The sequence below is a fragment of the Jatropha curcas genome, chromosome 11 (genome assembly GCF_041381405.1).
Source record: "Jatropha curcas cultivar XTBG-Jc1 chromosome 11, XTBG_Jcur_1.0, whole genome shotgun sequence".
In the NCBI taxonomy this organism is placed as follows: Eukaryota; Viridiplantae; Streptophyta; class Magnoliopsida; order Malpighiales; family Euphorbiaceae; genus Jatropha; species Jatropha curcas.
Window position 1 is genome coordinate 13,852,475 of NC_143161.1, and position 72,089 is coordinate 13,924,563.

The 72,089-nt window shown below is 36.3% G+C and overlaps 1 long non-coding RNA gene and 1 other non-coding gene across 2 annotated transcripts; one reads left to right on the forward strand and one right to left on the reverse strand.

The window, feature by feature from the left end:
* The first annotated feature begins 12,782 nt into the window (after positions 1 to 12,782).
* On the forward strand, positions 12,783 to 15,558 carry LOC149492618 (uncharacterized). The gene is made up of 2 exons (XR_016318893.1): positions 12,783 to 13,034; positions 15,385 to 15,558. It is a non-coding gene; the product is annotated as an uncharacterized LOC149492618 (long non-coding RNA).
* Positions 15,559 to 41,666: 26,108 nt separating this feature from the next.
* LOC149492619 (small nucleolar RNA R71) lies at positions 41,667 to 41,773 on the reverse strand. The gene has a single exon (XR_016319014.1). It is a non-coding gene; the product is annotated as a small nucleolar RNA R71 (small nucleolar RNA).
* Between the last annotated feature and the right edge of the window lie 30,316 nt (positions 41,774 to 72,089).

Here is a 72,089-nt window from a genome sequence, read left to right on the forward strand (position 1 = left end):
TAACTAGGCTTTAGCCAATATTGTCGGATTTAGGCTTTAATACCACGATTATTAATTAACCGGGCATCTAGCCTAAAATTATTTAATTGAGGCAGTTTATTTGCCTAATGATGACGTGAATGCATTTATGCAGTTGTAGAATTAGGAGTAGAAGAGAAGCATGCATGAAGTGCTAAATTTAAATGAGCAGGGTTTAGTTTATGTACCTGAGTCAGTCGTCGGCCACTTCTTAGCTCCAGGTTAAGCTCCTCGTTAAGGGAATATTAATTAATTCAACTTTAGTGACCAATTAACAAAGCAAGAAAGCAATAAAGCTAAATTAAAATGCAGAAAAGCAGTAAAGAATCACAAGGAGTGTAGGGGAGAAGGAGCGTCCGTCAACACAGACTGAGTGAGTAAAAACTGAGGACCCGGGGCCTATTTTATAGGCAAAAATCGAGTTGGAGGGCGGCAGCTGCCGCCGGGGAGGAGGGCGGCCGCCGGCGGCCTCTGCCGCCGGTGAGGGCGGCTGCTGCCGCCGTGAAGGGCGGCCGCAGCCACTGTCGCCGGCGGCCGGCGTTGGCGGACTTTCTAGTTTTACGTTCCGGAGGCTTTTCCGGGAGTTTCGGACCTCCAAAAAATATTCCGGGACCAGTTCGGCGATCCCCGTGACGTCCCAGACATTTTAAGTACCATATTGGCATACTTCCGGTAAATTTCCAAAATGACCTCCGGTCCGGCCGGACTGTTTGCAGTCCGGGAAAACTGACTTTTTGAGCCTCAAAATTTGAGTATTCACGACTAGATTATAATTTTCAAAGGACTTACATGTGTGGAGGATAACTCCGGTCTCCATACCTTAAGTTATAACATCATTAACCAAATATGGAGGATAACTCCATAACTTAAGACTAGTATGAGAAAAGGTTATTCTCGCCATAGCATGAGCAGAAGTATTAGCTTATGTCCTAATCCATTAAAAGATTGAACATTAATAGAAATCTGCATAAATGTGTAGTTCTCAGTAATCAATCCAAACTAAGAAACATAAAAAATATTTGAACATAAGGTAGTGCAAACATCCTTAGCATCTAACTCAATCACAATTAGCCAAGTTGTTGTCCCTTTAACCTGGATAAGAGTTTTGAAACTCTAATTAGTTTTGCCATAGCTAGAGAACAAAGACCATGGCAAAGCGTAGATAGAGTAACCATAAACTGGCCTCGATTGTCCCGAATCACCACATCATACCCAAAACATGAGCTTTTTGTAAATACTGAAGCATCGATATTGCACTAAAGTAAAGAAACCGTTGGTGGATTCCAGCTAAACCTTTATACAACAACTCGATTACTAACAGTAAGAGCAGAATCTCCATTTGCAGCTTTTCAGTGCAAATAATAATCTCTTGCTTTCGTAACAATTGCAACAGGAGGAAGACATTTACATTTCTGAAGAAACTCATTTCTTTGATTCCATAAAAATCAAAATACAACACAAAACTCAACCACCTTTTGTTTATCATAAACAGACATTAGAGATTTGAACCAAGAAACAAAATCAATAGCAATAGGTAAAAAAGCTAGCAATCCATAGCACAAGAGAGAGAAAAGTTGAAACTCCACAAAAATCACAAGCATTATAAACAATTATACCTCTTTTCTTAAGATTTTCGTTAAATGGGAGAATATCTAAACAAACTCTCTAGATAAAATTATAAACTTTTGGAGGAATGCAGAACCTCCAAATATTCTTATAGAAAATCAAATCTCCTGCTATATAATGTTGTAAACCACTGTTAGTAGCAGTATGATAAATCAATTTAACTTCATACACCCCTCTCTTACTCTAATGCCATATCAATCTATCCTCACCTCTTTGCAAAGAAATTGGGTGTGTAAGAATAAAATTAGCTTCATTAAACAAGCCCCTAATAAGTGCCCCATTCCAACATTGATTAGCAATAAATAAATTACTAACAACTAAATCCTCAAAGCCCAAAATCAAAGGAGATAAAACATAAAATGAATTGTCTGAAATCATCATGGATCGATCCAAATTCAAATTTGATTATCTAACCCAATATGCCATTGCACACCTTTCCTTAGTAGATCCTAAACATCAATTAAACTTCTTCATAGAAAACTAAGATTGGACCCTAAGTCAGTCTCCATAAAATTTCCAAAGGAAAATATTTAGCTTGGAAAATACATTTCTAATAGAGAGTGTGGGTTAATTAAAAGATGCGAATCTTGTTTGCCAAGAAGAGTGTCACGCCCCGACTCTAATCACCAATCTCAACTTCTACTATTTAATTCTTAAGAATTAAGTACTATTTCATGGTTTAATTAGGTAGCTTGGTGGTAATTTGGAGGTAAGAAAATGAAGAAAATGAAAGAAAGAGGAAGAAGATGAAAATGGCGTGGAGAAGGAGAAGAGAAGAAAGAAAAAGTGTTGTGGTGATAACTTTAAGGTGCCAAAGTCAAATTTGACTTTCTAATTTCATGCCAAATGTGTGGCTAAGATCAAGTCCTAAGTAATCTCATCCAATGGCTCTAAATATTCCTCAAATAATTCTCTTCTACTTATTATTTAACTCCACCAATTAATTAAATTAACTCCACTAAAATAATTCCTCATTTATTTCTTAATATACCACACTAGAAATATTATGCATTTAATACATAAACTCTCCAATAATATTCATGAAATATTTTCTACCCGCCTAAATCATGCAAACATGCTTCAAAAATAGTAAATAAAATATTAAATATGCATCGTAATTTTTTTGGACTAAAATAATACCAAATCCCGGGTTAATGGTGGAATGGCTGGAGAGTTGGAAGAACTCCAGGGTTAAGCGTGCTCGCTTAACAGAAATCTCAGGATGGGTGATCTTCTGGGAAGTTTCCCATTTCACCTACGGGACAAAACCGTGAGGTGTAGGGCGTACGGGGACTACACTGCGGTGTAGAGCATCCGTGGACTACACCAAAGCGGACAATTCCTTTGGTGATTAGAGTCGGAGCGGGACAAAGAGCCAAAGTAAAACTGCGCATGTGCCTAAAACCCATACCACCATAAATTTTTGGACACAAAGTCTATCACAACTGAACCAATGAATCCCCCTCCTTTCATTTCCACTAGTATCCTACTGAAACAAATATAACACCTTCTAGAGCTCATTACACATTGTTAAGGACAAACGAAATAAATCCATACTATAAGAAGGCATTTAACATCTTCTGGAGCTTATCTCATTTTAAGTTTTTGAATATAATCATAACATTAGCATATTGATATATGATACTTAACTGGCTTATTAGGCCAGGATAATCAATAACAGTTAGAATGTAACCTCCATAAAAATAATACAAAAATGGATTAAACTATAAAATTACATGAAACTTTGTGATTTGTTGCAAAATTACTCCATTTTGACATTTGTACCCCAAGCACTCCAATTTGAAACTTAAATATATTGGCACTCCAATTTTAAATTTGACCTAGATTTTAAATAAAACATTATAAAATGCAAATTTCAAATTGTAAACAATGTGGTGAACATGTGTTACTATTATAATACAAGGAGATAAAATATAGTATCTTTCCCCTGTCATTATTATATATGCCAAAACCACTCTATGGAATATGATTTTTTGAAATGAATTCAAGTGTGCTATGTATTGTCATAATTTAACAATCTTATTCTTAGTTGTAAGCTACAATAATGTTTCCTTCCTTATAAATGAAGGCAACATGTCTTTAATTTTCTAAAGCATAAAATTATTTCCTTCATTGATAAATATATATATTTTTAAATTTTTTACTAAAAACTAATACTATAGTTTTCTAAGAAAATTGAAAATAGAAAACAAAAAAAATATTTTTCTTAAATAAATTACTGACTTTTTATGTCTATAATTAAATTATTTACTTTAATTGACAACAAGCAAGTAACTCCTCATTTAATTGTATTTATAAAGAAATTTAAAATTTTTAAGATCCTTGTTAAAGACATATACATTTTTCAATAAAAATGCACAATATATTTGAAAGTGGTAGATGTACTCATCAGCTTTACTTGGTTAAAGAAATATATGGATCTAGCAAAAAACAAAAATGATGTATGCATGAAATGTAAATATGTAACTATCTATTCCTTACTTAATAAGTTTTTTTTTTTAATTATTAAATTATAAAATTTATTTTGTTCGTTCTAAAATTATCATGGGTCCATTGGGCTTGCATCTATTAGCAGTATCTAGGGATAGATTGGTAAACAGGGCGGTGTCCATTTAGTCGAAAAAAAAAAAAAAAAGAGAATGTGAATAAGAAGAGTTAAGAGAGGGGAAAAAAAAGATGAGAAGGATAAGAGAGAAATATAAGAAATTAGAAGGTTAGAAAAGAAAGGGAGTTAAAAGGTAACCTGAAAGTAATTAAGCAATTCAATTTGTTTGTAAAGATTCTCGGTTAATTACAATATTTACTTTCCCTATTTATAGGGTCCTAGGAGTGACCTCCAAGCAAGGTGCTCCTTTTAGAAAATATATACAAAAATTAAAAACTGTCCCAAAAGCAATTTTTACAATTTATAGGTTTTAGGCCCTAGATGGTCCTCTTGGTAATATCCTAATTATATAATAATTATTTTCAAGCTTTGCCGATTCGGGCCTCTCGTCAAGCCTAGTTTTGGGGTTGGTATCAACAATGCCCTACATATGGGCTTTATTAGTTTTAAAGTCTTATGCGTACTGTTAACCAGCATAGGGTTGTTCAAGGGCCACATCAGGTTACTCATAATGTTGTGCCTTTAATAATGTCTGTTTCTTGGGCTTCCCCTTTTTTGTGTATTATAAATAATGACACTAGGCCCACATAGTAATTCATCTCCTTTCCTTTTTGTTCCTTTTCGAAATCGAAAATTTTTTTATTTTCGACCTGTCCTCATAATTGTTCCTATTTGATCAACCATGGCATTCGTTAAGATTATTCGGCTTCTTGTGAGGGCCTAGCTAGCCAAAAAACTATGAACATTTCTTTGATCGTCGATTATATGATCCACATAAATCCTGATAATAAAGCTCAAATTCATAGTGCATTCCTTAAGGATCCATATCTGGAAGCCGGTTGTTTTGCTCTATTCTTACCCAGTTCACTATTTTCATTTTATCTTGAAAATGACATGTCCATTTGGGATTTTTAAGTTCTGGTCAAGAACTTGCCTTCTGCTAGTCCGAGTACTTGGAATGGTTCAACCGAAGAAAAGGGTTGTGTGCCTTTCATTGGAAAAATGCATGAATCAATGTCCTCCATTTTGATCTAGTGATTAGCAAGTCATTACTACTCTCGACCATCCTTTTCTAGTCTCAGTCAGCTAATGTCTTTTCTTTTAGGTTTGCCCCATGATCGTTACCCTCTATGGCCTCCTTTTTAGCCTCCTTGTTGTAGGTGAAGATGTCACTTTTGACCTTTTGATTGATTCAAGCATCTCTTTTTCCTTCAACTAAATTGTGACATCCTACGACAGTTGGATCTCCTTTCACTGAAAAGACACACCTTCTCCTAATAAAATGGATCGTAGGGCTTTTAACTTATACTAAGTTTTGCAAGTTTTTGTATTATGTTTCGTCCAGTAGGATTGACCCATCTTATTTACAACTTGTGATTGCTTTGGTCAAAGGGAGAAAATTAACCCTCGACCAAAGGGTTTTGGCATGTTTATATTAGAGTCTTTACCACATCTTGCGCGAAAAAATTCACAGAGAATTATTATCTTATAGAGGGATAGATATGGATGTTACAGTATGGCTAAAAGCTTATTTCCTCAAACTCAATCCGCCAACTAAAGTGTTTTACCAAAATATTTATTTATGCTCAATGGCTGGTGCACTGGATAGCCAATGAAGGAAGGCCAATTTGAGAACACAAGCATTTAAAACTTTTAAGTTTTTTCGACCACAACCTTTCGAGGGGATGCCATATATTGTGCTTTTTTTCAACACATTATGCTCCTCGTTGGCTGAAGATTGATCCCTTGGAAGGGTCTCCTTTAGACACCAAAGGCTTTACAGAATGGCGGTCAAATCGGTCCATCATATTAACTCAACAAAACCTTATATATGAGGTTGCCTTTTTCTCTAGGTTGGATAATTATTACAGCGTGGAAATATATAAACTAAACTTTACATCTGGTCTGTTTGGCCTTACTCAAGCCATCCCTATTCCTTTCAAGCCAAAACTTTTTCCGCCTATCATTATACACAATTCACCAATCGTGACTTCATTCACATGGTCTTGGCTCTCTGCTTAGACCGCCTCCCAATGGGTTATTTAAATGTTAATCGTCTTCTTCTGCCCTTATCTTCGATGAACGATGGGCTCATATTGTACCTAAATATTTACCAAGTTGTCAGAATCTATCTGTTCTGCCACTATAGTCTCTAAGCGGCTGATGCTATCATGTGGATCCATTATAGCATCTTGCATGTCTGCATAGGCGGCCTGTATTTCTTTTAAAATGAGTCAAAAAGCTCTCCCGAATATGTCAACATAGATCGTCTGATAGGCTAATCGTCTGTTCTAAATATGGGCGCATGACAATATATGAACTTGGTTATACCAAATTATCAGACGATTTGACTAGAAAAGCTATTTGGTCTAAAATTATTACTACCTCTATTCCATAATACTTGTCACATTTGGAATTTCATGCTCTTTAAGAAAATCATTAAATTTATCTAAGTTACAATAAATTATTGAGTAAATTGATTATATTACCCTTAATTTAATACTCGTTCTTTGAGAAAAACATTAAATTGAAGTAATAATTATTGATCATACACAAAGGGTAAATATGAAAAAAAATATTTATTATTCCTTGAAACTACAAATGTGACAAGTATTTTGGAACAAACTGTTTTCTTAAATGTAGAAGTATTATGAAACGGAGGTAGTATAAGTTTGCTGGGCATGTATCTATCAGGAGTGCCTAGGGTTAAGTTGGATAAACAGGTTGAGGCTTGTTTAGTTAAAAAAAAAAAAAAAAAAAAGGAGATGAAAATAGAAGAGTTTGAGAGGGAGAAAAGCAAAAATGAGGGACAAGGAAAAAAAATATAAGAAATTAGAAAATTGAAAAAGAAATGGAATAAAAAGGTGACTTAAATGTGATTAAGTATTTTGGTTTATTTGTATATATTCACGTGTCAATTGCATCATTTATTTTCTCCATTTACAAGTGTTCTAAGAGTGACTTCCAAATAATGTGCTCCTTTTTAGAAAATTTATACAAAACCAAAAATGTCTTCAATATAAGCATTTATTTTTACAATTTATGGATTTTAGACTCCAAATGACCCTCATGACACTATCCTAATCATATATAACCCTTTCCAATTTTTTTGGATTCGAGTCTCTTGTCCTAGCTTGATTTTTGAGGCAGCCTCAATATATACTCTATAAAATTAATTTGATCTATAATTTAATTTTAAAAATAGTCTTAATATTAAGGGAAAAGGGTATATCATTGTAATGTTTTCCTTGTTCAACTCACAAATGGATTTGACATCAACTGATATGTTTGAGAGTTGATGTTGACTACTGACAAGGGGTTTTATTAAGGAGAGAAAAGGTTTTTTGTATTATCTACAGGTGTCTTATTTTGACCAAGGTCATGGACATGTGTTCTGTTATAAATTTTGTTGTGTAATTGCCAATCCATGCAGCCGAGGCAGTTCACTTTTTCCACGTTTGTTTTTATTATTATTATTTTACGAAAGGCAACTTCTTCAAAGTTACTTTTTACATGCATTTTTCATTTTTTTTTAAATGTTTGTTCGTTAAATGTTTTTTAGTCAAAGTAAAAACTAAATACACAAAGTTACAAATAAATGCATCGTTGGATCAGGATGGCAATATCAATCCCACCCGATAGGCACTCGACCCAAACCTGATCAAATTCAAATTTATAAGATTTTGGCTGGGTAAGTATAGATTTTGGTAAAATTCAAAAGTTTTATTTTGGGCATGAATAGAATATTAGATATTATTATTACAAACTCGAATCTGAAATCATATCTGAAATTCAAATTTTGAGAAATTTAAATTTTTTTTTTAAATTTATAGTATGAAATTTTTTAATAAATTGAAATATTTGTAGTAAATTATCTATATAAATTACAATCTTATTTTTATTATTGGTTTGAATTGGTCAAACTTTTAAAATTTTAGATTTTAAATTTAAAATTCAATTTTTAATATTTGATAAATTTCAATTTCGCAAATAATGAAGAAAATAATGATGATAATGATGATTTGAAGTATTCAAATAATAATTTACATTTATTAATTTTGTAATATGAGTATTTTAGTTATTCTATTAATTCATTTTTGTTATAATTACCAGTATTACACTTAAGTGAAGAATTATGATAAGAAAAACAACTTTGCAATTAAAATTTTAATTTATCAATGTTCGGACATTTATTTACATATTAATTTATTTTTATATTTTTATGCACTACATGAATTATTTGGATATACATTTTTTTAATTCAACGTAATCTAATTTTTAAATAATATAAGTCTGTGAATAGATGACTATCCGTGAGTAATTGATACTCACTGATAACGGGTACTCTTGAGTAAATTCGAAACTATTGATTTTGGGGTATCCATCCCTGGTTGGATGGCGATAGTTCAGGAATTTATGTCATTTTAACAATTATAAATTTGATGTTAGAATTTTCTATATTTATCTACTTTAGTATCTTTGAGTTTATTTTTTATAAATCATATATAAATATATTAGGGCTGAGAATAATATAATAAAGTCCATCAATTTTTTGAGTACAAGAAATGAAGATTCTAACTTGGATCTATTGTTAGGTTATATATACACTTACCACTAGGCTATCATTTACTGTGCATAAAGTCTATCGTTAAATTAGGTTTTAAAAAATTCGATGTAGTTTCACTTTTAATAAAATTGGTTCTAAAAAATCATATTAATTTAATAAAAAATAAGTAACACTGAAGAAAAAACTAAACTAAAATTGTTGAGTTAGTTCAGTTCTAAAAATAATTTAGTTTTTTTTTTCTTTTTAAATTTCGGTTTGTGTTGATTCTATTTGCTTTAAACCGAATCAACTCTCTCAACATATTGGCGGATTTGAATTTAGATTTAGAAAAATATACTTTATGAATATATTAAATATTATTCTTTTGTTTTATACCTAAAATAATTTTGTTCCGTTTAAAATTTCTTTTAAAAAATATTATTATTATTATTTGCTTTAAAATATTTTTAAATTGTTTTAAACTAGACTATAATAATTATATTTTCAACGGTTAATCAGACTAAAGTTTTCAAGACAGAGGGAAGCAATACATAATCAAAGTTGTTTTTCTATTTTGTTTTTAATTTTTGGCGAGTGCATGCCACCCCCTAAGAGGAGAGTCAGGTTTCCATTAGGGTAAAAGAGCGACAAGATTTCTACTCCCTATTCCTACCGTTCCTCTGCAAATCCATATTAAAATATGAAAAATATCGTGGCAATTGCCTTTTGACAATTCCATAGTCACGCCACCCACAGATCTCGCCACGTGGATACACTCATCATCCAACGGTCAACTCTATAAACGTTAACTAAGCGCCAAGATATTCATGTATAACACGGGAGAGATATTTTAAATTGTACCAAATATAGAAAGGCACACAAAATAAGTGCTATCGCTGTCGTCTAAGCTGAACGGTAGCGTTTTTATGAATGTTAGGTTAAGGACAAGTGTATTGTTTGGGATCCAAAGAATATGCCACTCATACCGTTTGTATTAAAATATCGAAGGAAACAAAGCACGTGCTGGCAGATGGAATAAGACTGCTGATTTTTATTTTATTCTGATTTGTAGTGGGGATATTAAAAATATTGTTTTTAGAGTCGATACAATTTTGGGATATTATTCATACTGATGTCACCTCAGCTTGCCAAGAATTTTTTCTGGGGGTGAAAATTCCAAAAGCTGCAGGAAGCACCCTAATTGCTCTTATTCCCAAGACTGAAAGTCCTAATAGAATGGATCAATTCAGGCCAATATGCTTATCAACCTTCTTTAGCAAAATCCTCACCAAGATACTAGCAACCAGGCTCTCTAAAGTTCTACACAAGATAATATCAGTGGAACAGGCGGGTTTTATCCCAGGAAGAAGCATTCATCAACATATATTAATAGCCAAGGAAATGATTCACCTTTTGGACAAAAAAGTGAGAGGGGGGAACCTAGTTATCAAGCTTGACATGAAGAAGGCATTTGATATGATGTCCTGGACCTACATTTCAAAGATATTGAATGCATTTGGATTCTCTCCTAAATTCCAAGATCTTATTATTCAATTTCTAGACAGTACCTACCTCTCAATTTTAATTAATGGAAGTCCACAAGGTTTCTTCAAACCAAGTAGAGGCGTAAAGCAAGGAGACCCACTTTCCCCCCTACTTTTTATCATTGCTTCTGAGGGTTTCTCCAGAGGCTTTAACCAGCTTTTCACATCAGGAGTTCTTACACCATATTCTCTGGGAAGACACTCTCAACTGGTCAGTCACCTAGCCTATGCAGATGACTTAATACTATTCACCAATGGAAGTTTGCCTAATCTGTTGAAACTCAAGCATTTCCTTAATAGATTCCAATCAGTATCAGGACAAAGGATAAACTTCCAAAAAAGTCATTTCATAGCATCAGAAAAATTGGGGAGCCACAAACTTAGAGCAATGGAGAGAGCCTTGGGTATGTCAAGGAGCAGTCAGCCCTTTGAATATCTAGGTGCTCAGATATTCAAGGGCATCAATAGAACTAAATACTGCACTAAACTCCTTAATCTATTTGACAAAAAACTCAATGGATGGTTCAAGCAAACTCTATCTCCAAGTGGTAGACTAGTCCTGATAAAGCATGTCCTAAGTGCCATCCCTCTACATACTATGGCAGCTTCCCCTCTTCCTAAATCAGTTATAAAACTTTTAAACAAGAAAATGGCAAGGTTCTTCTGGGGCTCAACAACTGATGTAAATAAGCATCAGTGGGTGAAGTGGAGTAAACTATGCATGCCTACTACACAGGGAGGTCTAGGAATCAGAAGCATAGACAAACTTCAGAAATCCATAAATTTAAAAATTTGGGAAGACTATGTTGCTAATAACTCTTGGTGGGGACATTTTATGCATTCAAGATATCCAAGGGGGGACAACTTTATTGCCAAACTAGTGGACTCTCCTATTTGGAAAACTATCTGTTCTTTCAACGATAGAGGGAAGGAGTTGATAGCAGAGGTTCCTAAGGATCCAAACACAACCACTCATTCTCTATCTCAGATGTATACATGGTGTCAAGGACAGACCACAGGCTCATTCATAGACAAAGCTATATGGAGTTTCAAACAAGTTCCAAAAATTAAGGTTTTCTTATGGAAACTTTTCAATAGAAGTCTCGCTGTGCCTGACAATTTGCGGAAGATAGGGTTCCACCTACCCACCCAATGCCCCTTTTGCAAGAAAGACGAAGCTACCAATAACCATATGTTTTATACATGTACAAAAATTAAAACAATATGGTTTTTCTTTGCTGATATTTTGGACTTGCAGGTAATAACAGCTAATAACTATCACCAGATATGCATGCTATGGTGGCTACAAGCAGGGGAGAAAGATATTGTCAAAATCATAAGGGGTGTGCTACCAGGAATTATTACTTGGCACATATGGAAAACATATAACAACATCACTCATGATGAGGAACAATTCAATCAGAACAGGCTGATACAGGAAATTACATGGATGACTTACCATTGGGCAATGAATCTTGAGCATTCCAGACTAGCCAAAAATCACGAAAGACTAATTCTTGCAAAGCTTACTCCCCAATATCACCTACACATTTCGGATAGAATAATTAGAGTCAGTTGGGTACCACCGGATAAAAATAAACTTAAAATCAACACAGATGGAGTGAAGGGAAGAAATGGAGGGGCTGGCGCTGTGATCGTTAGGGATTACCAAGGAAGATTCATAGCTGGTCTATCTTTCAAAATTGACGCATCACACTCGCTAGATTTGGCGACGGAAGCTGCATTCAAGGGAGCTCTCTGGGCAATTAACCTAGGTGAAATTCAATGTTTGGAGACCGACTCTATGGATTTGAAGAAATGGACTGAAACGGCGAATGATAATTGGGTCTTCAAAAAATTGCTGGTGGAACATAACATTCACATTCAACATATTTTTAGAGAAGGGTGTAACGCCCCATTTTTCTGTGTCTGAAATAGTAAGTTACCGGTCTGTGAATAGTACCATCGGTCCGGAAGTCGATATTATTTTGGTCCGAAAAAAAATTATTATGTATGTTTAATATTTTCTTTAATATTTTTGGAGTATGTATACATGATTTTTATGGGTAGAAAGTAAGTAATAAATATTTTTGGAGAATTTAGAGAATTAGTGAATAGTGAATTATGTTGTTATATTAATTAAAGAAATTAGAGAAATTATTTTTATGGAGTAAATTTGAGATGGTGTTATATTAATTAAGGAAATTAGAGGAATTATTTTTAAGGATTAAATTTGAGAATTTTTATGGAGATAAATAATATTTTGAAGGAATTTAATTTGGAGAATATTTGTAGCCATTAGATTAGATTACATTGCTCAATCCTAGCCATCCAATTTTGGTGAAAAGACCAAATTACCCTTTAGTCAACTCCATTATTTGAGCAACATGTTTTCTTCCTTTTCCTCTCCATCTAACGTGACCTTTCTTCTCCTCCTCCTCCTTCTTCTTCTTCTCCTCCTTTAGATCTTCAATTCTTACTTCCTAAACACATCAAATACACTCCATTGAACTTTGATTAAGTACTTAATCTTTGAGATTAAAGCTTGAGAAATGATATTTGGTGATAATTTCAAGTAATTTGGAGGACAAAGGGTGGAGAACTTCCTACCAAAGACAAGGGAAAACTAAGGAATCAAGAGTCTTATTTAAGCTTGTTAGAGCTTATGTTTAAGGTAAGTGTTCATAAATCCTCTTACCTTGTTTAAATTTTTGATTTTGTGAAGTTTATACTATTTTGTGAAAATTGGAAATTTTATATGAAATAATTTGATTATTGAATTTTGGTGGTATACATGTGTTCTTGGGAGATTTCTAAGCATGCTTATATGTTGAATTGATGAGGAAAACATTTTCTTCTTCATCCTCCAAGAGTGGCAGAACCTATTGATGAATAAGGCCTTAAGTTTTCTTGTTATTCTTTGAGGATTTGTGATCTTAAGATGATATTTGATGAGTATTGAGTATGTGGTAGAAATCTCTACCTTGTATATGATTTAAGTAAGCTGAAATTAGGAAAAAGTGTTATTGGGAGTGATTAAGGACTATTTTTCGATCCTTTTCATTTTCCATTGGTGTCTGAGTCCTTCATGAAAGTTGTAGCTCTACTTCTTAGCTTTCCAACCCATCCTCTTGTGTCCAATTTGGATTTGTATAGCTCAACTTATGGCTAAAACACCTAAACTGACTCTGTTATGACGGGCCACATGTATCACTGAATTGAGTGCCCATTTTGACCACTATAATGGTAATATTATGTTCTGAGTTCTTCATGAGAGTTGATTCCCTGTGTCTTGAGACTTCTCTGGTTTTGGATTGGATTGATTTGAGTGTCTGGATAAGTAGGAATTTGATAAACATTGGAATTAGTTCTGCTGAATCAGGTCTGGACTATTGGTCTGTGTTCCTAGCCGTTTTTCACCATTTTACAGATTGATCTGGGCTGTTGTCCCTTGATAACATTTGTATAATTTTGTCTTATCTTTCTAATGAATCAAACTTCACTTAATGTGGAGATCTAGAACTCAAGTTATGTCTTAAAAACCCAGCAAAGGTCAAGGTTATATTAATGCTGGAAATTTTCTATGTCATGAATCATAGGTTTATTTGGATAAATGAAGGTATGAATTATGTGTGATGAAGTTCTCTTCATTCTTTGTATCCTTTAAGATTTATTTGACAAAAATAAGACATAAGTTTGAAAAGTGTTGTTGTGGATATGTTTAAATGGATATAAATTGGAAAGGTGTGAAATTGATTTAGATAATGCATGATAAGGGTTGAAATAGATACTTTTGTGCATAAGAGTTATGTTAGCATGCTTGATTGGAGAATGAAATTCCTCCCTTTGGTACCACCTTAAAGCTTACTTAATTATTTTATATATATGACATAAGTATGATTATTTGATAACTTATATATGCTTAGAGTTTTAACAACGAAATGGGTATTTATGGTGTATGTGCTGTGAATGTTGAATAAGGAAAATATGATTTTATATGATAAGAAATTTCTTATGATAAATTTCATTATGACTTTAAGAAAGTTTTAAAAGAAAAGGGATTTATGATAAATTTCCTATATTAAGTAATTATGTTTAAGTATATGAGTTACTTAAGTTCTGAAGTAAGCTTACATGTATGATTTCATATGATAATAAAATGTCTATGTTCAGTAATTATGTTTAAGTATGATTCTAAAGTAAGCTTACATTATGAATTTAAGAAGACTAAAGAATAAGACAAGTTTTCTGATAAGTGATATGAAGTAAGAATTAAAACAAGGATTTTGGGCTCTAATATACTTAGTATGAATTTGATGCGTGATTTGATTTTTATTCTGTCTGATGAGCATGCTCGGCATTTGATGCCATTCTGATAAGAAGCTATGATCATATGCTAGACACGTGGGTGTCTTCTGTTCTGTTAGGGCGGACGCGCTCTATATGTTATGAAAAGGTTGGCGACCTAAGGCCATTATGAATAAGTTATGAAAACTTATCTGCTTCTCTTTCTCCTAAGTGTATGCGAGCCCTATGGAAAATATCTGTAATACAATGAAACGAATGAGATCATATTATTTTAGTAAACCTTACTTTGGAAATTATTGATTATGTTATCAAATGAATTTTCAAAGTATGATATTTCAGTACATGGTATGAAAAATAAAGAGTATATGTATTGGTATAATGTTCAAGTAATGAATTTATGATTTGAAAGAATTAAATTATTTATGTTATGAATTATAAGTTTATTTGAAAGAACCAAAGTATTTATGATGATAAAATGTCTTAAGTAAAGGATTTATGGTATCAAGAATTAAATTCTTTATGTTATTAATTAATAGTTTATGTGCTATTTGTTTTGCTATAAATGGAAATGTATGTTGAATTTTAATGCATTTATGATTGTAAATGATTTTATGAAATTTGTTTTTAAGTAAGTTGCCATCGCAACTTTGGTAAGTATGTGAATTATGAGCACCACTGAGTTTTATACTCAGCGCGTCGATTTTTATCACGCGTAGGTTGAAGATTGCGGTCGCTATTTGAAGATTTGAAAAGTAATATCAAAGCAGAAGTGACTAATTTGGTAGTAGTCGATTGAGATTTATATAATTAAGAATTATGGCATGTATAATTATTACATTTTCAGATATTATGTTATTTGAAATATAATTGAAGTATGTAATTATAAATTATTTTGGTGTATCTATTTGGAGATAAGAATAAGATTTATTATTTTAAGTCAGTCGATATGATTAGTTCATTAAGACTTGATAGATATAATGAATGCAATTAATTGATGGATCTAAAATACTATTGAGGATTATTCAGTTATGAAAATATAAAAGTGTTGTTATGTTATAATGATTATTTGGAGATGTTGAAAGTTTAGAGTTTAATTGGAAGTATTTTGTATTCACATGTTTGGCGGGCTCAGTTTTTAAAGGGATATTCTTGCAGTATTTATGTAGGATCTTTCCCAATGTGGTAAAAAAAAAAAATGCAAGGAAAATAAAATGAAATTTCTATTACAAAAAAAAAAAAAAAATTACTCGCGAAACTTGTGAATACTCAATTACTTCTAATTCATAATTTTAGTTTTATGATTTATATGTTAAGTTAAGACGGTGTCTCCGGCACTGAATGTGGCATCCGCCGTCGGGTCTCTCGGGACTGGGCGGAGGGTGTTACAAAGGGAACCAAGCTTCACACCATTTAGCTTCATTTTCTCTTAAACATAATTTGTACACAACTTTTATTGCATTCTCAAGTTTGCCCAAAATAGTTAGGGGGGCTATTCTTACCGATGTATCTTCTCCTATTTGTCATTATCAATAAAATCTATATATCTTAAAAAAAAAAAAAATTAATGTGTGTATATATATTATAAGAATTTTGTTTTCATGGCCACCGGTTCATTTTGATCCGGAACCGAACCGTATTGTAGATGAATCGAAATCAAATTGGAATCATCGGTTCAAAGTTTTAAACCGAAAATGGCGGCAAGGGTGGGTTAAAATTTATGTGAATGTTAAAATTTGAACTTGAACCGGCCTGAACCAGCGGTTTCGGTCCGATTCGAACCAGAAATTTTATATTTTTATTTTCAAAATGATAATCAGTTAGCCTATTTTATATATCAATAACATTTTACTACATGATATACTTTACTTAAGATTTTATTTTTTTAAATATACTTTACTTTAAAAGTTAAAATCTAAAAAGTAAAATGGTAACAAAAAGAGAGAAATATTTAGTCTAAACTTATATTGTTTTTAACTTTTTTACCCTTTAAATTGTTTACTAAGTTTAAAATTACATTCTTTTGAAACATTTTTCAAAATTTTCTTATAATTTATTTAATTAATAACATTTAAACAAAATAAAGTGATAATTTATTTGATATATTGTAAAATTAATTAATTTTATTCTTATATGAGTATGAGCAATCTAAAATTTATTTAAAATAAAATTTACCAATATTTTTTTAAAACCATATTAATATTTTTGAAAGAAATATGTAACGTTAGAACTATTTTTTTTTTTTAAAAAATATATCGCCAGAAACCATGATTGGAACCGCATCGAAACCGGCTGGAATCAAAACCGGACCAGAATCGGTGGTTCAAAAGTTTAAAAAGAAAACTATATCACCGGAAACCATGATTGGAACCGCACCGAAACCGGCCGGAATCAAAACCGGATCAAAATTGGCGGTTCAAAAATTGATTCAAATTCAACATTTTTAAAATTGTAAACCATCGGTTCCGTGGATCGAAATCGGTAATTCAATGAACCGGTCATGCCTACCTCTTTGTATGGAAGGCGGACACAAGATTTGAAAGTAGGAGGAGCAAAGTGAAAAATAATCTAGATAGAAGAAATTGTACAAAAGTTAAAAAATTTTTTAAGAAGAGAAAGGGACGACTGCCCCCTTCCAATACATGTACATCCGCCCCTATTTGTATGGAGTGAATCTGCAACTGCTAATTTGATTATAATTCTTATTTTCTCTCTGATTAGTTACAAAATTTTAGTTTTATTAAATTATTAAGGGTTTGTTAGACAAATTAGCTATTTAAGTAGTTATTAGCTGTTTTAGTAGTTTTTAGCTGTTAGATATTTAAGTAGCGTTTTATAAAGTGTTAAAAGATAAATATTACATGAGTTAAATTTTTATAACATGCTACATTCTATACTATATATAAAAAGGGAATAAGGGGGAATAATGAGATTATCTATAATAACTTTAGTGAAATTTTAGAAATCCTAAAATATCCTTTTACATAATTGATAATAATTCGAGTTTATTAAATAATACGAGTTGTTAATAATTGATAAACTATGATATTAAATTATTAATTAATTGACTTTTTAATAATTTTTTTATTAATTGATTTAAAAGGTTTACACTTGATTATTTCTCAATTACCCAATGAATTAATTACTAAATCAATTAACAATTATATTATCTTTAATGGTATCCAAGAGTATTTGTTTAAACTTTAATTTCTATAATACATGTAATTATTTATTTTACTTGCAACATCAGAATATGTCCCTGACTTGTGTAAACTATATTATTATATAAAATAGTATAAATATTTCTAGGAAAAACTATGAAAAAATAATATAAGAATTTTTAATACCAAAAATAAATTTATTTTTTCAAAGCTGTAATGTGGTTGGATATTTAGTATAACACATGATATTCTATACTATATATAAATCTAGAAATAGAAGTGAATAATGGATTTCCGTAACCGCTCTTATTGAAATTTAGAATATCCAAAAATAATTTTATACGTAGCTAATTTGAAAATTATATTTTATAATAATAATGTGTTTAGATGATTGGTTTGGTACTCTTCTCCCTTAAGTGAGGTTGAGGGTTTCATCCTTATGGATGAAACAAATACTCGTTGGGAGCATTTTACCTTTTTTTGGGTTGACCTGGTGCAGATAGGATTTAATTCTAGCTCACTGGCCTTGGGATACCTGTGGTTAAGGCAAAAAAAAAAATATATATATATATATTTTATTATTTGATTGGATGTAATTTCTAAAAATTATTTTTTAAATAAGTATATACAAATATTAAAAAAGAAAAAAGTATACTTTTCCTTTTCTATATGATTTTAGGGAAAATTGAGAGTTTATTTGGCCAGAATAAAATGTTTTTTTATGTATCTTTTTTATTAATTAAATAACTTATTTATTTATTTATTTTAAATTTACAACTTAGAAAAGTAGAGAAACAAAATTAGATTATAGTATTATTTGCTTTGTAATTTTCATTTATTAACTTGGCTATAACCTTTTTTTTTTGTCTATTAACATCAAGTTTCATTAAATTGCAACATTTTCATTTAAAGAATGGATTATTTTTAAAATTTAAATTGATAACTTTTTAATATTATTTGTTTCTTGTTACATCTTGAGTTTCGAAAAGGGTTCTATTTTTAAAAATAGTTATTTATTTATTTATTTATTTTCTTTTTTATTACTAAATAGATGGGTTCATGATGATTAAACATTTTTATTTTTTAAATATTTTTTCTATTATATTCTAAATCTATTTGACTCGAAAGAAAATAGTATTTATAAAACTGAAAAAAATAGAACTATATATTTTGTTTTGGGTCATTTTTTGGGGTTTTAAAAATTTGTGTGTATGTGCATACATTCCTTTCTCTAATGCACTGGGTAAATAATACTGTTACTATAGCCAAAATAATTACCATTATCAATTCAGATCATTTGCTCATTTTTTTCTTTACTCAGCAGTAAAAAATAATTTATTATTATTTTTCATTATATATATATATATATATATATATATATATATATATATATATATATATATATATATATATATATATATATATATATATATATATATATATATTGATTTGGGATTGAGGGCAGAAGGTTGAAGATTAAATGATGACTTGATTTTTTTTGGGTGCTTATTAAGGTTTTAAGAATCTGCATTTATAAATTAGGGACTGAAGGATTAGGTCTAGGGATTGGATTCAATTTTATTTTGAGTCCAATTTATTATAAAAAAATATAATTAAGTACATAAGAAGTAACATTACAAATGACTTGTACAATAAAGTCCAATATAAAATAAGCAATTGCATTTATTTTAATCTAAATAAAAACTTATACTTTAATATTGTATAGATAAAAAAATTAAAAGAGTATAAATATATAACGAGCATAGTCAACATGCAACACACGTCATAAAAAATACTAATAACCTCTAGAAACTAGTTCAAACGCTATGTTATTGAATAGTATAAAAAATAGTGTTTCGCATTTTGATTAGTCAAAACATAAAAAACTACTGCCGAACACAATCTAAGTTCTTTTATTTTAAAAGTATTATTTAAGATGTGAGGCGTAGTAATTTACACTATATTTTAATTTTTATAAATTACGGATTTGAGTTATGAAATTATAATTTATTTGGATTTGAATTAATTAATGAGGCTTTAAAAATTAGTGAATTATTATTTAATTCATTTATAGTTCAAGGAGTTGGTAGAAATAGCTACAAAAAGAGACCTAACCCGGAGCTACCCAGTTTTCCTGAAATGCATTGAGGCAAATTGTACATCAAACAGTTGCACACTATTAAGAGCAGTTGAGCTAACTACAACTGAGCAGTTTATTATTTTTTCTTTTCCAAGTACTATTTTTAATTTTTCTTTCACAATTGCAATCCTTATTAATACAACAATTTCAAAAATAATTTCTATTTTTTCCATGTAGTCTTTCTATAATTTCTATTTTCTGCACCATTTATTTAATTCAACGGTCGCTGAATTGTTTTATCGTGAAGCCATTCAATCCTTTGGTTAGGAATTCAAATGATAATTATTTTCATAATTTGATAATATCATTACTTGGCACGGTCAAACTGTTAATCACCTTTAATTATTTTTATAGTGCGAACAACTAAAAGCAAGCTTGTGAACGCATATTTTTTAAATCCTCACAGACACCTACAAATCACCACAAGCCAACTATATTAAGTACACTTCAAATAGGTCAAGGACCAGAATTAAGCCGGAAAGTTAAAAGTGATTTTTCTCTACTATGTTGGTCATAACTCAAGCTATACGAAGAATTTTTAAGTAATTCAAGTGCATTGAAAATTTAATATTTAGAGCTTTCCGACATATCATATGCCAAAATCTAACTTAAAATAGGCCCAAATATGAAGGCGAATGTGAACACGTGTTTTTCATACCATTTTATCAAATAAAATCAGTTACAAAAGGTGTGGTTCAAACCAATAGCCAATCGGTCAAAAAGATCAAAGGTCGGTCAAGCAAATAAAGGTGACCTTTGCTCACTCTTTCGATCATAACTTTGTTCATAAAATTAATTTTAGCACATACTTTACACTAATAGAAACTAGACAGAAATAGTTTCAAGTGCTATATTATAAGCCAAAATCTTGAACTATGAGCATAAAATCACTGCACACTAAAAGCACTCAAAAAATGACCTTTCTCTACTCTTTTGATCATATCTCAATATATATATTGAATTTTTGAATTATTCAAGTTAAATTAAAAACTAGAGATCTAGAGCTTTCCAATGGTATCTTACGGGAAAAAATCAGAGTTGAAATGTGCCCCAAACCAGTCAAATCATTTAGAAAGGATCAAACCAAACCATAATCAAATGTTTATTTTTTATCTAGAAAATAAATAGTTAGATCTTTTGAACTCAATTGAATGCATGTTTAGCTTAGTTATAAATAAATGCTTTAATACTTAGAGTGCATGTTAGTCTTTAAATCACATACTTTACGTTAGAGACTTTGAATTATTTTTTTGAAATTAAACACCATTTCGTTACACTTAGTAAATAATTTAGGAACCATACAAATGACTTAACACTTTGTTGAGTATGACTTTAAGCACTTCATATTTATTGCATTTTTATTGTAATTGCCTTCAATGTGAGACTCTAAGCTTTTGAATGGCATGAATATAACTTAGATGAATGGATAGGATTGCTTGTTTCCTTTGCTTCTTTATGCACACCACTTTATCACTTTCTTCTTAAAACTTTTGGTAACAAAAGCCAAATGAACCATTTTCACATTAAATATGTGACTAAAGCCTCCTTTTCAAAATATTTAGCGACTAAAATCACTTTTTCACATTCATGACAACTAAAGCCAAAACACTTTCACTTTTTAATTACTTGGCGACTAAAGCCACTTTTCAATCAACTTGGCAACTAAAGCCACCTTTTCAAATCAAATGACATTGTTTCACTCAAAATGGCGACTAAAGCCAAATTTCAAATAAAACATATACACAAATACACTTTTTCATAATTAAAATACCCATTTCACAATGGGAAGAACTACTTGGTTCTGATTCCTATTCAATAGGATAAGCAGGCAGACTCGACTATTAAAACTCAAGTTGTGAATAAAAAATCCAACAAAACCCTTTTTTTCCCTTTCCTTTCGTGCTTCATTCGGATTTAGTTGTTTCTTTCGATTAGGAGACTTGTGATTGCCCTAGAATTTCCATAAGGGGCTAGAGGCAATACCCTTTTGATGCTTTGCTTTTGTGAATGTTTGCTTTATTTTAATTTGGAAAAATGTGTGATCATCCTAGAATCCCCTTATAGGGCTAAAGATGACATTCCCTTTTAATTAGCTTTATTCATTTAAAATGTTACCTTTTATTCTTTTATTGGGAGATGTGTGGCCATTCTAGAATCCTCTAAACAACATTAGAAATGACACTCCCTTTTATTCTTTCATTGCTTTATTTATCGCTTTATTTATTAGTTACTTTAAATTATTTCTCATTATTGCCATGCATTTATCCATCTTTAAATTATTTTTCATTCGATGAAGCATTAGCACTTAGGCCAATTAAGTGATTGTTTTAAAATCGAAACCTAGTCCCTGAATCCTCCTCGGTTTCGATGATTAGTGCTTTTTATCCATTTGAACCAATGTCCGGAGTCAAATTAGGGTTTTCCTTAGGTTTTTCCTCAAAATAAAAAATGAAAGTGGTGACCCATTCTCAAAGAAAACAATCAGATTAAATAAGCTTTCACACCATAAACCCAACTCAATATGAGCGTTTTCCCTTGAATCCTCCTCGGTTTCAATGATTAGTGCTTTTTATCCATTTGAACCAATGTCCAGAGTCAAATTAGGGTTTTCCTTAGGTTTTCCCTCAAAATAAAATGAAAGTGGCGACTCATTCTCAAAAAAAAAAAAAAAAAAAAAAAAAATCAGATTAAATAAGCTTTCACACCATGAACCCAACTCAATGTGAGCGTTTCGATTCCTTTTTAGCGAATTGGACTAGACACTCGGGTCGAGATCTCACAGCGGTACAAAAGACTAAAGTCAAACCACAACTAAACCAAAATAAGCCCCTCCTGTGGCTGGTGCTGCAGTCGGACTCGCTTGCGCTTGTGCGCCAATACATCCTTGGTTCATTCTTGTGTTTTTTGTCCCTTTTTCGTATTTTAGCACTTCTCTAACATTTTTCCTATAAATAAGAGCATCTCCCTTCATTCGAAAACACTCCAGAAATCTTTAGTTGTAAGAATTGCTTTCTTTATTTTTCTCTGTCTCTCTCTACTCATTAGTATTCTAAGTAAGAGAGGTTGAAGGCCTCTCGAACTTACTTTTCCCTATAAATTTTTTCTTCTCTTTCTTTCCAAATTGTTTATCTTTTATTTAATTTGCCTGTCAAATTAATTCTCTTTGATATAATTTGGCTTTCAAGTTCAAGTTTATTCCTCAAGATTGTCGATCAACGAAGGAATTAACACCTGAGCGAATCATCAAGCTATTCCAAAAGATAAAAAGAATATGAGACAATATCACTCAATAACTTTAATCGCTAATATGTTCCCTTTTTCTCAAATTTAGGTAAAACAGTATCTAAAACCTGATAAACTAAACTAAAATGAACCACAAAATTGCATAGTTCTGATTTTCAATCTGATTATCAATTTAAGGGATATATAGATAAATTTAAGGATATCATCTCTAAATTGCAAAACCAAATTAACTTAAAATAATTTTCTCCCTTTATCATCTTTTTTTTTTTTTTTTTAATTTTACTTTCTTATTTAAATTAAATGTGTGATCATCCTAGAATCTCTAAAACGAGTATAATTATATACTCATAATTTGATTTAATTTAATTATTTCTTTATCTTTATTCAATGAATGTGAATGAATGGATCATAACTCTGTCATGCATCCTTTATATGCATATATACATTACATTAAACTTTTCATTCGAAAATTGTTTTCATCAAATACATATTTTAATCTTAAGCCAAACAATTAATTGCTTTAAAAAAACCTAGTCCCTAAATCTCTTTGTTTTGAATTTTAGTTCACTTTTCTACTAGACAAATTAATTAGAGTCAAAGTGAGATTTTTTGCTTAAGTTTTTCCTAGAAAAATAAATTAAAGGCATCCATTCTTTTCATAAAAGCACTGATGATTATTTTATTTTTTAATTTAAAAATAATGAAGTATATATGTGTGATAAAGTAGAAACCCAATTTCTTGTTTAATTGTTTTATGACATTGTTTTTGCTTTTCGAAAATTGTGATGTTAATTTGCTGAAATTCTCCTTTCTCTTAGCTGGATGGCCAGATGCCAAGTAATAACACTATTGGTAGAGGCGATGATGCTTTGAAAACCATTTTCAATGAAATTGGTAGAGGGAACCATGGAGTTTGTCGCCAGCTCTTCCATCCTGAGCACCTCATCGGTGGCAAAGAAGATGCTACCAATTATACTAATAATTACCAACAGTTTCTGTTTTTGCATGTATCACTTTGAATGTTTGTTTCTGATTATGGCTTCCATGTGCATATATGATTCTTAATAGATAAGATAGATGATTATAACAAAATACTAAACAAAATAAAATTTGAAAATCATAATTATCTATATATCTAATTAAAATTAATGAAATAAATAAATTAAAAATGTAAAAAATCATAATTATATATCTACATATCTAATAAAAATTAATTAAAGAAATGAAATAAAAATGTAGAGAATATGTTAGAAAAGGAAAAAGAGAAATTTTCAAAGAAGAGTGCCAGTTCTTTTTTCAAACTAAATATACACAAAAGAAAAGAAGGAATACACAAAAGTTATAAGAAAAGAATGGACTAAGAGATTACCAAGCAGTGTCAATTGTGAAATCCAATAATGTAAATATGTAATAATGAATAACACCGAGCTGATCATATGAGATTCTCATCGGCTGATACTCCAATAATAGGTGATGTCACAATACTGAGAGCTTCTTAACCTGTGGCGAAAAGACTACAAAACAAAATAGAAAAATGAAACATAGATAGATATATAGGTGTTATATGGATAAGAAAAAAATTCAAAAAGTTCAGTGCGTATATATCCATTTAGAAAAAATAATTTAAAAAATATATATTCAATCAAAATATATATAAAAAAAAAAGAAAAATCCAAAAACTTCTGTAAAAAGGAAAAATAGAATTTTAGAAAATGAGAGTGCCACATCAAAATTAGAAATGCGAACATTAGCTTCTACTGCCAAGTTTGCTAAACTGTCAGCTATTTGCTTCCCTGTAACAATGACCTATTTTAATAAGCCAATCTTTAGCCAACCACCTTCTAACAGTAGAAAGCAAGTTGACACATGACGCAGGAAAGTTTAGCTGATTATATTTATATGTAACGAAAAAAAAAAAAAGAACATTAAATATAAAGAATACAAATAAATGACTTATCCAACTTAAAAAAAATATAAAACCCAAGAAAGTTTATGAATCTGAGCGTAGATAATTTGCTTTTATACAAACTTAAAACAGTCAGTCAAAATTATTCTTTAGATCGGATCTTTCACCATAGTGCACATGCCTGTAAAGGAGACTCATGAATTTTAGTAAATTTAATATTTCATAACAATTGTATAAATTCTTAGCTATTATATTAAATAGAAATAGAAATACCAAAAACGTACATGCAATTTAATTAGAGGAGAAAATAGAAAACAAAAAAAGAAAGTTAAACTAGGAACAAAGAAAGTTAACAAACATAGCCAATAATGGCTGAAATTTTAGCTGTCTTGGGTTACTGTTATCTGGTGGCGGCGGTGGTATTAAAAATGAATAGTTAAAAAAAATAAGATTGTTATTATTTTTTTATTTTATAGATATGAAAGGAGTAATAACGAGAATTAACTTTGTTGAAGGAGGTAGAGATCATCTAAAATTCAAAAACTTAAAAATTAAGATCTTAGTTGGATGAGGTTAGATGATTAGATTATCAATTATCAACATTATATACTAAATATTAAATAAAAATTAATTACATTGACAATCAAAATATCAAAATATAGAAAAATAAAGGAAAAATTTAAGTTTTTCTATAAAAAAGAAAAATAGAATACTGAATAAGAGAACGTCTTGGAACTTTCTCTTTATTTTAGCTTATATATATATATATATATATATATATATAATTTGAAAATGTATTGTTATTATCAAAAAAATAAGAAAATAGTTTATTACTTAAGATTTTTTAAAAAATATAAATTAATATAGTTTAAAATAATTATGTATATATGATAATAAAATAAACATATAGATAAAAGTTCTGAAATGTATGGACATATTAATTTATTAGAGATATGATTTGGTAGAGTAAAAATGAGAAACTCTTCAGACAATAACAAATCAAGAAAATGTTTAAAATGAAAGTAGTAATATGCCGATAAACGTCTTAGGGTATAGATACAGTTTATTGAATCTTTAGATTTTTAGGCCCGCACGATGTTGTGGGTGATCTTTTTTGCAGTGAGTTGATTTATATCATAAATAATTTTTATACATTTGCGTTAAATTTAGAACAATTTATATACTATCTATTTACATTAAACTTGTGATATTTAACAAAGCATTTATGTATTCATATCACATTAAATTACAAAGTAACTAATTATACAAATACGCAAAAATAAATTTTGGTCATATTTATCTCCATAAGTTTCTCTTTCTCTTCTTCTTTGCATGTGCTAAAAATAAAAAGCTCATTCCTTACATCATTATATGAATAATATGATGAAGGGTGTCTTTCGTATTCTTTTTGCATTTGCTAAAAATACAAAGTTCATTCCTCATATTATTATATGAATAATATGATGAAGCAATCATATAAATAAGAAATACACTTGTTAAAAAGGAGGCTCAAAATAAAAATTGTTAATAAATGATTAAATCATGACTGCAATTAAGGATATGAGCAAATGAGATAAAAATCCCATTATGCTATAATTTTCAAGAATTGCATACTAGGTGATGAAGAAAAGACGAGCTTCATTACAAACAGGAGAATTTACTACTACTAGGTGATACCCTTTAGTTTAAAAAATGTAGGAGCTACATATCAGAGGTCCGAATCATTCTCTTGAAGCTCATCCTCTTCATCATAAATGATTCGCTTGCCCCGAAATGACCTGGCTAGTCAATAACATGTTCCAGCTCCAGATAGGGAAAATGGTAGAAGTGTATGTGGATAACATGATTATCAAAAGTACTCAGCCCTCGAGTCATCCCAAAGATTTAGAAGAAGCATTTGAGATTCTAAACAAATTTAATATGAAGCTAAACCTAGATAATTGCACATTTGGGGTAAAAGCTGGCAAGTTTTTAGGTTTCATGATATCATAGCGGGGATCAAGGCGAACCCTAAAAAGATCAAGGCAATTTTAGAGATGCAAGCGCCCACCAGCATTCATAGAGTTCAACAACTGAATGGCTGAATCACAGCCTTAAGGCGTTTCATTTCATGCTCGGCCAAAAGATGCATACCTTTCTACCGAGCCGTAAAGCAGATGAAGAGTTTTCATTGGGAGGACAAGTGTCAGCTCGCCTTTAACAAGATAAAGGAGTTCCTCTCTTCAGCCTCTCTCCTGAGAAGGCCCAAGAAGGATAAACCTTTATATTTATACCTGACTGCTACCGAAAGCACAGTAGCATTCGTCCTGAATAGAGAAGAGGATGGGGAGCAGTACCCCATCTACTACACTAGTAGAGTCCTCTGAGGCGCCGAGCTAAAATACCCCAGAATTGAAAAATTAGCGTTTTTCATCCTCACATCAGCGAACAAGTTACGTTATTACTTCCAATCTCACATTATATTTTTCAAGACTAACCACCCTTTAAAAAAGGTTTTGTTTCAAGCAGAAACTTCTGGGAGGTTAGTAGAATAGTCAATCAGATTGGAGGAATTTGACATCAGGTGCACACCTTGTACTGCCATCAAAGCACAGGTGTTAGTAGACTTTGTAACTGAATTCTCGAAGGAGCACAAAGAGGGCGAACCAGAGGCCCAAATAACAAATCCTAGTAGCAACACTTGACAAATCCTGGCAGCATGGAGCCACTGTAGGTGTCATATTGTAAGGATCGGGGAAGCTGAGAATACAATATGCTATCCGCCTATACTTTACCACAACCAATAATGGTGCTGAATACGAAGATTTAATCACAGGACTTAAAGCAGATGTGTCTACAAAGTTGTATACTTCATATTTAGCCATGGAATCTACCAGTTGGTCAATGTTAAGCAAAGGGTAGGAGTCCTTGGGGCACACCTTGTTCAAATCAATGAAGTCCACACATAACCTCCACTTCCCGTTGGATTTTGGTACAAGAACTAAGTTCGCCAACCATTCTGGGTAATTATCTTCTCTTATAAATCCTATCTATAACAATTTGTCTACTTTGATCGTTATGGCTTATTGCATTTTAAGTCCATGGCCTCGCTTCTTTTGCTTGACAGGCTTATAATCTGGATTGATGTTGAGTTTATGGGATATGATGTCTAGGTCTATCCCAACTATATCTTCAGCGATCCAGGTAAAACTATTTAAATTGCCTTTCAAAACTCGTTTGATGCTATTTTATAACTCTATAAGTAGCTCAGCCCCCAAAGTCAGATATCTCCCTAGCTCCACCTCCCATTTGGTGAGTTCGCCCACGGGCACTGGGTTCAACTCCGAGCTTTCCCTACGTATGTAAAAGTTTGATGCTCATCGGGCATTGTGTACTTCTTATCATCTGGCATCCACATTATAGGTAGGGCAAGTTGTATCCCTTTGAGTGCAACCGTATATGCTTCCTAAGCCATCTTTTAATCTCCCCTTACTACAACAACCTCATTATTATCGGAGTAAAATTTCAGATTTAAGTACCTGATGCATAACACCGCCTCTAACTCGTATAAGGCAAGTCTACCTAATATGGCATTGTATAGAAAATGGATGTCTGCCTCCATGAATTCTGACTTGAACCTTCTTGAGATACCATATGCTCCCATCTCTAAAGTTACATCTATGGATCTAGCTATAGGGACTCGCTTCTCAGCAAGTCCAACCAGAGGGGTTCGGATAAGCTTCAACTTCGCTTGGTCTAATTTTAAGGCTCTGAAAATCTCTATAGTCAATAGGTTAACCGCACTACCCTCATCTACCAGGATCCTTTTTAACAAGAAGTTTTTTAGGATCCATTCTATTACTAAGGCATCATTCTGTGGGATATGCACATGTTCTCCATCTCCCTCAGAAAATGAGATCAGTGGTCTCATGATTAAATTTGGTTGGGGCAACACATAATAAATTTCTCTGGCCTATCTTTTCTTTGCTGTGTTGTTATCCCCGCATGAGGAGCCTCCAAATGTTATGTGAATTGTGCCTAAAGTATTGCACCGTCTGACCTATTTCTCTTTCTTGTCAGTTTCTTTTTGAGCCTGTCCAACAAACTCTTTTAGTTCACCTCTCCACATGAGGCACTCAATCTCTTTTTTCAATTGCCTACAAGCTTCAGTATCATGGCTAATGTCCTTATGAAACTCACAGTAATTGTTCTAGTCTCAATAGCCTTGGTATCTTCTTTCATCTTTTTGGGATAATTGAGTTGAACCTTACTACCGTGATCCCTAACCCAAGATAATATTTTCGAGCGTGGCTTGTTCAAGGGGGTGAACTCTCGATCATATTGTGATCTATCTTCTCGTGAGTAGGGTGTTCTAATAGCATAGCTAGTTCGTGGATGCCGGAGAGGCGACCTTCTCCTAGTCGAACGTCTCCTGAACGGGAAAGGGTGTCTTCTATGCTTAGGCTTTTCATCCTTAGACGATCTCTGGTGTTAAGCTTCATAGGCTTTATCCAACTGTTGTATTTGTGAGCTCGAGCCATGAGTTCAGAAAAGTTTATAAGAGGGTCTATACTCAAACTCTCGAATAACTAGTTATATTTGCAGTTCCTTGCCATGACACTAATTGTCACTTCATCATTTAGGTTCTCAACCTGCGTCGTCGTTCTCTAAAATCTAGAGACATACTGTCTCAACATCTAGCCATCTTCCCTCTTTAGGTATACCAGATCAAATGAGATTTTCCTGGATGGCACATATGTTATGAATTGAGTCCAAAATGTTATGGCCAGTTGGGAGAATGATTGGATCGATCCTATTTTGAGAGTTTGATACCATTCTTGGGCTGCCCTTTTGGTGTGATGGGGAAGACCTTGCACATAAGATCTTCAGAGTTAGTTTGTAGGTACATTATGATTTGAAAAGTCACTAAGTGATTTCGGGGATCGGTGGATCCGTCATAGGGTTAGAAAGTTGAAATTTTGAATTTTAAGGGGAAGGTTGCCCCAGGATATTGCCTGATAAGGGGGAGTCCTCACTGAGACTGTAATCCCCCACTTCTCCTATTTCCCTACACTCTCTGACCAGTTCTTTAACAACGTTTTGGAGATTGGCACGGTCTATGACTGGCTGTGTGTGGCTCGGCTCCTGGCTATAGGGAGCGATCATGCTTAGCTTTGCCTTCGACTTCGCCTTATGGAACTGTTCAGACGTTGGGTGGCTTTGTCGCTTAGGTGACAGTAAAGGCGCACTATGCTCTTTGTGGCATTGGGTCGTTGGCTCGCCTAGAGGTGTCAGTTTGCCGCCTGTATCGGGGCCTTGAGAAGGCGTTTCAGCATAGTGGCAAATTGTAAGTATGCTTGAGCTAGGGCTGCCGTCACTTGAAGGTCAGTTGTTTATGGAGGAGGTATTACAACGGTTTCAATCGCTTCACCGTGATTGTTGTCCTGAAATTCTTAATTATGTAAATGTATTTATTTTTTTAAATTAATTTTATTAATTATATCCAATCAACTAATAAAATGTAATTTTTAATTGGCTATACTAAAGTTATTTTAAGATATTCCAAATTTTATTAGGGGCACTATCGAAAATCCGATAAGTCTCTCATATTCCCACATTTATGTATAATATAGATAGATTATATTCCATAAATATAAATATGAGACTAATACTCTGGTTGGAGTTGAAGGAGGGGTATATAAGAGAAATGAGAGGTAACTAAGATATGTATCTCCGTTTGGAAAGATATGAGTCAAGGAAGAATGAGGGTAAATAAGGGTAAGCCTTACCCTCCTTTACCTCTTAAATCTCAAATTTTGCTACACTCCAAATTGGGAGGTAACTAAGTATTTTTGTACTACTTTTAATTATTTATCCCTCTCTTTACTTTTCCATTAATTCAACTCTTTCCAAACATCAACATTATTTTATTACAGTTCTCCTTACCCTTCCCCTCCTTTATCTTTCCATTAATTACCCTTCCCTCACCCCATCCAAACAAAGTGTAACGCAACCACCCAATTTTTATATTAAAATGATAGAATCATGTAACCATTTTTAGAACGACCAAAAAAATTTTAATTATAAAAAAATTATTAATTAGGTTCTAAGATTCATGCACAAACTAAGCTCTGATACTACATGTAAAAAAATTAACAAATCTAGTACATGAATTTAGAATACCAACTATTAATTATGTGAAAGAAATTTACAAACCTTATTTGTGATTTAAAGTAGAGTTCATGTCCCTCTTAGCGATTATCTGTGATCACACACTAAAACATGAAATCAAAATCTATCGAAGAGGCATTAGATCTTTCTCGCCGTTTTCTTATTCATAGGATGGCTTTAAAGAGACTAGTCAATATTAGGATTAATAAAGGAGAAGGGATCTATCCTATTTACATAGAATCCTATTGAAACAATCCGAATTTTTATTTTTGAAATTTTCATTTAAAATTTTTAATAAATTAAACACCCTACGAATTTATTTAACTAGTTAAATGTATATATATAATTTAAACAGTTGAATCAACCCCACATTAATTGAAAACCCAAATGAAAACCAATTGGGAAATCAAAAACCACACAAAATCACAATTTGGACCGAACCAAACCTGGATCGAACCAAATCAGCCCCAAACCCACCCAAAAACCTTCTAGAAATCCTTGCCCCCTATTTTCAGCGCTAACCCGCCTCTCCCCCTCCCCATCATTTTTTCCGATCACCTGAGCTCCTTACTGCAGCAAGCTCCAGCCTCGCTGCAGCAAGCTCCAGCCTCGCCGCCGCGTTAACCACCTCGCCTCTCTCTGTTCGTCTTTAGTGTGAGCGGCTATCGCAGGAAGAGTCGCGATTGGAATCACGTCGAGTCGCCTGCTCCATGACTTTCCTGTGACGACAGCTCCTCTCTCATTAACGGAAAAGCGCCGTTCTCTCCTTCATCTCCGGCCAACGCAGCATCGCAGGAGGAGCTGCAACTGTGCCTCTATCGGACAGTTGCGTCACAGTTGTCTCATTTTTCAGGTGAGCCCAGCCAAGGACCAGTTGGACTACACCCTCTCCTTGCCTCCAGCGTGCCTCCGGCCACTTTTCCACCCATTTCCAGTCAAGTTAGCGGTGGCAGTGACTGTGTTCATGCTTTGTCGTCACTGCCGATCATTTTAATTGGAAAATTTCGATTTCCAGCCCATTTTGCAACTGGGTAAGCAATTTTTCTTGACTCTTTTCGGTGGAATTCACAAGTGTTGATGTTTAGTTGAAAGGATTATAGTAGATTGGGTTAATGTAGATTTCATTACTAGTTTTGGATTCTGCGGCTGAATTTGGAGAATTTTGTTAAAATTACTATTATAGGGAATTATGAATTGACTTTTGATGAGTTCAATAAGATAAATTGTATACGTTAAATATTTGATGGGATTTTAATTTTTATTATCTGGTTGGTTTACACAAAAATGAGTTTCTTTCGTATACGATTTGTTTATGTTTATATTTAGGAAAAATTATTATTTAATCCCTCAGGTTTTATATAATTATTCAACTAATTCCAAAATTTGCGCGAATATATAACTAGTCTTTCAGGTTTAACTCCGTCTAATTAAAAGGTCATTCCGTCCGAAAATCAGTTCAAAACAAAGGCAAACATTTTATAATGACGAAGAATGCCCTTACTGAACTGTGCATAAAAATAAAGGAGGTTTGACCAAATTGCATTCTCACAAAACGAAGAGAAAGGAAGAAAAGGAAAAAACAAAAGCTCATCTCCATTTCATTTGCAGGTAACAAGCGACAGACTACATGTTTTCTTCAAGCGCAGCCGACGGAGCATGGGAAGGAAGGTATGTGAATATGTATTGCAAGTGTGGGAAAAAAGCAGACATTAGGATCTCAGAGACACAAAAAAAACAAAAATCGACTGTATTATTACTGTATTGAAAATGCATGCAGGTCTTTTCTTGGTTGGTGTAAAGCTATAAATTCATCAAATCGATCTCAAGGAAGCGAATTCGAAGTGAGGCAAAGAAGTGTAGCTACTAACTTGTTTGAATTTAAGGAAGAGATGTTGTACATGAAGAGGGAGATGATGAAAATGTACAGTGAGATTGTGACCATTGGAGGAAAAAGGGAATACTTGGAGTCGGAGATTGGCAGCTTGAAGAAGTTGATATTCATATGTTTGATGGCTATCATGATGCTTTTCACCTTACTTGTAATGTTGTTGTTCAAGGGTAACAGAGGATTGTGAATAATAATTTTTTTTTAAATGTATTTAGGGTAGTTTGGTTCGTTTTTTGTAGTTTATGTTATTTTTGTAGTTGGCTGTGTTAATGTGGTGGGTTAGTTGTTGAATGTTAGTAGCTCAGCTGGGCACAGTCAATTTGAAGATGACTTGAATGTAATATACTTTCTGCAATAAAATGTGTACTTTTTGTTAAGTATAGCAACTGCAAAGCAAAAATATTTATTCAAACTTGGCTCCCATGCAGAAGAGTGGTTACAAACAGTGCCATTGTCATTAGCCAAATGTTTGCAATTCACAAAAGACAAAAACAACATATTTACATAATGTGCATCACAAAAACCCTACTCAAATCAAACTTGATCCACACTTGCGTGTTTGCTGTCAAGAAAAAGACAGACACAATGGGAAAAAAAAAAGTTACACATTTGTTCCTGTGCTTGCTAGAAAATCAAAAGATTCCTTGTTCTCCCTAACTGTGCAATCTGTTGTCAGTAGCAGCACCTGTTCACACAAAATGCACATAGCAGGATATCCATACTGCAAGATGTGAAGCCCAAAATACCATCTGCAACACCTCAACAACCCAAAAGAACATCCGCATCATATTATCCACAAAAAAACCATCTTCAACATTTGAACCAAAAAACCAAATCTGCAACATATTTAACACAGAACAAAATATATATATTCACGATATAGGATGTCCTCTCCCTCTCAAACCAGAAGCTCCTCTCCCTCTCAAACCAGAAGGAACTCTCCCTCTCAAACCAGAAGGAACTCTCCCTCTCAAACCAGAAGCACCTCTCCCTCTCAAAGTAGAAACACCTCTGTCTCTTGTTGCAGCAACACCTCTCCCTCTTGTTGCAATAACACCTCTTCCCATAGCAGCAGCAACACCTCTTTCCACAATAGCATCAGATCCAGATGAATTTTTTCCTCCTCTTTGCACAAGTTGTTTGTTCCTCTAATAAAACAAATGGTACGTAGTAAGTATTCACATACTATAAAACATCATAGTAATTATTGAGATTGCAAAAGTGAATTTGACCAGAGATATGGCTGGTGGGGCTTGCTCGCATGTTCTCTTATTATGGCCTAGTTGCTTGTATGTCACACACCTAACTGTGCAAGATCTTTTAGCTGTGCTTGGATGAGCTTTTTCCTCTTGAAGTATTCTCCTTTCTTTTGGTCTGCCAGGCTTCCTTTTAACGTTTGGAGGCTTTAGGAATGGAAAGTCAGTTTGTGGTGGGATGTTGTAATTTGGAATTGGATGAATGACTCCTTTGTAGGCCTTTACATACTTCTCTACTGTGAAATACTCATGACAAAAGTCTTCAAGATTGAGTCTTATGTATCCAAGTGCAATGCAAGCATGTTTACATGGAAGACCTGAAATGTCCCAATAATTGCAGGTGCCTGTCCTTTTCCCAATGTCAACAGCAAAAGCCACAGGCCCCTCTCTCACCTCAAACTCATTATTGTTACTTGGTAGTATCCTGCATTGTCTAGATTCTTTTATCAATCTGTTCAATGCACACTTGCATTTTGGAGTTACTTTCCCTTCCCAAGCAGTAGCCACTGCAAACCTTTTATGAAGCATAACCATTCATTTCTGCCTAATAGAGTCTATTAGCTCAACAATTGGTTTGTTCCTCAAGTTTCCAAGCCAGCTGTTGAAACTCTCTATCATGTTATTTGTCACATCAACGCTTTTAGCTGCTGGATGAAAGGCATGTCTACTCCAATGTGAAATAGGAATATCCAGTAACCATTTTGCAGCCCTTCCCTCATTCTTAGCCTAAACATTTTTTATATGCTGCTTAAATGCATAACTATGGCTAGACTTAGCTGCCATCCAAAATTCCTTCCTCAACATCACCCCTGGAAAGTGCTTCTTGAAGTTCATTAACAAATGTTGACAACAATATCTGTGGATTGAACCTTCAAATTGTGTCCTCACAGCCTCAAGCAATCCCTATGTTCAAAAAGAATTCAACATCATTAGCTAAAAAGTTGAAAGTGAAATATGAAATACTTTGCAGGAAGTTACCTTTTGTCTGTCTGAAATGAATGTCCATGGCTTTGAATCAAATCCCGGTCCAATGCATTGTCTAAGATAGTCAAGGAAGAAGGTCCATGTTGCAGTGCATTCATTTTGAACAATTGCAAAAGCTAGTGGGAACACCCCCTTATTCCCATCTAGTGTAACAGCACTCAGTAAACATCCTCCCAAAGGGCCTTTTAGGAAGCATCCATCCAATCCAATGAGAGGCCTACATCCCTCCAAAAATCCCACTTTCATTGCTTCAAAACATATGAAAATGGAGCTAAAGACAAGTGCCTCATCCAAATTGTTCCTTGGCATTGATTCAAATTTTATAAAAGTTCCAGGGTTTGACATTTGAACTTGTGCAATGTATTCATGCAACTTATTGTAGCTCTCAATGTGTGAACCTGCAGCTTGCTCTCTAGCAGCTGTCCTTGCCCTATGAAGCTGCCAATATTCAGTCTCAATGCCCCATTTTGCCTTCAACTCAGCTTGCATTAAAGCATAGCTCATTCCTGGATCAGCAGCCAATTGAGATTCCAGTTTCTTCTTCACCCACTTTGTTGTTGCATTGGGATTCTTGTTGTTTAATGGCCTCGTGCATGTATGCTCAGGTTGTAGGGTTTTTACTGCAAAACTCACTAAGTCTGGAGCCACACTAGCATGGAACCTAAATGTGCAGCCCTCCCCTTTACATTTTGCTGTCACTCTTCTACTATCATTCTTGATCATCCTCAATATGAACCCTCCCTTAGCAGCATAATCCCTTAAAGCTTCCCTACAACTATCAATACTTATGAATGCATGCCCAACTCTGAATTCAATATCACCTTCAACTGGTGTTTCAAATATATTGTCATATATTTTCTTCCAAGGATCTCGTGTTTTCTTTTTAGGTCTTCTCCTTCTTGGTGCATCAACCTCCATGTCACTACTTTCAGCTGACTGTTCCTTGTCAGTATCAACATCACTGGGACCATCATCAACATCATCATTGAAGTCAACTTCCTCTTCTGGATCTGTTTCCATTCCCTCAGGTGTTTCAGATTCACTACTCTCATCTTCAATATCATAAAAGACATAGTTATCATCTGTGGACTGACTATCCACAACAGTTTCTGTTTCTTCCCCTCCTACTCCAATGGTTGTTGTTGTTGTACCCTATCTCTAAAGCTGTAAGAGGCTCCAACTGCAATTGCTCTTTTCCCCTTCCTATTGTCCCTATTCACATTGGCCTCATGAACATTTGCCCTGCCTCTACATCGCCCTCTCCCCCTCCCTTTTCCCCTGCCTAACTGGTTTACATAGCCTGAATACTCAGTGTTGTCAGCCAGCACAATATCCCACATATGTGATTCTATCAACATTTCTGCCCCCTTCCCCTTACCACTACCTGTACCCTCTGTATTTCCAATCCAGCACCTACATTTTCTTGCTCAATAATGGTCACATCTCCAACATCCCCACTTATCTCAGTTTGTGACCCAATATTACTTTTTGCCTCCCCAACACCATTGCCTGGAACTTCTCTATTAGGCTGCAAATTTTCATTATGTAAACTCATATTATCTGCCACCTGACTGTGGAACACATTTGGCATAACAACACTCGGTTCACCTTGCCTCCTAACCAAATTCAGTTTAATATAATCAGTGTCCTTAAATCTTTCAAACATTAGAGTAACGTCTGCATCATTCTCTATTCTATAATTTTCAGAACATGTAATATCCACATTCCCATCTTTTATCTTGTGAACTTTGCATACGTTTTGTAAGAGGACAATGTAACTCATTCTGTTAGGTTGTGCATCATACAAATACACTGTATCCCTTTCATATATGACCCCAATGGTGTAACTTTCAAGCAAAGCCATCAAATTCAAGTTTTCCTACATTGTAATTTAACATATGTGTTACAAAAAAGGCATTACCATCTGCAAAAACCCTCAATACATTATCATTACACACAAAACAACTCATAACGATGCTTAAGCATTTCAATATACCAAAAATCATCATCATAAACATCCTCAATAATATTGATTTTCAATTTTTTTTCAAGCAAAAAATGAAGTGGGTTTGAGTATGTGGGATTTACCTCAAAATGAAGCTTTAAGACTGTGATTCAACGGAAACGAAGCACTACATGCTACGACCACTCATTTCGTTTCGTCAATAAACATCATTTTCTACAAAAATTCTTCAACACTTCCACTGGAGATGAAGACGTTTTTTGCATGAGAGAGTTGGGAGAATAGCAGTTTGACCTTTCGTTTCCCTCGCTTGGAAGGTCATACTGGTCCACGTCAGCGAGGGAGGGGTGTTTTAGTCTTTTAGTCTTCAATTAACGGAAAAAAGCCACTTTTCAGACGAAAGGACCTTTTAATTAAACGGAGTTAAACCTGAGGGACTAGTTATATATTAGCGCAAACCTTGGGATTAGTTGGATAATTATGTAAAACCTGAGGGACTAAATAATAATTTTCCCTTATATTTATGAAAGATTTTATTGTTTGGTAATTAGCAATAGAAGTTAGTTGTATTGATGCGTTAATTTATAAATTGTGGTTCTGTGGTGACGTTGAGGTTAAAGGTGGATGGGAACTCGATTTAATTGATTACCCAATGGATGGGTTGTGTGGATTGAATTATAATTTATTGAAATTGTTGATATTTAAACAGGTAAATAGTCTAATTTTTAGGGGAGATGCTCCCGAAATTTCGGCAAAATTTAGTCTAGTTACAGCAAGTTAGATTAGTAAATAATTTATTAGATTAATTCTTTATTTAAATTTAGTCCTTTGTCTGATGCATTTCTTTCCTTGTATTCTTAAATTCTGTAGATCGCTCGGAACCGTCTATTACTCCTTCTGGTCAGAATCTGAGTTAGAGCTTCTTCTTTCCTCTACTACTGTGAGTAATAATAAATAGTGCATGTCATTATTGCATTTGCATAACGTTTATTTTATAAACATTATATATATATATATATATATATATATATATATATATGAAACTCTAATATTCATTTTAATTATTATAATATTATCAGTATATTATTATTCATATCTCATAAATACATTATGTTACTACTAATATATAATTATACTTTTACGTTTGCGCATTAAGATTGATTTAGTGCATTACATTGAATGAATTGCTTGATTACTTGTGCTGTGAAATTGCTATGCTTTGCTTGTGTGGAATTGGGATGAAGTTGGCCACCATGGGTTTGTGAGGACGGTTTACTAGACTAGTCGGCCAAGTATGGAGAGATGGTGCCCCCGCGTACACCTGATGTTATATGATATGGAAAAACCACAAGGTGGCCGCCTGTTGATATGAAAAGGAAAAGATAGTATATAAAAAGTAAATATGGGAGAGGATTGGTCAAGTGAGGATTAGACCGGTCAACCAGGTATGGGGGATCGGCCCCGTAGTGCACACGTTTGAGAGGGTGGGCCATATGAGAGGACGACTCATCGGGGTTTTCAATGGTGCCACTGACTAATTTCCACTTGCTTGATTATTTGAAGGTGAAATTACTTATGAGTGCTGATGTTGTGCCATGTGCTTGACTGGCTGTGTGCTCACTTAAGTATCTTAGGGTGCATTTCGCATGAATGCTTGTGATATGCACTATTTATTATTATTCATTGAGTTGTAAAACTCACTCTTCTTTTACTTAACTTGTCAGGAAGTAGAAGCCCGTCGATCGATTAAAGCTCTGCAATCTTCTCCGCAGGGTTATAAAAGTAAATTTTTAATTTTCGCAATTAGTTAATTTGTGTACTCTTATATGTATAACTCCATTACTTCCAACTATTGTTGAACTCTGCAGTTGTAGGATTTGCGTATCTTTAATTTGGTCTTTAAACAGGTGTGCTAACCTATGAATGTTTGATAGGCGTTATTTTTATAGTATTTTTAATATAGTTTTTATTGGGAATTTTAGTAGTTTTAATTACTTTAATTAGTTTTTATTTAGTTTTATTTATGTTTTTGTGTAAAGCGCCCTTGAATCATAATCCACTTGATCTTAAAGAAATTTGTACGGTTTTGGCACAGAAAAGAGCAAAATATAGCAAAAAAGTCAGGCTCTAGCATGCCCTGCCCGTGCACATTAGCACGCCAGTGCTAAACTTAAGGAAAATCATGTGGAAACTCAAACTCTAGCATGCCCAGACCGTGCTATTTGGCAAGCCCGTGCCTAAGAAGACCTCAGGGCGTGCTTGCTTAAACACGTCCGTGATGCATTTCATCCTGGAAAGTCAGAGCCTAGCACGCCCTAGCCGTGCTATGGGGCACACCCGTGCCACAAATTCTTCTTTGGACGTGTTGCAGAGCACGGCCCGTGCTGAACCATCCACAGAACTCAAACTTTGGCACGCCCAGACCGTGCAAAACAGCACGCAAATGCTACGAAGTAGGTGCTGTCTTGAATCGAGAAAGCCATCCAATTCTATAACTTACATGGGCCCACCTTAGATATTTTCCTGATGTACAAATCAAGATCTAATCCTATTTAGGAAGATGGAAGAGTCCTAATTGAGAAGAAATCCAAAGCCTAAACAGTTTCCTATCTCCAAAAAAGATTTCTTATTTAATAAGGATTCCATTTCCTAAACGGAGTCGGATTTTCTCTCAGGAAGTCTATATAAAGAGAGGAGCCATTCATTGTAAGGAGATATGCAGTCTTGGACAACTCTTGTTCTATTGTTTCTTTTCTCTCTCAAAGACTTCAAGCATTCAAGATTTGTGCCAAGATTCAAGGAAGCCGTCCACGTTATTTTTTGCCTAGTTTTTATCTCTAAACTCTTAAACTTGTTTTATTCTTTCATTATTCTGTTTGATTATGGAATTTTATTCAAGTATTATTGAGTTTTATTTAATTACTATGTCGAACTAAATTCTCATACTAGGGATTTGATGTAGCTTAATTTCTTTTCCAATTTATAATATTAGATTTGTGTTTCTTTGTTCAAAGTATAATTTATTATTGAACTTAATGCTTCCAGGCAGAGTTTCTCCCCTATATTGATTTATTTCATTAATCACTATCGGGAGAAGGATTTTTGATATGAAAAAGGTAATAAGTTATATGAGAATAATAGCTTGATGCGGAAGCTATATGGTTTGACTCATGGGGGGGGTTTTCATAAGTTAATGACCTTAGGTTATGAATTCACAAAACAAACCACAAAACTTAATGATTTAATTTATGTTTGATTACGCTGTTGGAAGATAGGTAATTAGATTGGATTAAAATAGCTAACAAAATATCGGAAGAGCTTGTTAGTGATTTTAGGGTTGTTTCCCCGACTTAAACAATTAAAATTGATTAACAAACTAATAAAATAAATTGGATAGAGTTAAGTGAAATCAGAATCCCTAGTAGCTTTAAATCCTTGATTTCTTTTCTTCAAATACTATTGCTTGATTTCTTTTTGTTCTCTTTTATTTGTTTAATTTAATTTTTTTAAAATAATTCCCCTTATTGCCGTTTAGATAATAATAGGTTAATATAATTTTGGTACTTAGTATACAATCCCTGTGGATACGATACTTTACTCATCTATATTATTTGTTACGATTTTATACACTTGCGAAAATCACTGTCAAGTTTTTGGTGCCGTTGCCGGGGATTGGCATTACCAATATCAATACTAATTACCCTATTATTAATTTAGCCATTTATTTTTCTTTTGTTTTAGTTAATTCTTTTAAAAGATTATTTTAGGTGTTTATGCAAAGAAGATCAGGTAGGACTGAACCGTTAATCCTTGATCCAGAAATTGAAAAGACTTGTCATAGGAACAACGCTGCTAGAAGAGCACGTGAAAGCAAACTCGAACAGCAAACAGACATGACTGATCAAGTCAACCCAGAAGACAGACCTTTACCTCAGCATCCTATTCGCACCTTGCGGGATTATAAAACACCTTCTCTCAATGGAACAACCTTGAGTATCACGAGACGTAGGGTGGAAGCTAATAATTTTGAAATTAAACCTGCAATTATCCAAATGCTTTCCACCTCAATTCAATATGGAGGTTTACCTAGTGAAGATCCTAACGCCCATATCACAAATTTCCTAGAGATTTGCAATACCTTCAAACAAAATGGTGTTTCTGAGGATGCAATAAAACTAAGACTCTTCCCTTTCACTCTTAGAGACAAAGCAAGATCCTAGTTACAATCATGCCCTGCTGGAAGTTTTACAACATGGGAGGAATTAGCCCAAAAATTTTTAGCAAAATTTTTTCCATCTTCAAAGACCACAAAACTGTGCAATGAGATAATGACATTTGTCCACCATGATCAAGAGAGTTTGTACGAAGCTTGGAAAAGATTCAAGGACTTATTGAGAAAGTGCTCACATCACAGTTTGCCTAAGTGGTTACAGGTACAAACTTTTTATAATGCATTATCTTCTAACATTAAGATTACTTTAGATGCAGCTGTAGGTGGATCTTTTGAACGAAAAGAGATTGATGAGGCATATGACTTGATAGAGGAGATGGCAAGTAATAGCAATTATCAAAGCAACTCCAAAAGGAAGAAAACTGCAGGAGTTTATGAAATTGATGCCATCACCACACTCAATGCCAAGGTAGACAATATGGTAAGGAAGTTGGACTTGTTGACTACTAACTCGGTTAATTCTATTGTGCAAGCTTGTGACAGGTGTAATGGACAACATGGGATGGGAGAATGCATGTTAGATTCTCTAAATCCGCAAACTTTGAAACAAGTAAACTATGTGATGAATCAAGGAAGGAAGAATTACCCATACTCTAATTCTTATGATAGCAGATTGAGGAATCACCCTAATCTTTCGTATGGGAATCCAAACAACGCCTTGAACACACCACCAGGTTTTATACCTCAAGAGAAAAAATCTCATGATGATCTCCTTACTGCCCTTTCTAAATCGCACATGGAATTCATGAATGAAACTAGAGAAAACATCAAAATCCAGCAACCTGCGATAAGAAACTTCGAGATTCAGCTAGGACAGTTTACAAACATGATGGCATCCCGACCTCAAGGTATGTTACCTAGTAATACCAAAAAGAATCCTAAAGAGAAGGTACAAGCTATCACCTTGAGAAGTGGAAAACAGTTGGAGGAACCACCGAAGATAGAAAAGAAAAAGGAAGAGCAGAAAAAAGTTCCCATCATTGACCTAGAAGAGCAAGAGGAAGTAAAACCCTATGTTCTACTTGTCCCTTTCCCACAAAGTTAAAGAAAGCACAATATGACAAAAGCTTCCTCAAATTTCTTGATGTCTTCAAAAAGCTTCAAATCAACATCCCTTTTGCTGAAGCTCTCGCTCAAATGCCCAGCTATGCAAAGTTTCTTAAAGAGATCCTAAGCAAGAAACGAAAAATTGATGATCAAGGAACGGTAATGTTAATTGAGGAGTGTATTGCAATTATTCAAAATAAATTGCCTCCGAAGTTAAAAGATCGAGGAAGTTTTTTATCCCTTGTAATATTGGTAATCTTGATTTTAAAAAAGCTTTAGCAGATTTAGGTGCTAGCATTAACCTTATATCTTATGAAGTTTTTAAGATGCTAGGGATGGGAGAGCTAAAACCAACAAGGATGTCTCTACAATTGGCAGATCGATCAATCAAATATCCAAGAGGGATTGTAGAAGATGTGCTTGTAAAGGTAGGTACATTTATCTTCCCTGTTGATTTTGTTATTCTTGACATTGATGAAGATAGAGAAGGATCCTTAATCCTTGGAAGACCCTTTCTTACAACTGCAAGAGCATTGATTGATGTATATGAAGGTAAATTAACTTTGAGGGTAGGTCAAGAGGAAATTGTTTTTGATATTCTTAAATCTTGTAAACTTCCTATGGATTATAATGACTGTTTTAGGATTGATGTTGTTGATGAATGTGTGAAAGACACTTTACATATTAAGACTAAAGATGACATTTATAATTCAAGCATCATGAATAAGGAAGAAAGTGAATCACCAAAGCAAGAACTAAAACAACTTCCACCTCATTTAAAACATGCATTCTTAGGTGAGGATAATTTTTTTCTTGTTATTACTTCTTCTCACTTAACGCTTGATCAAGAGGAAAGGTTGTTGTAGGTACTTCGAAAACATAAGAAAGCTCTAGGGTGGTCAATTTCAGATTTGCAGGGAATAAGTCCAAGTGTATGCATGCATAAGATCCTGATGGAGGAAGACTATAAACCTTCAATTGAGCATCAAAGAAGATTGAACCCAAATATGAAAGAGGTAGTTAAGGTTGAGATCATAAAGCTTTTGGATGTTGGCATTATCTATTCAATTTTCAATAATAGTTGGGTAAGTCCTGTTTAAGTTGTTCCAAAGAAGGGAGGCATGACAGTTATTTCTAACAAAAACAATGAGTTAATTCCCACTTGAACAGTCACAGGTTGGCGTGTGTGCGTTGATTATAAGAAGTTGAACAAAGCAACACGTAAAGATCACTTTCCTTTACCCTTTATTGATCAAATGCTTGAAAGACTTGCAGGTTATCCCTATTATTATTTTTTGGATGGTTATTCAGGATATTTCCAAATACCTATTGCTCCTAAAGATCAAGAGAAAACCACATTCACTTGCCCTTATGGTACCTTTGCTTATAGAAGAATGCCTTTTGGACTATGCGATGCTCCTGCAACTTTTCAAAGATGCATGATGTCCATATTCTCTAACATGGTTGAAAATTTTATTAAAATATTTATGGATGACTTTTCTGTGTTTGGTTCCTCTTTTGATGCTTGTCTTTATAACCTCTCTTTAGTAATGCAGAGATGCGAGGACACTAACCTTGTTTTGAATTGGAAAAAATGTCATTTTATGGTTAGTTAAGGTATTATTTTAGGGCATAAAATCTCACAAAAAGGGATTGAAGTGGATAAAGCCAAAATCGAGGTAATTGAAAGTTACCTCCTCCAAATTCAGTGAGAGGAGTAAGAAGCTTTCTTGGCCATGCAGGATTTTATAGGAGATTTATCAAAGACTTCTCCAAAATCACAAAACCTCTTTGTAATTTATTAGTTAAAGATGTCCCTTTTGATTTTGATAAAGAGTTTTTGAATGCTTTTAACAAGTTGAAGAAAGAGTTGGTTTCAGCACCTATCATTGCTACACCAGATTGGAATCTCCCTTTTGAACTTATGTGTGATGCTAGTGATCATGCTGTTGGAGCTGTTCTTGGGCAAAGAAAGGAAAAGAAGTTGCACGTCATTTATTATGTTAGTCACACATTGAATGATACACAATTAAATTATGCCACCACTGAAAAAGAACTTTTGACTATTGTTTTTTCTTTTGATAAATTTAGGGCTTATTTGATTGGAGCTAAAACAATAGTTTACACTGATCGCCCTGCCCTAAGGTATATTCACAAATTCCTAGCCAACACTATTTTTGGGAGAAACGAGAGCGATGGGGTATTGAGCCGCAACGAATTATATTTTTTATGGGCAATTGATCAGGGAATTTTGTTGCATGTTGGTTACTGGCTATGTTTACGATGGGCGAGAGTTGCACAGGCGGATAAAAGAGCTATTATGATGTGGTGCTTTGTAACCCAAATTTCAACATATCTGAGAGTTTGGAACCCCGCTAGACCAGTCTATGATAGTGTGGGAGGAGGAAAGGGCACTAGGCTAGACTTAGATGTCATGATTCATATGAAGTTGGTTGAAAAAGTGGGCGATTTGTATCGGATAGTGGGTTCTCAAGAAGACAGTTCTGATGATGAGGAGGCTAAGGATGCCGGTGACACTAACCTGAAGGAGGGTAATCCGACTCCTTTCCCTGCTTTTGGTACTTCTTCTGGTGCAAGTAGTTCTCGAGCTGGTCCGTCTTTTCAAGGAGCATCGAATATGTCCAATGATGAAGTTCTTGAACAGATGATGTCCCGAATGGACATGTTTGACACTCACCTTAACGGAATGGAGTCCATGATTGCTGACAGGTTCCAGTCCATAAAGATTATGCACTGGAGCCTCGACTCTCGTATTGACACCATGCAAGGCCATTATCAGGGAACTGTTGATCAACTCCACACTGTCATATAATTATTGCAGCCACATCCGCCTCCACCACCTGCATCTTGATGGACTTTGACTTCTTTTCGGTTGTTTTCTATTTTTGATTTTTGTTTTTATATGTTGGATATTATATCTTGGATTTTGCTTCAATTGTTGCTTATCACTTTCTACTTTAGATATTATCTATTCTTGCTTTTATTGTTTTTCTGCTTTTATAGCTTTGACACATTCCAACACCCAGCTCTATTGTATTTTTCAATACAATGATGGTAATGCTTACTACACTCTATTATTCTTTTATATTGATAATATGATAAGTTTGGGGAAGTGGTCTTATTTTTGCACACATTGGGAACAATGTGCTAGATTAAGTTGGGGGGAAGGAAAATTTTAGTTAAAATTTAACTTTTATTTTATTATTTTATTTGTTTGTTTTTATTAGCTTAATATGGTTGGAATAATCATGAGCAAGCTTGAAAATTATCATAATTTACTAACTTTTGATAAATTTAGTTGTTTTTTTTTTCTAGTCTAGTATGTTTGAGCTTTAATTTTAATTTTTGACTTAACATAAATCTTTGGTTTAACTATTTGCTTCTAAGATTATAAAAACTAATTTTTGTGAATTTTATGATATATAGATATGTTTTAATCAAAATTTATTTAACCTTGGCATTCCTAGAACAAATTAGAATTCCCTTTGAGACAAAATTTTTAAATGCTTGCATTTAGAAAGAGATGATTTAGGCATTCCTTGATGAAACCCTTATTTAGCCTAGGCCAATTAAATTAAAATATGACTTTTGCAACCAATTTGAAGCCTATATCCAAATTTTATTGTTCACCCTTATTAAGCCTAGCCATTAAACCAATTTAAATTCCTACCCTAAGTGTAATAATGTATAATTAAGGATTTGATTTTTATTAAAACATAGCAACAAAATGGAGAAAATCTCATTAATACTAGCAAGTGAACCGATTAGAAAACTCAAGGAGAAACACCCCATAGAAGAAGCAATCAATCAAAGAATTCAAGTTTGGAGAATTAAAGCAAGGAAGAAATTATCAAAGTATTATGAAAAGACCTTGCCAAAGTATCTCTAATTTTGAGCTACTAAAGAACTTCAAGAATTAATCTCCCTTTACAAAAAAAATTTTGTTTTGATATTGATATTATGCATTTTCTGTGCTCTTTGTCTATCTTCTTATCCTTTTTCTTTGTTTAGCTAAAATTATACCCCTAAACCCCATTACAACAAAAATAAAGACCTTTCGATCCTTTTAAATTTTATGCATTTTGATTGTGGAGAAGGGATGACTAATTTTGCCTATGGGAATGTTGAATTTATATTGTTAAAACATCTTAATTAAGGGTTAAATAATTTTTTGTGAAAATTCATATTCTACTTATCATAGATTGAATAATTATTGGTGTTGAAAATCTTACCAACTTATGTTTAAATTAAGGAATGTGTTTCGTCGAGAATTGAATTTTTGCTAGAATATAAATTAGCATGGGAAACACTTGATTTATTCACATGTTAATGATTTTTGATACTTGTTGAAATTGTGAATAATTATCTCCAATCATATTAAGCTAGCTTTGTTAGTTTGTTTAGCTTGTGTTTTTCTTTGGTTTTGAGTTTTGTTGCTTGAAAAAAAGCACTGGTTTAAGTTTGGAAAATTTTGATAGACGTTATTTTTATAGTATTTATAATATAGTTTTTATTAGGAATTTTAGTAGTTTTAATTACTTTAATTAGTTTTTATTTAGTTTTATTTATGTTTTTGTGTAAAACGCCCTTGAATCATAATCCACTTGATCTTAAAGAAATTTGTAGGGTTTTGGCACAGAAAAGAGCAAAATATAGCTAAACAGTCAGGCTCTAGCATGCCTTGCTGTTGACGCGTGATTTTATGCCCCCACCTAACCCAATAATGATATGAGGATAAGGGGTAAGGTATCACGATCAACCAGAAGTGTTTAAACCAAAATTTGAATCAAACCGGCCCAAAGGAATCTGACCTGCGTTAGGGTTGCGTCACGCAGCTATCACCTGCGTGACGGCACTCTTAGTTGCGTCACACAACTCTAACGAGGCTGACACCTCTGGCGCGCGCCAGTGCAACGGCCTGCACTGTTTGTATGGATACGCGGCAACTGTACGAAAAGTAAGCTGCGTCACGCAGCTTGCGGTTGCATTACGCGGGTATAACCTGTGTGACGCGACTATGTTCTGTTGCCCTACCCATATAAATACAACATTTTATGCTGAAAACGGGGCTTTTTCACTTTTCTCTCATTTTTCTCTAAGAACTCTAACGTTTTAAAGCTAAGTTTTCAATTAACGGCTAGGGTTTCTTCCCCAAGAACTCAAGTGAGTAACTTTGAGGAAGATCAAGCCATTAGATATATAGTTTTGAAATCAAAAAGTACAAAAAATATAAGAAGAGAAAAAGAGAGAAAAGAAAGAAAAAGAGAACGTTTGTTCTGGGAAAACTTGATGACTATACTTCTGGGATCGTGAAGTAGTGTCCCTAAGCTAATCCAAGTGCATGCAATCCTCAAATCTGAGGGCTAGGTAACCATTTTAACCTTTCCTTTTCATTTCTAGTCTTTTATTTCTTAAAAATCTTATTTTCATAGTATTTAGTTGGTTTGTTATTGGTTAGACGTAATTTTGCCCATTGATTGGACCTTTCTGAGTTGAGTGTAATCATTTTTAATAAAAAGAACACGTAAAAAGAGTAGTTTCAATGATAGTTACGGACCAGAGCAGCTGCGTCACGCAACTACTACCTGCGTGACGCAACTGTTCATGTCCAAAAGACCTTAAACTGGACTAGGACTACCCGCGTGACGTGACTGTTCGTGTACTCAGTCTCTATTTTGTTTCTACATGTTTATTTAATATTATACTTTGAATAAATAATCAATACACCTGAGGATTTTAATAAAGTCACGAACGGTTCCGTCATGTAGCAAAGAGTTCCGTCACGCGACTTTTCTTCATAGAACAGCTGCGTGACGCAACTGTCTAAAGTTCCAGGACAATAACTAGAGTTCCGTCACGCGACTGTTCTTCATAGAACAGCTGCGTGACGCAACTGTTTAAAGTTTCAGGATAATAAGTTAGAGTTCCGTCACGCGACTGTTCTTCATAGAACAGCTGCGTGACGCAACTGTCTTTAAGTTCCAAAATACCTTTATTTTAATTTTATGTCATTAAGTAGATTTTTAATCTTAATCCGGAAAATGATCACTAATGGGCAAATTACACTTTAATCAAACCAAATCAATTAATTTATTGTGATTATGAGATTTTAGGATTTACTATTTATTGTTTATTATTAGTTATATTATTAAATCTGGTTTGTGGCCCGCCTTTAACCATAAGGCAAGAGCGGGTCTTTTAATTATTTTTGCTATATTATGTGGATGAATGGTGAATGTGATGTTTGATTTATTATGAATGCAATGAATGATCCTAATTGGGATGATTAATTAATTTTCCACATAGGAACTCAGTTCGATTTATTCAGGTTGGGTTTAATTGAATAAATTGGCTTTTCTAAGTTAAAATAAATTAGAAATGGTAGGTTAAAAGAGGCCGGTTTTCCGGGCGTTGGCTTCCAACGGGTCGACGTACCCAATTCCCTTACCTAGAATCGTACGTGGTACGCCTGACCAGTTTTTCAAATAATCGGCCTTAAATAAAAATTGGGTTAAATGGAGTCATTTTATAAATTAAAATTGGAAACGGTCCCATTGCCGAAATAATGGGTGGTGACTTAAAATGTTTTATAAGACCGATTTATCGGCATCGCATATCCAAAAAAGATTTTTATCACCTTTTTCCAAAACAATAACGTAATAAATAAAAAGATGTTTTCGGATCCTCCGGGGTGGGATTTCGACGAAAACAGATTGGCGACTCTGCTGAGAATTTTGCACCCACTAATCCCTGGTTGTTTTTAATAAATAATTTAGTGGTTGCAATTAGGTATTGACTCTAAAAAGCCTACCTTTCTAAATAAAATTGATTAGAAAAGCCGATGGAAAATTGTTAATCGTCCGTATGTGCTTAATCGCTTTATTTTTCTTTTTTAGGATTTTTGCATTCATACGCATTTCTCTCTTCTCACCACATTCTACCCGTATCACCCTTCGGTACTGGTGTTAAGTTTGACGGTGGATCTAGCCTAAACCTTGCATTTTAGGTGCATCCATCCGAGAATTAACATTACTATCAACCGCAAGCCTAGTACCTTAAAGGTACGTCAAAAGGAGTAGGCCCAACAAAGCCCGAATCCTGTTTGCGGAACCCAGACTTTGTTCAGCCCAATAAGACTAAAGCCAATGTATATAGTCCAAATGCCGTAGTTACTTCCCTTAAGGAAATACCCGGTTCTATTTGCTGTTGTTGTGCCGCATTCATTTCCGAGAGTTGATATCGTCAATCTCAAAACCCCCTGTTGGTTGTCGAGATTAGACCAATTCCTAGGAAATAGATGTCAAAATTTATACCAATGGAATCCGTGTGTGGGAGAAATAAGGTTGGAAGGCATGCATTTCCCAACTCCCGTTCCCCTGTTTGTTATAAACTGTACATATGTTGTGACATTCACGCATCATGTAACATTTTCTTTTTCAGCCATGCATCAATAAGAGCTAATGTTCGGTATGGACATTTGACCTTGGTCTTGAGACTGGACCTCAAATTCGTTTTGAATAATATTATGCAATCATTTATAGCGAATCAATACCCAAAAGAAAAGGGAGATATAAGGGGGTAGCGATTCCTTTGTATTTTTACATTTCTCGCATTATTTGAAAATAAGTGAGAGATTACAAAATTTTATAACAAAATAGAATGACATCCTGCTTGGGGCCATATGTTCCAAGGCAAAAAGTAAGGATATATAAAAAATAACAAAAAAATAAAAATCCCGCTCGGAAATTCTTTCATTCCGGGACAAAAGTTAGGGATTCGAAAGAAAATAGTCGATCGTAAATCCAAAAGGAACGGTCGACGACAGATAATGCCCGAAATGTTTAAATATAAAATAAGTTATTGACGTGTTATTCATACCGAATTTTTGGTCCAGTCGTCGACATCGAGATCTTATTTCCATGTCGGTCTTAGCACATTAGAAATGCATTTCTCATCCTATGTGCTTTCATTTTCTCATGCATACATGCAGGACCTACTTTAACCCCAGACACTTTTTTGTCAGAATTGATCCTTCCCGGGAAACTGCTTCGAGAGCTTGGATCCGACACTCTCGTCAACGCTTAGTCAGAACATCCCCAATCCCCGAGTTTATTCCAGTCAGCTCAGTGAGTTATTCAAGTTCATCGGATTCAGATTCTGATCCAGATCCAGTAGAAATGGCGGATGATATAGGTGATGAGCCCGGGTTTTCTCAAGCTCAGATAAGAACAATTGCTCAGATTGTAGCGGCTGCTCTTGCCCAAGATAGGGCTCAAAATCAAACTTCTCCCGCTTCAAGCAGTCAACCAGCGGTTGAAGAAAGACAAATTCCCGAACCTGTTTCAAACAATCGGGCTTCTGTGGGAAATACTGTCCCTGTTGAGAATGATATAATCAAGCAACTTGTGGAGCTGAAAGACAAGATTGAGAAAATGTCTGTAGTAAAGGAGAAGGATCTGGTCACCAACTTCCACATAACTGAGTATGTTTTACACCCAACCAGCTCCACCTCATTTAAAACATTCAAGCATACCACATTTGAAGGAGACAATGATCCCCGTTCTCACCTGTCTGAATTTCTCCGAGTCTCTCAAATGAACCGGTACAACGAGGAAGATGTTTTGTGAGCATTCCCACAAACATTACACAAGGACTATCGGAGGTGGTATGATGGTCTAGATGAGGAGATTCAGAAGAATTGGATCAAACTACAGACCGCTTTTCTCAAGCATTTCAAGACCGATGAGAGTGACGAGTTCGGTTTGCGTGATTTGGAGGGTTTGAGACAGGGGAAGGATGAAAGCTTTTCTGATTACTATAGGAGATGGAGAACAAAGTTATCTAGGGTTCAGATAAGGCCAAAGGACAAAGAGTTGATCAGAATCTTCAGTAGGAGCTTGTTGCCCTTCTTTAAGGAGAGGATGTTAACCCAGCCTCTCACTGATTTTGCTCTAGTTCAAAGCGCTGGTTTGAACATAGAGGAGCTATACAAGGAGGAAAAGAAGAAGAATAGAGGGTTTGGCAACTACTGGACTTCCTATGGTGACAGAAATGCCGGAAGTAGTAATCAGAACCAATCGGGGAGCAGTAATACAGTGGGGAAAGTGAATGAAAGAGTCAGAAGAGAGTTCACCGATTTGGGAAGACCCTTGAGTACAGTGCTGAGATCATGTATCAAGAATGGAGTACTTGCGAAGCTGCCAGTCGGCCCAACTAAGCCGGTGCGAGGGAGGTATATGGACCGAAACTGTGATTACCATCAGTGCAAGGGGCATTCGACTGACGAATTTTTCAAATTGAGGCACGATATCCAGGATTTGATTGACAGCGGGAAAATTACTAAACCGTCTGAGAGGAACAAGCCAAGCACTAAGAACAACCCGCTTCCCCAATATCAGTACAACTATCCCCCCCGTAAGTCTCAGTCGGGTGGATCGGTCAACGCGATTGGGAGTGGATTGCCAGAAAAGGTAGTATTGGCTGAGGCTGAATGGGAAGAGCGAATGTGCGCAATGTTGAATATATGGGATGACTGCAGTAGCGATGAGGAAGGGAAGATGCCCGTAAAGATAGAAATTGAGAAAAGCATCACGGTGAAGGTGGGTGATGTGCCAGAAGATGAGGATGAACAACTCCAGCTCGCAATTCAAAAGAGCTTAGCTGACCAAGAAGAACAATGGTATTATAGCAGTGAAGAGGACGTGAATAAGGTAGGCGTCCAGAGCTTAACCCACAGTGGACGAGTGTACAATCCCGAGAGCAGTGTGCAGGCTAAAGGAAAAGAGATTGCTACTGATGGAACAAAGAAGAAAGCAACTGAGAAAGGCGGGGAAGAGCCAAAAGAAAAGAAGAAAGAGGAAGAGGTAGTGAAAGCGCAGAAAAAGGCTATCGAGGTAGGAGAAAGCAGTCAGAATAGGGCACCCAGTGGTGTGACCGCCAGTTCAGTTCTGAGCCAATTGCAGAGAACAAGAGCAGATATTTCATTGTGGGATTTGCTGATAGCGTCCAAGGAGCATAGAGAGTCTTTACTTGAAGCCATGACTTTTGTCAGAGTGCCTGCTCGGATTCAGAGTGTTGACATGATCAACGTGCTACAGCGTAGAATTAGCGAAGTCACTTTCTTTGACTCGGACCTCCCACCAGAAAGAAGGAACCACTTTAAGCCATTATACATTCACATTGCTGTTAACGGGCGTGATACCCGGAATGTGATGGTGGATAATGGATCGGCCCTGTGCGTGTGCCCGTTGAAGATGTTATCCAAGTTTAAAATCGAAGAGTCAGAACTTGAACCATCAAATATGGTGGTCAAAGCTTATGACAACACCATGAGGAATGCAAAAGGAATTTTTAAAGCAAAGATCTCAACGGGAGCCGTAGAAAGTTGGGTAGACGTGGTTGTGCTTGACATCTTAGCCAACTATGCTCTTTTGTTAGGAAGGCCCTGGCTCCATCCTCTAGGTGCAGTTCCGTCCACCCTGCACAGAAAAGTAAAAATTCCATGGGGTACGGATGTGGTGACAGTTAATGCGCAAGAAGATCTGAATGTGGCAACAGTGGAAGGCTTAGAGATGGCGGTGCCGTTATCGGGTTTTCAGGTGGCAGTGATTGATGCGCCTACCAGTGAGAGCAAGAGTACAGTGAATAGAATGAGTCCTTTTTCAAGGAAGATGATGAAGAAGATGCAATGGCAGTATGGCAAAGGTTTAGGCCGGGAGCTGCAAGGAAGGTTTGAGCCTCTCTCATCGGCATTTGGATAGCAAGACAGACGTGGGCTGGGATATTCTGAGAATAGGAAGAAAGAAAGATATGAGATCCGGTCTCCAATTAGAGTGTCAAATTTGAATCATATCTTCTTTGTCCCACAAGCCGCGGGAGAATTTCAGAGTAAGGGGAAGACGTACCCCAGCTTGGAGATATTTATGACAGATTATGAGGAGAAGCTGATCAAGTCGCCCGAACCTTCCTTGGAACAGCTGGTTGAGGGAACTGAGTTTATGGTGGGTATGACACAAGCAAGCACCGAATCTGAGTGGTCAAAGAAGATATCTGAGTTTGAAGACTTTTTGGGGATTGGGGATGAAGCTTCCAAAATGGTGCAAGAGCAGAAGGCCAAGGCACGGATCCTCCAGTCAGTACTAGCTGCTGAAGATGCCGAAGAGGCAGAGAGGAAGGTATTGAAGATGAAGCCTGCAGAGGAGAAAGCTACCCCGGAAGAAGAAGAAGACGCAGATCTAGATGAAGTGATTCAAGCGATAAAGAATACTTGTAATGACTGTATTGAGCAGGCAATTAATCCTGTACTTTGCTTTTCTGATGTCTATTTTGAGAACAATATGGATGGTTTTCCTCTCTTATTTCAATCAATGGAAGTGAACTTTGACTACTTGTTTTTTTGTTTTCCTGATTGTCATGTTTATGGCATTGATTATACCACGCGTATATTTGACATAAATGCATTGCATCATTTTGCATTTAACTTAAGCACCACTGAAGATCCTAAAATAATCGAAATCGGATCAGACTTTAAACCTGAGCTTAGACAGGATCTTCAAGAATGCATTAGAAGAAATTCAGAGGTATTCGCCTGGAGCTACGCGGACATGCCAGGAATCGACAGATCAATAGCAGAGCACTTCATTCCTACTAATCCAAGTGTTAAGCCAGTAAAGCAGAAAAGGAGAGGGGTCAGACCAGAATGGCAGAATAAGATCAAAGTTGAAGTCCAGAAGCAGTTGGATGCAGGATTCTTGGAAGTAGTTCACTATCCGGAATGGTTGGCGAATATAGTCCCGGTGCTGAAGAAAGATGGGAGGATAAGGGTCTGTGTTGACTACAGGGACCTGAACAAAGCCTCGCCTAAAGATGACTTTCCACTTCCGCACATAGATGTTTTGATCGACAGTGCTACCGGAATGGGATGTTATTCTATCATGGACGGATTTTTCGGGTACAACCAAATACTGATGGCCTTAGTAGACAAGCACAAGACGGCCTTCACCACGAATTTCGGAACGTTTTGCTGTAGAGTAATGCCTTTTGGACTGAAGAACGCCGGAGCAACATACCAGAGAATGGCTACAACATTATTTCATGATATGATCCATAAAGGATTAGAAGTATAAGTAGACGACATGGTGATCATGACAAGAACACAAGAAGAACATGCAGAGATGCTGGAGAAGTTCTTTGCACGGGTCAAACAGTATAACTTAAGACTCAATCCCAAGAAGTGTGTATTTGGAGTAACGAAAGGGAAATTGTTAGGTTTCGTTGTAGGACCTAATGGGATTGAGGTTGACCCTGACAAAATAAAAGCCATTCAGGATATGGAACCGCCAAGAACAGAACGTCAGGTGAGAAGCTTCTTGGGTAAAATTCAGTACATCAGCAGGTTTATTTCGAGGTTATCCATCACTTGTGCTCCAATTTTCAAGCTACTGAAGAAGAATCAGCCAGTTAAGTGGAATGAGGACTGCCAGAAAGCCTTTGACCACATAAAGAAATATCTGATGAATCCACCGGTGCTCAGTTCACCTAGACCAGGAGAACCTCTAATCTTGTATTTATCTGTAGAAGATGCAGGAGTTGGAGCAATGTTAGTACAGCCGGACGCCGCTGGAGTAGAAAAGACAATTTACTATATTAGCAAGAAACTACTGCCTATAGAGGAGAAATACAATTTGGTGGAGAAAACATGTATGGCAGTAGTGTGGTCGATAAAGAAGTTGAGGCCTTACTTTGACTCTTTCAAGGTCACTTTTGTCTCCAAAATTGATCCTTTGAAGTATTTGCAGAGAATGCCTACTCTAGAGGGACGGCTGTCTAAGTGGTTAATTCAGATGTCTAGTGTGGATGCAGAATTTGTAACGAAGAAAACGGTCAAAGGTCGGGCTGTGGCAGAATTCTTGGCAGAAAATCCAATTACAGATGACGAACCATGGGAATTGGAGTTTCCAGATGAACACTTACTGTGTATCGAAACAGGGGCTTGGAAATTGTACTTTGATGGATCAGCCAACAGAAATGGAGCCGGAGCTGGTATTGTAATTGAAGCACCTAATGGCGAGGTCACCACAATGTGCAGGAGACTGTTGTTCCCGGTCACTAACAATATGGCTGAGTATGAAGCGTGCATCATGGGAATGGAAGCTCTCCTTGCATCCGGCGCTAAGGAGGTCGAGGTAATAGGAGATTCGTTATTGGTTATCGAACATGCTAACGAGAGATGGAAAGTAGAAGAAGAAAGACTGAAGTCTTATGCTGAGTACTTGTTGAAGAAGGCAGCACTATTTGACAAGATCACTTTCACTCACATACGAAGAACCTATAACAGAATTCCAGATGCCTTGGCAAACTTGGCATCGACATGGCAGGATTTGAGTAAAGTTCCGAAGAAGCCATTTATCATTACCGCAGCCAATATCCCGTGCTATCAAGAACATTTCGTGAACCATGTCGAATCGGAGGAAGAACCCTGGTTTACGGATATTTTGAGGTATATGAAAGACGGTACTTTTTCTGATGATGCGACGAGAGAAGACCGTGCAGTTCTCAGAAAAATGGCTTTGAATTATGTTCTGGCCGATGGTGAACTCTATAGAAGAGCTTGGGATGGGATGTTGCTAAGATGCGTGAGTAAGAAAGAGGGAGAAGGTATAGTGAGAAAAGTACATGAAGGAGTTTGCGGTACTCATCTAAGCGGTATGAGCCTAGCAAGAAAATTCATGAGGCAGGGTTATTTCTGGATGCAGATGGAAGGTGACTGTGTTCAGTATGTGCATCATTGCAAAGCTTGCCAATATCATGACAATAAAAGCCACTTACCTGCTGTTGAACTCCATCCGACAGCTCCTTCATGGCCTTTTTCTGCATGGGGCATAGACATCATCGGCAAAATCTCACCAGCAGCATTGAATGGCCATCAGTATATATTGGTTGCAGTTGACTACTTCTCTAGATGGATTGAGGCTCAGTCTTACAAAACCTTAACCGCCAAACATGTGGCTAGATTCATTGAACATAACATTTTCTGTTGCTATGGTGTGCCCCATCACATAGTTACAGATAATGGATCTCATTTTCGAGCAGATGTTGGCCAGTTGCTTTATAGATATAAGGTTGAACATCACCATTCCTCTCCTTATCGCCCTCAGGCTAATGGTGCAGTAGAAGCTGCGAATAAGGAGATCAAAAGAATCCTATCGAAGATGTGTGAAAGGTATAGAAGCTGGGCCGAGAAACTTCCTTTCGCACTCTGGGGGCATTGCACTACATTCAAATCAGTAAATGGAGCCTCTCCTTTCGAACTTGTATATGGAATAGAGGCAGTGTTACCGATAGAGCTCGAAAAGAAGTCTCTCAGGGTTTTTGTAGAAGCTGGTCTGACCGAGGAAGAATGGGTCAAGAAGAGGTATGAAGATCTAGCGCTCTTAGATGGAAGAAGACTGAATGCTCGATTCCAGGATCAGATGAGAAAAAGGAGGATTGCTCGTTTCTACAATAAACGGGTACATCCAAGGGCTTTAAAGAACGGAGACTTGGTATTGATCAGGTTATTGGATCATGAAGCCCAGAATCATCCTGGTGGGAAGTTTAAACCCAACTGGCATGGACCGTTCAGAGTTCACAAGTTATTAGCAAAAGGCACCGCTGAATTAGTCACCATGGAAGGGGAGCCTGTCAACCGAATTGTCAACCAGGACCAAATGAAAAGATTTTATGCCTGAAATGATGATTTCGAAAAAAAAAAAAAGGCTAAGCTGAAAACCCGAAAGGGCGGCTTAGGCAAGAATTAAGCTCGTTAGGTTGAAAACCCAAAAGGGCGGCCTAGGCAAAAGTTAGAGCATAAATAAAAATAAAACAAAATTTTCGGGATCAACGTGTGGTGCTTAGTTTAAATGTAGAACCCATGCCATGCGTTCGTGACAAATCTGTGATTGGTTGCTCAACGCCATCAACTTGACTCGAAGGAGAATAGGAAATCAAACAGTTAGAGTAAATGACCATTGTATTAAAATAAATTTCCTCTACTTCTGTATTATGTTGAAAAGAAGTAAGATTAATAAAGGATTTGTGTTTCAAAATTTTTCTTTTTTGTTCCGGGGTTACGGTTAAGGAATGCAAGACCTTCCTCTCTGCTTATTTGAATAAAGATCGACCCATCCAGTTTAAAATGTTTTGGCTGTTGGTCCTGCCTAAACAATGAATTCTTTCAAACATTGATCAGAAGGACGAACACCATTGTCTCAGTAATATCCCTGGAAAGATCAATATAAAACTACAAATAAACCTTAGTACTCATATAGGTTCATGCATACATAAAGAAGTTACATTTGTTATTTCTATCTGATTTGTGCAGGTAATAAAATACTCACCCCATTCATTGTTATCTCCAAGTGTAAACTTTTGTCTTTGTATAATAATTTCTTTTATGAGCTCTCATTTATTAACCCGAGGGCAGGAGGCCCAAATAACTAACGCAACAAATGATTCCGAAAGAAAAGGTTTGTTGTCTTTTGTTGATTCGTGTGTGCAGAAAGCAGGAATTAATAAAGACAGAATCATCGGGATCATTAACTAAAAGGAAAGCAGATACATTAAATAAAAACTCACGGTCTAAGCGCAGAAGAGGCAAAATAAAGAGCAACAAACAACAGTTTATTTCAGTAGGGCCTATCAGCAGAGGCCAACCTTCACAGAGCATGACATCATCATGGGGTAAAGAACCAGTTGGCATATGCGGGTGTCAAGGTGTCCTGCATCATTCCTTCATCTAAATACATGGTGTTTTGATTTTGCCAACGGTCAGCCAAATTGGTCAACAGATGCGGTGTTATCAGACCACTTTCAAAGTTATGGATTCTGGGAACACGCTGTATCATCCCATACAGACGGCTGATCCTATCTGGGAAATAGGCCATGGAACGGTCTAGACTGGCATACAACACATAATTGAGGTTCATACTTCCGGTCGTGACCAGTCTGATCCTCCACCAAGGACAAGTCCACCGAATTGTAGGGTTATCCCCAAAATCGAAGTGTCTCCGAGACCGAGATTGAAAGCTGGCAGGTCCATAGGTTGGAATTAAGCGAGCTGGGACCGGAGGAATCAGGCTTAACTTGTCTAGAGCCCAGGCTTGCAATAGTAGTGGAAAACCGCGATGATGAACATTGAAGTTGGTGACGTGAAGGGCGATATCCCTAACCCAACACATCGTTTCTCCCATGATCATCATGAAGACAGTATGATGGTACATTTGCATATCACGAACAACGGTCAGAAGTCGGAAATCTCCAATTTCGGGCTGGCGATTCTTCATGGCATACACATTCAACAGCAAAAAGCAGCAAGCTTGAATCCAAGAGAGATCTAGATCTATGGACAGAACCCTACTTAGGAAAGGCCCCAAAGGGAGGCCTTGATCCGTGTTTATACCATCAGGGAGGTAAATCGGACACAGGGCCGCAATCTCAGCTAGATCATACCTAGGACCTGGGGGTAAAGCCGGAGTCTCATCTTGTTCGGGATGATGATCCATCACGGCACACATCTCCTCGTAGGTCGGAGTTACTTCAGAGTCTTCAAACCGGAAAACCATGGTGTTACGATTAAAATGAGTAACGAGCCAAGACAAGAAGCCATGGTCAGGTTTTAAGTCTTTGAAATATTTCAGCCAAACGAGTTGGTTCATAGGAGGAATTTGCAATAGATCGTCCGGGATGGATTGGACGAAAGATGAGACTTGGTTTCTGAAGGCCATGGAAAAAGGTTACTTAAGAAACTGATATGCTTTGAATGCTGGAAGTGAAGAAGAAGTAAAGAGAAGCTTCTATTTATAGAAGTGTAAAGGGACCGATGAACGGGGCATCATCATTACTCGACTTTATATCCACTGTCAATGGTAGTTGGAAAGCATTTATGTATGGTTTGCTCGGGTTGGTGAGCACTTAAACCCGCATTAGTCAATAAGAAGGACGGTTTGTACAATAAGGAGGTTGAGTTTCTATGACGGCATTAGTCGCTCTGTCAGGTAAGTGCTACGACCCATTTATGCTTATGAATCGATTCTTGTCGTATTTCATTTTAAAATCCATTATTTTATTCTTTATTTATTTCATTTTATTTCATTCATTTACAATAAACTAGCCCATTGACTGCTAATGACGTGGACCACTTTTGTAAATAAACGGGACACCGCTATTTCGTGTTTTTGTGTTTGTGTTTTGTTTTTGCAGGAATAAGGTCTCACAGTTGTAAAACATAAACACATATGACAATGTAATAAAAGCAAAATACTGTGAAATAATAAAAAAAAGAAGAAGGTAAATAATCATAAAAATAATATAACTGTACAGCCATCCTAAAAAATAATATAAAACTACTAAATGTTCAAAAAGTGTTCAAAAATGGCTGAGACATGGAGCAGGACTACTGCTGCCTATGGCTCGGACCTGCAGCAACCTGAGGCGGTGGAGACAGTGGTACGTCATCGGAAGAAGAGCCGTCATCGTCCTCCTTAGAGGAGTCGAGCGGGATGCCCTCAACCTCTAACCTCGTCCGGAGCTGGTCCACCTCCGCCTGGAGTCGGCTCACAGCGCTAGACTGGCGAGACTGATGCCTCCGCAGCCTCCCGATCTCCAGGTCCTGTAAAAACAGAGAGGTGTAAGAAAAGGTAAACAAATAAAAAAAAAAAAAAAGAAGTGCAAAACACATGAAGACCATACATACCCGCTCATGCCGCTCGGAGTAGAGCTGGGCGATGTAAAACCGAGAAAAGCCGAACCTCTGGCAAATCTCCAAGTATCTCTGAGCAGGCACCTGCAAACATTGGAAGACGTTCTATGAAGACTCATTCAGGTAAAGTATCTTTAACTTTGTAAATATAGTTTAGTACTTACGTGTGTGGCCTGCTCAGGATCTAGCTGCGGTAATGGAGGAGCCCGTCTGAGGTCAGCAGGAATAGTGATGCCCGACCCTAGACCCAGATCAGGATCCAACACCACCTCCAAACCTGGCGGGAATGGTACATCGCCCGGTATAATGCCCGCAGGCCTAGCCGGAGCAACCGCAGCCCCTGCCTAAGCTGCCGCCTCTGCTCGGTAGTGAGCCGCAGTCTTATGCGTCTTCCGCTCCTGCAACAAGTCACAGAGGAAGAAATGATATCAGTGGGTTAAACAGTGAAAAATGATGAAAGTAAATAAGACTGAAGATCAGAAAAGTCACCTGGGTGTACTCGAGGATCTCAGGAACCCGTGCCTGCATCCGAGAGGAGAAGTAAGCAGGGAAATCGCCAGCGGACAGAAAATCGTTCGCTGAGAAGCCCCTATAATCCACCTTCAGATCCTCCCGGGTCAAGCCCTCCAGAAGGCACATGTGACGAGGAGGGGCGTGAGGCACCCGCCGCTGTGTTGGAGCCACCGGAGTGTCGAAAACCCTCTCTCCAAAGAAGTACCAATCAACCCAGTACCCCCGCATCAGCAGCCTCGATCGGGTGTGCAGCTCTGCCACCTCCCGGCCCGGGTAGGTCCTCCAAGCGTCACAGTCCCACGGAGTCAGGAACAGCTGCAAAAGAATAAAAATAGTGATTGTTGTACATCATAAATAAAAAGAAGGAAGAAAGGTAAGCTAAGTGTAAAGAAATTTTCTTTTTACTCACATCGGACAGCTCCCGGTTGTTAAGGAAGCTCCTCCAGTACTCCGGATCCTCGCCACTGGCATAAGTATGGTGACAATGTGCCAGATAACGAGGAATCCGCCTAGACTCGGCAAGCGTGTCACCACTCGGACCCCCTAGGTAGATACGGTACTCGTATGACCATACCTGCAACAGAGATTACAGTGATATCAGTTGGTTGAACAGTTGAGAATGATAAAGAAGAAGGTGAAGAGTGAAAGAATGTTACCTCCAGAGGCCGGATAAACAGCCAGTTTGACTCACCGCTACCACGGGTCCAGACATCCAGACCATGATAGAGATGAGCCAAAACTAAAGTGGCCCAGTCAAAGGACCCGACCTGACTCAAATCCCTCAGACATGCTAGCACCGCCGGGTCTCCCTTATTCTGGGAGGTGCATAGCAGTTGGGATGATATGATGTAGAAGAGGAAGGACCGAGCAGCCTGGTCCCTCTCCTCCTGAGTGTATGCAGGAGCAGCAGGTCGGGCCTCCACCGGTAGCTCCCCCCAATTCGCCAACCGGGTCCTGATCCTCTCGGCCAAGAACCGATAGACTATCTCATAAGACACGCATCCCTGCGCGGTGTACCTAGTCTGTGTGGTGACACCAAGCAAAGAGCGAACCAGCTGAGCTCCTAGAGTAGCCGTCTGGTACCGAGCATCCAGCGGGGGAACCGGACCGGTAAAACGGAGGCCGGTGATGGCAGTGTAGTCCACAGGCGTCAGGGTCATCTCACCGAACCCGAAGATAAATGTGTGCGTGCAGTCGTTCCACCTCTCCATCAATGCGTATCGCATAGCGGGTGGAAAACGGGGCTGTGTGCGGCGTAATCCTGCAGCATAATCTCCGAAGCCTGCAGTGACAACCCGAGCCCGCATGGGCGGGTCCAGCAAATCCCAGAAGGCGGAGGCATTAGTGGCTGATCCACCCGAGCGGGCCTTGCCCAGATCAACCTGTAAGAAAAATTTCCAATTTCAATAAATATTGTACTAACGATTATTCATTTTATTCTATGGCAGGAAAAATAAAAATCCAAATCTCGGTTTGAACCATAGCTGCGTCACGCAACTACACAGCCGCGTCCCGCCTCTACACGGTCGCGTCACGCAACTTTGCCCAAGTTGCGCACCTTGAAGCACAGCTGCGTCGCGCGCCTCAGCACCCGCGTCACGCCACTCCACAGCTGCGTCATGCAACTGTTTGAAGTATGGTGTTCCAAGAACAGATGCGCCACGCAACTCAACAGCTGCGCCACGCATCTCGACAGTTGCGTCGCGCGACTGCCCAAGGCTTTGCCTCATTGACGAACAGTCGCGTCACGCAACTGTTCTTCCAAAGAACAGCTGCGTGACGCAACTGTCGAAGGTACGCAGTATTCTAATTTACGCCTAATTTCACTATGTTTGTGTTATTCTCATGCAATTTTCAGGGCAAAATCAAGTCGCCTACGGATACCAGTAAATAATTATCAACAAATCAAGTTCTAACACAATGAAAAGGGATAAATTCCAAGTTCAAGGCAAGCTAGGGTTTTCTGGCGCCTCGAACAGTTGCGTCACGCAACTGTTCACACAAGAACAGCCGCGTCACGCAACTGTTCACACAGGAACAGCCGTGCCACGCAACTCCTACCTGCATGACGTGACTGTTGACACACGCACAGACTACAAAATTCAACTATACCGCTTCAGTTATGGATCAAAAGCAGTAAAATCAAAGAAAATTTTTACTTACCTCGACCTAAAAGCCGCGCATCCGGCTCGTCTCGTATCTAACCGGGAACTCAGTGCCCGGCAAAGGGAGGAGCTGCAGTGGTCGCGTCCCTGAGGTCAACGGGTTCCGGCTCACCGGCACCAGCTCGCCATCGAATGTCGGAATATCCAGTAACGCCCCGAGGGTCTCCATCTCCGAAGTGTAAGCGGAAGCAGGGATTTCTGAGGTTTGAGACATCGTTTTCAGTTGAAAGCTCAGAGGATTCTCAATTGCTTAGGGTTTGTGATAAGTGAAAATGAATTGGTTAAGAAGGAAGTTACTTATAATAAACGGTTGGGCCCAAGCCCACAAGCCCAAAAGCAACAGGCCCATTATCTTCTTTCGAGCCCAACAGGCCCGTGCGGCCCATCTAAAAGCCCCTGATGGCCCATTTCAACAATTTGATGTCAATATGCGGCTCGTACACTTCAGCAATTTTTGTCTACTCGCCGCACAGGGGGCAGAAACACCAAATTGCCCAATTACCCTCAAGTCAGTTTTCTTTCAACCACTGTATCATAAAGGGTATACTTGAAAATGCAGATAACAATTTTACAGGCCAACCGGTTTTTCGAAGCCGATAGGTCTTACTGATTAGTAATGGTGCATTGCGAAGCTAGTCAGAACAATTTCAAAATAGTGACGATGTATTGCGAAGCTGTTTGAAATCTCTTCCCCAGTCAATGATGTTGAATTGCGAAGTCGACTAGGGTAAAACCAGCGTCTTTCGGGCCGATCAAACCGAGCCTCGAGGATGCCTCCTCTGATCCGACTGGAGCCGATAAAGCCGATCAAACCGAGCTGAGTGGGTGGCCAGATGATCAAATCAAACCCTTCAAGTCGATCAAACCGAGCTTCGAAGACTTTTTTATCAAACCAGCGTCTTTCGGGCCGATCAAACCGAGCCTCGAGGATGCCTCCTCTGATCCGACTGGAGCCGACAAAGTCGATCAAACCGAGCTGAGTGAGTGGCCAGATGATCAAATCAAACCCTTCAAGCCGATCAAACTGAGCTTCGAGGATGATTGCCAGATAGAAGGCGCGTCAATGGACCACTTTAACATTAATTGTTTATACAATTAATGATAAAATGGGGGAGCAAACTGTTGACGCGTGATTTTATGCCCCCACCTAACCCAATGATGATATGAGGATAAGGGGTAAGGTATCACGATCAACCAGAAGTGTTTAAAACAAAATTTGAATCAAATCGGCCTAAAGGAATCTGACCCGCGTTAGGGTTGTGTCACGCAGCTATCACCTGCGTGACGGCACTCTTAGTTGCGTCACGCAACTCTAACGAGGCTGACACCTCTGGCGCGCGCCCGTGCAACGGCCTGCACTATTTGTATGGATACGCGGCAACTGTACAAAAAGTAAGCTGCGTCACGCAGCTTGCGGTTGCGTTACGCGGGTATAACCTGCATGACGTGACTATGTTCTGTTGCCCTACCCATATAAATACAACATTTTATGCTGAAAACGGGGCTTTTTCACTTTTCTCTCATTTTTCTCTAAGAACTCTAACGTTTTAAAGCTAAGTTTTCGATTAACGGCTAGGGTTTCTTCCCCAAGAACTCAAGTGAGTAACTTTGAGGAAGATCAAGCCATTAGATATATAGTTTTGAAACCAAAAAGTACAAAAAATATAAGAAGAGAAAAAGAGAGAAAAGAAAGAAAAAGAGAACGTTTGTTCTGGGAAAACTTGATAACTATACTTCTGGGATCGTGAATCAATGTCCCTAAGCTAATCCAAGTGCATGCAATCCTCAAATCTGAGGGCTAGGTAACCATTTTAACCTTTCCTTTTCATTTCTAGTCTTTTATTTCTTAAAAATCTTATTTTTATAGTATTTAGTTGGTTTGTTATTGGTTAGACGTAATTTTGCCCATTGATTGGACCTTTCTGAGTTGAGTGTAATCATTTTTAATAAAAAGAACACGTAAAAAGAGTAGTTTGAATGGTAGTTACGGACCAGAGCAGCTGCGTCACGCAGCTACTACCTGCGTGATGCAACTGTTAATGTCCAAAAGACCTTAACCTGGACTAGGACTACCCGCGTGACACGACTGTTCGTGTACTCAGTCTCTATTTTGTTTCTACATGTTTATTTAATATTATACTTTGAATAAATAATCAATACACCTGAGGATTTTAATAAAGTCACGAACAGTTCCGTCACGTAGCAAAGAGTTCCGTCACGCGACTGTTCTTCATAGAACAGCTGTGTGACGCAACTGTCTAAAGTTCCAGGACAATAACTAGAGTTCCGTCACGCGACTGTTCTTCATAGAACAGCTGCGTGACGCAACTGTTTAAAGTTTCAGGATAATAAGTTAGAGTTCCGTCATGCGACTGTTCTTCATAGAACAGGTGCGTGACGCAACTGTCTTTAAGTTCCAAAATACCTTTATTTTAATTTTATGTCATTAAGTAGATTTTTAATCTTAATCCGGAAAATGATCACTAATGGGCAAATTACACTTTAATCAAACCAAATCAATTAATTTATTGTGATTATGAGATTTTAGGATTTACTATTTATTGTTTATTATTAGTTATATTATTAAATCTGGTTTGTGGCCCGCCTTTAACCATAAGGCAAGAGCGGGTCTTTTAATTATTTTTGCTATATTATGTGGATGAATGGTGAATGTGATGTTTGATTTATTATGAATGCAATGAATGATCCTAATTGGGACGATTAATTAATTTTCCACATAGGAACTCGGTTCGATTTATTCGGGTTGGGTTTAATTGAATAAATTGGCTTTTTTAAGTTAAAATAAATTAGAAATGGTAGGTTAAAAGAGGCCGGTTTTCCGGGCGTTGGCTTCCAACGGGTCGACGTACCCAATTCCCTTACCTAGAATCGTACGTGGTACGCCTGACCAGTTTTTCAAATAATCGGCTTTAAATAAAAATTGGGTTAAATGGAGTCATTTTATAATTAAAATTGGAAATGGTCCCATTGCCGAAATAATGGGTGGCGACTTAAAATGCTTTATAAGACCGATTTATCGGCATCGCATATCCAAAAAAGATTTTTATCACCTTTTTCCAAAACAATAATGTAATAAATAAAAAGATGTTTTCGGATCCTCCGGGGTGGGATTTCGACGAAAACACCTGCCCGTGCACATTAGCATGCCACTGCTAAACTTAAGGAAAATCAAGTGGAAACTCAGACTCTAGCATGCCAGACTGTGCTATTTGGCACGCCTGTGCCTAAGAAGACCTCAGGGCGTGCTTGCTTAAACACGCCCATGATGCATTTCATCCTGGAAAGTCAGAGCCTAGCATGCCCTAGCCGTGCTATGGGGCACGCCCGTGCTACAAATTCTTCTTTGGACGTGTCGTAGAGTAAGGCCTGTGTTGAACCATCCATAGAACTTAGACTCTGGCATGCCCAGACCGTGCAAAATAGCACGCCCGTGCTACAAGCCAATTTCTATAACTTACTTGGGCCCACCTAAGATATTTTCTTGATGTACAAATCAAGATCTAATCCTATTTAGGAAGATGGAAGAGTCCTAATTGAGAAGAAATCCAAAGCCTAAACAGTTTCCTATCTCCAAAAAAGATTTCTTATTTAATAAGGATTCTATTTCCTAAGCGGATTCGGATTTTCTCCCAGGAAGTCTATATAAAGAGAGGAGCCATTCATTGTAATGGGATATCCAGTCTTTGACAACTCTTGTTCTATTGTTTCTTTTCTCTCTCAAAGACTTCAAGCATTCAAGATTTGTGCCAAGATTCAAGGAAGCCGTCCACGTTATTTATTGCCTAGTTTTTATCTCTAAACTCTTAAACTTGTTTTATTCTTTCATTATTCTGTTTGATTATGGAATTTTATTCAAGTATTATTGAGTTTTATTTAATTACTATGTCGAACTAAATTCTTATATTAGGGATTTGATATAGCTTAATTTCTTTTCCAATTTATAATATTAGATTTGTTTTTCTTTGTTCAAAGTATAATTTAATATTGAACTTAATACTTCCAGGCAGAGTTTCTCCCCTGGATTGATTTGTTTTATTAATCACTATCGGGAGAAGGATTTTTTCTATGAAAAAGGTAATAAATTACATGAGAATAATAACTTGATGTGGAAGCTATATGGTTTGACTCATGGGGGTTTTCATAAGTTAATGACCTTAGGTTATGAATTCACAAAACAATCTACAAAACTTAGTGATTTAATTTATGTTTGATTACGTTGTTGGAAGATAGGTAATTAGATTGGATTAAAATAGCTAACAAAACATCGAGAGAGCTTGTTAGTGATTTTAGGGTTGTTTCCCCGACTTAAACAATTAAAATTGATTAATGAACTAATAAAATAAATTGGATAGAGTTAAGGGAAATCAGAATCCCTAGTAGCTTTAAATCCTTGATTTCTTTTCTTCAGATACTGTTGCTTGATTTCTTTTCGTTCTCTTTTATTTGTTTAATTTAATTTTTTTTAAATAATCCCCCTTATTGCCTTTTAAATAATAATAGGTTAACATAATTTTGGTACTTGGTATACAATCCATGTGGATACGATACTCTAGTCATTCTATATTACTTGTTGAGATTTCGTACACTTGCGAATATCACTATTAATGTTCTTGTTGTTTATTTAAATACATATGAATCAGTAGCCCATATTATGAATGAGGTATAATATTATTAGGCCCAAATTATGTTTTACTCGAGATATTTGAGATTGGGCTAGGATTGTTTATTTTATATATATATATATATATATATATATATATATATATACAAATTTATATGGGCTTCCTGCTCCTAAGATTTTTGTGTGGCGTGTATGAGTTTGGTAGTTTAGGCTTACTACAAGCCTTGGGGACCTTAAGTTTACCTGGGTCCTAGTGCTGGTCCGGCCCAAGGAAGCAAATCGTGACAAAGTTGGTATAAGAGCTTAGGTTTATGATTCTAGAAGTAACTGCGGAGTTATTTCTGTCATGTCTTCATGTTGTTGTACATTGCCTCTTAAATTCCAGCATGATCGCCTTTAGAGTCATAGTATTAGAATTAGACTAAGGATATAATTTATGTTAGTAGGATAGGGCTTGTTATGTTTTTGATAAATTTTGTTTTATGCTTTGAATTTCAGCATGGTGAATACTAGGAGAAGAGCATCGTATAATGTGGAGCGAGAGGCTCCAGATGAGTTTTCTTCTAGGCATCCAGCCCCAGCTCGACAACGAAGGGGTAGACTTGCTAGAAATGTAACTAATCAAGAGGAAGGAGTTCAGGTTAAATGAGGAATATATAGCTAGAAATCCCTTGGAAGTAAACATATTGATGACCGGACTTCAGCAGGACATAGCTGCTATGAATAACATGTTGATGCAGCAACAACAGTCCTTTCAGGCCCAGCAATAGCAACAGGAGATGGCTCCTCCCATACCTGATCCGATAGCACAGACATTTCAGCCGGCTCCACCTTTGAGGGTCACTAATGACACTCTTTATGATAGATTTATCTTGTATAAGCCACCCAAGTTTACAGGAATTGAAGATGCTTATTCCTTTTTAGCCAGAATCAGGGAGTTCTATGTTGACTTGAGCTGCGATGATGAGAGGTCCATTGTATTTGCGGGCCGTAGAATGGAAGATGTGACTGAAATATGGTTTAGAGACTATATTCTGCCTTTCGTTATCAGATGTCTTGGCAGCAGTTTTCTACTCTTTTCATGAATTGCTTTATACTAAGGGACTAGGAGAGCCAAAATGAGAGAATTTGAGTCCTTGGTTCAGGTAGATACGTCTGTTGATGAGTATGCCACTAGATTTAGAGTTAAGTAGATATGCTTTAGGATCTATACCAGATGAATGCACTAAGATATATAGGTTTATCAGTGGGCTGAATGCAATATATGCTACGCTATTTTCGTAGAGGGAGCTAGATTTTAGTGTTGTGATTGATTCAGCTAGGCAGATGGAGACCACGTACATTTTTGATAGGGTGATTGTAGGTAGAAGATGTAATAGAACTGCGGCTCCACTGGGGAATCTTGGTGTGTCAGGGATGAGCGAATCTTTTATTATGGGTACATAGTCTCTGGGTTTTCAATTTCAGGGAAGAGGAAACCTTGGCAGGAAGAAAGATAAGAAGAAACTTGGGCCGAGAAGGGGTATTTATACTGGTGGTTCTAGCAGTGGGTACAGTTCTAGTAGTAGCAAATCTAGTGGGACTGTTTGTCATAGATGTGGTAAAGTTCATAAAGGAGGAAGTACTTTTGATGCTAACGCTTGCTTCAGATGTCACCAGACTTAGCATTATGCTAGAGACTGCCCACTTTCTCAGCCACGGCATATGCCATCCCAGTCTTCTATGGTAGTGTGTCTAGACCCCCTTCTGCCACACCTTCTGCATCAGGTTCGAGATTTGCAAGCCAGTGAGGTCATGGTTCTCTTGGTAGAGGCAGAGGCCAGAGTTCTGGACAAACTTCACAAGTTGCAAAAGGACAACCTCGACTTTTCCACTTGACCTAAGGGGATGCTCAAGCATCCAATGGTGTGGTGGCAGGTATTCTCACTATTTGTTCCTTTGAGGTGCGAGTTTTATTTGATCCAGGTGCCACCCATTCATTTACATCTCCTGGGTTTGCCACTAAATAGATAGAGAGCCAGATCAGTTAGACTTTCCTTTGTTGATATCTACGCCTTTAAGTGAACCCGTTTACATTAATACAGTCATTTTGGACTGCCCTATTGTTCTTGAAGGCATAGACTTACCTGCGAATTTAATTATCTTGGATGTGATTGACTTTGATGTTATTCTGGGTATGGATGGGTTGTCAATGTATGATGCAGAGGTTCACTGTAAAAAGAAAGAAATTGTTTTTAATCTGCTAAATGGTGAGAAGCTTATTTACAGGGTGGATAAAAACATAGCTCCTTATAATTTGATTTCTGCAATGAGCGCTAGGAAGATGCTGAAAAGAGGTTGTCGAGGGTATCTAGCACTAGTAAAGGACACTACGGTGAAAACCCATAAAGTTGAAGAGTTGCCAATTGTAAATGAATTCTTAGATGTGTTTCCAGAGGAATTACCCAGTCTTCCTCCAGATCGAGAAATTGAATTCTGCATTGATCTAGTTCCTGGCATAAAGCCTATATCTATGCCACCTTATAGGATGGCACCTGTAGAATTAAAAGAGCTTAAGGAGCAGTTGCAGGAATTGCTAGATAAAGGCTTTATTCGACCAAGCACTTCACCTTGGGGTGCTCCAGTCCTTTTTGTGAAGAAGAAAGATGGCTCTCTCCGCCTATGCATTGATTATAGGCAGTTGAACAAGACGACAATGAAAAACAAGTATCTGCTTCATAGGATTGATGATCTATTCGACCAGTTGTAAAGAGCTACTTATTTTTCAAAAATCGACCTTAGATCTAGTTATCATCAACTGAAGATTAGAGAGCAAGACATTCCTAGAGCAGCTTTCAGAACTAGATATGGTCATTGTGAATTCCTGGTTATGTCCTTTGGACTCAATAATGCTCCAGCGACTTTTATGGATCTGATGAAATTGTGTGTTCAAGCGTTACTTGGACCAGTTTGTGATCGTGTTCATAGATGATATACTAGTTTATTCTAGAACTAAAGCAGAACACATACACCATCTGAGGATTGTGCTACAAACTCTGAGGGAGCATCGATTATACGCCAAGTTTGAAGTATTTTTTTTTATCCGAGAGATCTAAATTTGAGACAGAGGCACTGGATGGAGTTCCCTAAGGATTATGATGTACCATTCAGTATCATGCTGGGAAAGCTAATGTAGTAGTCGATGCTCTAAGTAAAAAATTCTTAGGAAGCTTAACTCACATTTCAGTGGAAAGAAGACCGTTAATTCAGGAATTGAATGAAATGCTTGATGAAGGCCTTGAACTGGAAATGCCTACTTTAGATTGTTTGTTGGCCCATTTCAGAATTACACCAATGTTGTTTGACAGAATCAAAGCTGCAAAAGATAGAGACCCGCAATTACAAAGAATTGTGCAAGAAGTAACTACTGGTGGGTTAGGGATCTTTGTGATAGATGATGATGGGGTACTCAAAAATGGTAGTCGCCTCTTTGTTTCCGATGTTGATAACCTTAGAAAGGAGATCTTAGATGAAGCCCACTATGCCGCTTATAACATGCATCCGGGTACTACTAAAATGTACCGGGATTTAAAGGAAAATTATTGGTGCGCAGAATGAAGAAAGATGTGGTAGAATTTGTGTCCAAATGTCTTACTTGTCAACAAGTAAAAGCAAAGCATCAAAGACCTTTTGAGTTGCTGCAACATCTACCGATACCAGAATGAAAATGGGAAAAAAATTACCATGGACTTTGTAATGGGGCTACCAAAAACACCCGGACGCTATGATTCGGTTTGGGTGATAGTGGACCAACTTACCAAGACAACTCATTTTCTACCAGTAAGATCCTTTTATAATGCTGACAGGTTGGCGAGGTTGTCCATAAAAGAGATAGTACGTCTTCATGGGATTCCAGTATCTATCATTTCTAACAGGGGAACACAGTTCACTTCTACATTCTAGCAGTCATTGCAGAGATCTTTGGGCACTCGGCTGGACTTCAGTATGACTTTCCATACATAGACTGATGTGAAAGGACTATTCAAACTTTGAAGGACATGCTTTGGATGTGTGTACGACCTTAAGCTTACCTGGATCCTAGTGCCGATCCGGCCCAAGGAAGCGGGTCGTGACACCTATGGACCTTTCCATCACAAGTCCTTGTACGATTAAACCTATATTTTTAACCATCTTATCATACTAGCCCACTAAAGGTGCATAAGCTCATTACTTAAGTTATCACATAAAAACAAATTGGGCTCCACATATATATTCTAAGCTCATTATACAAGTTATCACATAAATACAATTTGGGCTCCACATTTATACTCTTAAACTGTATTTACTCAGTCTATTTTTATAAACTAAAATAGCCCACAATTAATAGCAGCTCATATT